At 44.5% G+C, this 71,669-nt stretch overlaps 4 protein-coding genes across 4 annotated transcripts; 3 read left to right on the top strand and 1 right to left on the bottom strand.

The window, feature by feature from the left end:
- Positions 1-14,959: 14,959 nt before the first annotated feature.
- On the top strand, positions 14,960-16,781 carry LOC123430279. The gene is made up of 5 exons (XM_045114154.1): positions 14,960-15,025; positions 15,130-15,200; positions 15,301-15,660; positions 15,903-15,967; positions 16,739-16,781. The coding sequence occupies exons 3-5, from the start codon at positions 15,332-15,334 to the stop codon at positions 16,762-16,764; spliced, it is 420 nt and encodes a 139-aa protein (XP_044970089.1). The 5' UTR covers positions 14,960-15,025; positions 15,130-15,200; positions 15,301-15,331; the 3' UTR covers positions 16,765-16,781.
- Positions 16,782-35,491: 18,710 nt separating this feature from the next.
- Positions 35,492-38,983, top strand: LOC123426722 (COP9 signalosome complex subunit 8). The gene is made up of 5 exons (XM_045110594.1): positions 35,492-35,683; positions 35,804-35,880; positions 35,996-36,177; positions 36,858-36,965; positions 38,602-38,983. Exons 1-5 carry the CDS (start codon positions 35,600-35,602, stop codon positions 38,739-38,741), a joined length of 591 nt encoding a protein of 196 aa, XP_044966529.1. The 5' UTR covers positions 35,492-35,599; the 3' UTR covers positions 38,742-38,983.
- A 5,078-nt stretch (positions 38,984-44,061) lies between these two features.
- LOC123428334 lies at positions 44,062-46,093 on the top strand. Its single transcript, XM_045112532.1, has 2 exons — positions 44,062-44,486; positions 45,593-46,093. The coding sequence occupies exons 1-2, from the start codon at positions 44,062-44,064 to the stop codon at positions 45,594-45,596; spliced, it is 429 nt and encodes a 142-aa protein (XP_044968467.1). The 3' UTR covers positions 45,597-46,093.
- A 6,255-nt stretch (positions 46,094-52,348) lies between these two features.
- Positions 52,349-53,618, bottom strand: LOC123426721 (keratin, type II cytoskeletal 2 epidermal-like). The gene is made up of 2 exons (XM_045110592.1): positions 52,925-53,618; positions 52,349-52,808 (listed from the first exon to the last, which is right to left on the bottom strand). Exons 1-2 carry the CDS (start codon positions 53,531-53,533, stop codon positions 52,599-52,601), a joined length of 819 nt encoding a protein of 272 aa, XP_044966527.1. The 5' UTR covers positions 53,534-53,618; the 3' UTR covers positions 52,349-52,598.
- Between the last annotated feature and the right edge of the window lie 18,051 nt (positions 53,619-71,669).

The following is a 71,669-nucleotide window of genomic DNA, read 5'->3' as shown; positions in this document are numbered from 1 at the left end:
TCTCCCCCTTGATCTCGATTTTTACTTTTGACTTTATACCTTTTATTTGTTCCATCACATATAAGCATGTAGAGCATGTCTCATCGTCACAGCTTGATTGCCGATAGAATCATACAGCTACAACACACTTTTGTTTTGAAACAAATTCATTTACTTTTGGGCCTCTTATAATCCAGGAATCATAGGCTTTCCAACAAATCCATGCCGGCTAAGTGTTCCTTGAACACAGTGGGTGGTAAGCCTTTTGTTAGCGGATCCGCAAGCATATACTTCGTACTTATATGCTTGAGACTTATAGTTTGATCCTGGATTTTATCTTTCACAATGTAATACTTTATATCTATTGTCTTGGAAGCATTACTAGACTTGTTGTTGTGAGCATAGAATACTGCGGGCTGGTTGTCACAATATATCTTTAGTGGCTTGTGAATACAACCTACCACTTTCAAATTGGGTATGAATTTCTTTAACCATATCACCTGCCCGGTGGCTTCAAAACATGCTATGAACTCTGCTTGCATCGTGGACGATGCAACGATGGTCTGTTTGGAGCTTTTCCATGAAATAGCTCCCCCTACGAGAGTGAACACGTACCCAGACGTGGATTTTCTATCATCTCTATCCCCCGCAAAATCTGCGTCTGAGTACCCTTTTATCTCTAGGGACTCAGATCTCCTCTATGTTAGCATGATTTCTGTTGTGCCTTGCACATAACACAGAGCTTTCTTTGCCATATTCCAGTGCTCTTGGCCTGGATTTGCTTGATATCTACCGAGTACCCTGGTGATAAATGTCAAGTCAGGGCATGTGCACACTTGTGCATACTGTAAACTTCCAACAACCGAAGTATACAGTATTATTTCATTTCATCGAGCTCGTACTTATTCTTGGGACATTGGTGATTCCCAAAACTGTCGCCCTTGACTATTGGAGCAGGTGTGGCTTTACACTTATGCATATTATACTTTTGGAGAATTTCTCTAAATATGCTTTTTGTGAGAGTCCTAAGACTCCATTTTTCCTGTCTTGGTGAATTTCAATGCCCAAAACATATGATGCATCACCAAGGTCTTTCATGCCGAAGTTCGAGGATAAAAACTTCTTTGTCTCCTGTAGTAGACTAATACCATTGCTTGCAAGCAAGATATCATCCACATACAAGATTAGGAAAATATATTTCCCATGTTTAAACTTTGCATAAATGCAATTATCCTCAACATTTTCTTGAAATCCAAACCTTTTAATAGTATCATTAAACTTTATGTACCACTGTCTAGAGGCTTGCCTTAGCCCATAAATGGATTTCTTTAGGCGGCATTCCATGTTTTCCTTGCCTTCCATGATAAAACCCTTGGGTTGTTTCATGTAGACATCTTCTTCTAAATCTCCGTTTAAAATACCGTCTTTACATCCATTTGATGCAGCTCTAGATCAAAATGAGCAACTAGTGCCATTATGATTCTGAAGGAATCCTTACAAGAGATTGGAGAAAAAGTCTCATTGTAGTCTATTCCTTCTCTTTGCGTGAATCCTTTTGCCACAAGTCGGGCTTTATACTTATCAACATTCCCATTAGAGTCCTACTTTTTTTTGTAGACCCATTTGCAGCCTACTGTCTTTGCTCCTTTAGGAATAATCTCTAAGTCCCAAACATTATTGGAACTCATCGATTTCATCTCATCTTCCATTGCCTCTAGCCATTTTGATGAGTGAGAGATTTTAATGGCTTCTTCGTATGGGGTGGGATCACCATCCATATGAACCATTTCCGTGTTATAGACTTTATAATCAGTAGAAATAGCAGGTCTTCTTGTTCTATTAGACCTTCTAAGTGCCTCATTGTCTGGCACACTTTCTACTTTTTCTTGCTGCAATTCCATTTCATGATCAACAACGGGTTCAGTCAGCTCCTGAAGGACAGGTGTCGGGTCTTCTCCCATAGTTGTCATCGTTGGAGTTACAGCGGGTAGCGAGAAAAATGGCTCTTGAATCATCGAAATGGGTGCATGCACCCTTTTCTCCTCAAGATCAATTTTCCGAGCTACCATGCTCCCCCTCATCATTTCGTCCTCTAAGAAGACAACATGTCTTGTTTCTACAAACTTTGTTAATCTGTCTGGACAGTAGAAACGAAAACCTTTTGATATATCAGGGTAGCCAATGAAATGGCAACTCACTGTCTTTGGATCTAACTTTCCAATGTTTGGATTAAACACTTTGGCCTCAACTAGACATCCCCACACTCTGAAGTGTTGTAGGGATGACACTCTTCCTGTCCATAGCTCGTGCGGTGTTTTGGGCACCGACTTGCTTGGTACTCTGTTGAGAATGTGAATGGCGGTTTTAAGCGCCTCCATCCACAATCCCAATGGCATGTCGGAGTAGCTCATCATGCTGTGCACCATATCCATGAGGGTACGGTTGTGCCTTTCAGCTACTCCATTTTTCTGAGGCTCGCACGGCATTGAATACTGGGCAACAATGCCAGTCTCCTACAAGAACTTTGCAAAAGGTCCAGGGACTTGGCCATATGGTGTGTGTCGACCGTAGTATTCCCCCCACGGTCGGACCTCACAAAATTAACCTTTTGGTCAAGCTGATTTTCAACTTCAGCTTTGAATATCTTGAATTTATCCAATGCCTCATTTCTTTCTTTGATTGGATAAATGTAACCGAAGCGGGAGTAATCGTCTGTGAATGTTATGAATGAATCATAACCATCCACACTTTTCACCGGAAACGGTCCACAAAGATCAGTTTGGATTATTTCCAGTGTTCCCTTGCTTCGGTTTGCACCTTTATTTATTTGTTTTACATATTTTCCTTTAATACAATCTACGCATTGTTCTAAGTCAGAGAACTCCAACTTTGGAAGAATTTCACTTTTGATTAATCTTTCTATTCTCCCCCTGGAAATATGGCCCAATCGACAGTGCCATAGTTTCAAGGAGTCGTGAGTTATCTTTCTCTTTCTTTGCTCGTTGTTTGACGAAGAACTTGGCACATTCACATTATTTGCATAATTCACTTTGTCATGAATTGATAACAAATAAAGCTTATCATGAAGAAAGGCATTGCCTACATAATCATTATTGTACCACACGGTACATTTACCATGTCCAAAAACACATTGATAATTGTCTTTGTCTAAGCACGACACACTTATTAAGTTCCTATTACATGAAGGCACAAAAGAACATCACTAAGCAAAAGCATGAATCATTCGGTTAGCTCCAAGGAGACGTCACCTACAGCTTCAACTTCTGCTTGGACACCATTTGCGACTTCAATACTTCTTTCGTTTTGGCACATGGTCCTCGCCGAACTGAATCCCTGTAAAGAGTTTGCAACATGAACGGTTGCACCTGAGTCAATCCACCAAGTAGATTTTGAAAACTTTACGTACAGATATTCATTTACTAAGGAAACAATAAAGTTACCTCTCTTTGCCATGAAGACCTTTAGCCAGGCAGCACAATCCTTCTTGTAGTGCCCGGTTTTCTTGCAGTACATACAAGTGTCCTTGTCTACTGTTATTGGCTTTGGCTGATAATAAACGGGAGCCTTGCCTTGGAGCTTGTTCTGTGGCTTTGAGGGAGAATTCTGCTTAGGTGGGAAAACCTTTTTCTTTTTCTTCACATAGTTAAGGGAGCCACCATGTGAAGCCTTAATCCTCTCCTCTTCTTGTGAGCACATTGCGATGACCTTCTCAATATCCCATGTCTCGGGCTGCATGTTGTAGTTAACTACAAAGGTCTCCAACTCCTTAGGCAGCAAAGCCATGACCAGGTGGACGAGGAGAGCTGGCTTAATCTCCAGATCCGCATCCATGGGCTTAAGCTTGGTTACCGTGTTGCCCATCCTGAGGATGTGCTCCCTTATGCCATGCCCACCTCCATTGTAGCTCTCTGTCACTAGTTGTTTGATCAACTAGGTGGCATAGGTCTTAGAAGAGCCAGTAAACTGACTCTTCATCTTGTTGAGCATCTCCTTTGGAGTAGGGCACTCTGCTATCGAGCCCACGATGGTGGTCTCAGTGGTGTTCTTAATAAACGCCAAACATTTCTTGTTGGCATTTATCCATAACCTGTTACATATGGAGTAGGACATCTCCTCTTTGCCACAATCCCATTGCTTTTTCTCCCAGCTCTCCTCATCCTCGTCAGCATCTCTGACTGGTTCTAAGGGTGCAACTGGCTGTGGTTTCTCCAGAACCCAGTCCAACTCAGCAATGCAAAAAGCCATGTCAACCTTCTTCCTCCACTCAGAGTAATTATCCCCTCTGAGCGTAGGAACATCCTTGAGGCAGCTCATCAGATGAAAACCTCCTGAAATCACCACATAAGCGAAATCAGTACGGCAATTATATGCATTAAATAACGTTGGTTAAAATAATCATACAATTAACTATGCAAATTAATCTACATTATCATTGGGCAAATGATAGAAATAAATGCATCATTTTGCAATATGCAACATGATCATGTTACTAAACAACGTTGGTCAGAATAATAACATGACAATATTTCATATTTTGTTTAGCAGCGGAAAACATGAAATAAAATTTCATATGCCTCTTAACTTTACAGAAAATAATTTTGTCATTTAATAAAAATTCGTGAACTTTATTAAGTCTTTTATAAAGATCATGAATTTTCTTTTTCTGAAAACTATATTATTTTCAGAAACCCTTTTATTTTTCTTTTCAGAAAAAATAACATTACGATTCTGTCTAAATTGACACAAACTTGGACATTTTTATTTTCTATTTCTAAACATATTTTCGTAAGAAAAAATGTCTAGAAGAAAAATAAAACTTTTAAATCTGCCTAAATAGGCAGAAACTGTGAAGTCCCTTTAAAAAAAAGAAAATGGTCGAGGCCTCTCTCTCCCTTGGGCCGGCTTCGGCCTGGCGCCTCCTCCCGCCGGCCCACTCGGCCATTTGATTCGGCCTGAGGCCACCTGGCGCGGCGTGGCGCGCCTCCCTGTGGGCTGGGCCGGCCTTTTGCCACGGCCTGGTGGCCCCCCCTGTCCTAGGGTTTCCTCTGGGGCGATCCCAGTCGCCCGAAGCGATCCGACGGATCACGGCGCCCCTCGGAGGATCAAAACCGTGAGCCCGGTGGGGAGGGGAAACCCTACCCCTCATCCCCCCCCCCCCCCCCGCGCGCCACTCGCATCCTTTCCCCTTTCCTCCTGTCTCTCTCTCGAGAGCACAAGGCAGTCCCCATCGGGGTTGGCCGAGCGGTGGTCGGACCCTTCCCTCGCGCGGTGGCATGTATGCCCCGCCGAGGAGGTCACTGGTGCCCCGTCGGACCTCTTGCGGGAGTTGTCGCTCCTGCTGGCTACTTCTCGCGCGGCGGCCACCATGCCCTGCCGAGATCTATGCCTCTTGCCGCCCCCTCTTACTTCTCGCGAGAGTAAGGGACTCCGCCCCCTGTTACTTCTTGTCGGGGCCTCTGTTGCCACGGCGGCCGAGCCTCCTCTCTGGTGCTAGTCGCCCGAGAGTAGGGGACTCCGTCGCCGTGGTGGCCGAGCCTCCTGGCCCCTTTTTTTCCTCGTGCAGTGGCTGCCATGCCCCGCCGAGGAGGTGGCCATGGCACTCTTGCGTCGCGCCTCTCTAGCTTGCCTCGCGCAACGGCTGATTTGCCCTGTCGAGGTAGGCTCAGATCTGGCCACCGGCTTCCTTCCCCTATCATGCAGCAGCGGCCCCTTCACTCCCCTTGCCGGTGTGCACCCTCTCCCGAGGGAGAGTGCGCCGCCGTCAAGTGGTGTGTTGGGGTGCCTTCTTCCCTGCCGAGAGGGTGCCAACATGTCCGAGACTTGGAAGATAGCTCCGTTGCCATCCCCCTCGCCGGCGGGGCATCCGCCTTGCGGTGAGCGCGGCACCGTCGAGGGATTTGGTGATGGAGGCCTTAACTCCCCTGGGTACTTGTGTTTTTCGTTGCATGTTTCCTTCCTCCCCTTTTTTTGCCTTTTCCGGATCGGATCCGAGTTCTTTTCTTTGTTTTCTTGTTGGATCTTGATCTGTGCTTTGCCTCCGAGGAGGTAGGTTCTTCTTCCCCACACCTCGGCTTGCCGATGCGTGTTGGGAGCGAGAGCAACATGCGCGGCCTTGCGGCGGCGCTTCTTTTCCGACGAGGCCCTAGGCCATCTTCGGTACTTGCCCTTCTAGGGTTCATGTGGGGTGGGGAAGAGGGAACTTTCTTTTCGATTTCTTTCAACCGAATAAATCTTTGCCTAGTGGCTCTGATACCATTGATAAAACGTGGATCTACTAGGAATGGATAGATCCAGTACAAACCCGTGTGATTACCTTGTCCTGAGCCGGATGAGCTCCCACCGTCCTCCATCGGTGTGGTGGCAACGGCTGTGATGGAGAAGAAGGGTTAGGCGTGGGTGGAGCTTCCCGTGAGCACCGCGCTTAACCTAGATCGGATAGGTATGTCGGTAGGGGTGTGACGGCGGCGAATCTCGTAGTTCGTGCCCCGGCACCCCACCGTCCTTTATATAGCGCGGGTCACAGGGGTCCACCAACCATAATGGGTTGGGCGCCCCCGATCAGAGCGCATAGATCAAGGCCCGGTGGGCCGTTGGGCCCACGCGGTGAGAGATCAATCTAACACTACTCGCCTACTCCCTGTTGGAATTATGCCCTAGAGGCAATGATAAATAAGTTCTTATTATAATTCCTGTATCAAGATAATCGTTTATTATCCATGCTATAATTGTGTTGAATGAAGACTTCGATACATGTGTGGATACATAGACAAAACACTGTCCCTAGTAAGACTCTAAGTTGCCTAGACAGTTGATCAAGGATAGTCAAGGTCTTCTGACTATGTGCAAGGTGTTGTTGCTTGATAACTGGATCACATCATTGGGTGAATCATGTGATGGACTAGACCCAAACTAATAAACGTAGCAAGTTGATCGTGTCATTTTGTTCTTACTGTTTTCTGCGTGTCAAGTATTTATTCCTGTGACCATGAGATCATATAACTCACCGGCACTGGAGGAATGCCTTGTGTGTATCAAACGTCACAACGTAACTGGGTGACTATAAAGATGCTCTACAGGTATCTCCGAAGGTGTCCGTTGAGTTAGTATGGATCAAGACTGGGATTTGTCACTCCGTGTGACGGAGAGGTATCTCGGGGCCCACTCGGTAATACAACATCACACACAAGCCTTGCAAGCAATGTGACTTGGTATAAGTCACGAGATCTTGTATTACGGAACGAGTAAAGAGACTTGCCGGTAAACGAGATTGAAATAGGTATGCGGATACTGGCGATCGAATCTCGGGCAAGTAACATACCGAAGGACAAAGGGAATGACATGCGGGATTATATGAATCCTTGGCACTGAGGTTCAAGCGATAAGATCTTCGGAGAATATGTAGGATCCAATATGGGCATCCAGGTCCCGCTATTGGATATTGACCGAGGAGTCTCTCGGGTCATGTCTACATAGTTCTCGAACCCGCAGGGTGTGCACTCTTAAGGTTCGACGATGTTTTATGCGTATTTGAGTTATATGGTTGGTTACCGAATGTTGTTCGGAGTATCGGATGAGATCACGGACGTCACGAGGGTTTCCGGAATGGTCCGGAGACGAAGATTGATATATAGGATGACCTCATTTGATTACCTGAAAGTTTTCGGCATTACCGGAAATGTACGGGGAATGACGAATGGGTTCCGGATGTTCACCCGGGGGGCAGCCCACCCGGGGGAAGCCCATAGGCCTTAGGGGTGCCGCACCAACCCTTAGTGGGCTGGTGGGACATCCCAAGAGGCCCTATGCGCAGGAGAAGAAAAAATCAAAGGAAAAAGAAAAAAGGGGGAGTGGGAAGGTAGAGAAGGACTCCACCTTCCAATCCTAGTTGGACTAGGATTGGAGGAGGACTCCTCCTCCCCCCCTTCGGCCGACCCCTTGGGGCTCTCTTGAGCTTCAAGGCAGGTCCCTCCCCCTCCCTCCTATATATACTCAGGTATTAGGGCTGATTTGAGACAACTTTGCCACGGCAGCCCGACCACATACCTCCACGGTTTTCCCTCTAGATCCTATTTCTGCGGAGCTCGGGCGGAGCCATGCTGAGATAGATCACCACCAACGTCCGGAGCGCCGTCACGCTACCAGAGAACTCATCTACCTCTCCGTCTCTCTTGCTGGATCAAGAAGGCCGAGATCATCGTCGAGCTGTATGTCTGCTGAACGCGGAGGTGCCGTCTGTTCGGCACTAGATTGGAGCGGATCGTGGGACGGATCGTGGGATGGTTCGTGGGACGGTTCAAGGGGCGGATCGAGGGACGTGAGGACGGTCCACTACATCAATCGCGTTTCTTAACGCTTCCTGCTGTGCGATCTACAAGGGTACGTAGATCCAAATCCCCTCTCGTAGATGGACATCACCATGATAGGTCTTCGTGCGCGTAGGAAAATTTATGTTTCCCATGCGACGTTCCCCAACAGTGGTATCAGAGCTAGGTTCATGCGTAGATGTCATCTCGAGTAGAACACAAAAGTTTTTGTCGGTGGTGATGTGCGATTTGCTGCCCTCCTTAGTCTTTTCTTGATTCCGCGGTATTGTTGGATCGAAGCGGCTCGGACCGACATTACTCGTACGCTTATGAGAGACTGGTTTCATCGCTACGAGCAACCCCGTTGCTCAAAGATGACTGACGAGTGTCGGTTTCTCCAACTTTAGTTGAATCGGATTTGACCGAGGAGGTCCTTGGAGAGAGGTTAAATAGCAATTCATACATCTCCGTTGTGGGTTTTGCGTAAGTAAGATGCGATCCTACTAGATTCTCATGGTCACCACGTAAAACATGCAACAACAATTAGAGGACGTCTAACATGTTTGTGCAGGGTATGCTTGTGATGTGATATGGCCGACGATGTGATGTGATATATTGGATGTATGAGATGACATGTTGTAATAGTTAATGTCGACTTGCACGTCGATGGTACGGCAACCGGCAGGAGCCATAGGGCTGTCTTTAAACTAATGTTTGTGCTTGCAGATGCGTTTACTATATTGCTAGGATGTAGCTTTAGTAGTAATAGCATGAGTAGCACGACAACCCCGATGGCGACACGTTGATGGAGATCATGGTGTGGCGCCGGTGACAAGAAGATCGTGTCGGTGCTTTGGTGATGGAGATCAAGAAGCACATGATGATGGCCATGTCATGTCACTTATGAATTGCATGTGATGTTAATCCTTTTATGCACCTTATTTTGCTTAGAACAACGGTAGCATTATGAGGTGATCTCTCACTAAAATTTCAAGACGAAATTGTGTTCTCCCCGACTGTGCACCGTTGCTACAGTTCGTCGTTTCGAGACACCACGTGATGATCGGGTGTGATAGACTCAACGTTCACATACAACGGGTGCAACACAGTTGCACACGCGGAACACTCGGGTTAAGCTTGATGAGCCTAGCATGTACAGACATGGCCTCGGAACACATGAGACCGAAAGGTCGATCATGAATCATACAGTTGATATAATTAGCATAGGGATGCTTACTAGTGAAACTATCCTCAACTCACGTGATGATCGGACTTGAGCTAGTGGAATTGGATCATGAACCACTCAAATGACTAGAGAGATGCACTTTTTGAGTGGGAGTTTAGCAAGTAATTTGATTAGTTATACTCTAATTGTCTTGAACATAGTCTAAGTCCACTTTGAAAATATTTGTGTTGTAGATCAATGGCTCACGCGATAGTCACCCTGAATTTTAATACGTTCCTAGAGAAAGCTAAGTTGAAAGATGATGGAAGCAACTTTGTAGACTGGGCTCGTAATCTTAAGTTGCTCCTGCAAGCTGGGAAGAAGGATTATGTCCTTAATGCTGCGCTAGGAGATGAACCACCCGCCGCGGCTGACCAAGATGCTAAGAACGCTTGGTTAGCACGCAAGGAGGAATACTCAGTAGTTCAATGTGCAGTCTTGTGTGGCTTGGAGCTGGGACTTCAACGTCGCTCTGAGCATCATGGAGCATATGAGATGTTCTAGGAGTTGAAGTTCATCTTTGAGAAGAACGCCCGGATCGAGAGGTATGAGACCTCCGATAAATTCTATGCTTGCAAGATGGAGGAGAATTCGTCTGTCAGTGAACATGTGCTCAAAATGTCTGGGTAATCAAACCGTCTAGCTGAGCTGGGGATTGAACTCCCGTAAGAGGCTATCACTGACAGAATTCTTCAATCACTGCCACCAAGCTATAAGGGCTTTGTGTTGAACTATAACATGCAAGGGATGAACAAGTCACCTGGCGAGTTATTCATGATGCTGAAAGTCGCAGAGTCAGAACTCCGTAAAGAGCATCAAGTGTTGATGGTGAATACGACCACTAGTTTCAAGAGAAACGACAAAGGAAAGAAGGGTAATTCAAAGAAGAGCGGCAAACCTGTTGCCAATCCGACGAAGAAACCCAAAGCTGGACCTAAGCCTGAAACGGAGTGCTATTATTGCAAGGGTATGGGTCACTGGAAGCGCAACTGCCCCAAGTATCTGGCTGATAAGAAGGCGGCCAAAGAAAAATCAGGTATATTCGATATACATGTTATTGATGTGTGCTTAACCAGCTCTCGTAGTAGTGCCTGGGTATTCGATACCGGTTATGTTGCTCATATTTGCAACTCGAAACAGGAACCGCGGAATAAGCGAAGGTTGGCAAAGGATGAAGTGTCAATGCGCGCGGGAAATGGTTCCAAGGTTGATGCAATCGCCATCGGCACAGTTTCACTTCAGTTACCATCAGGATTAGTTATGAACTTAAATAATTGTTATTTAGTGCCTGCGTTAAGCATGAACATTATATCTGGATCTTGTTTATTGCGAGACGGTTACTCGTTTAAATCAGAGAATAATGGTTGTTCTATTTCTATGAGTAATATCTTTTATGGTCATTGATACGTCTCAAACGTATCTATAATTTTTGATGGTTTCATGCTGTTATCTTGTCACCTTTGGATGTTTTGTTTACCTTTTATATCTTTTTTGGGACTAACTTATTAATTCACTGCCAAGTGCCAGTTCCTGTTTTTTCTGTCTTTTTGGATCCTTTCAGATCTGATTTTGGAACGGAATCCAAACGGAATAAAATCCCCGAAATAATTTTTTCGAGAACCGAAGAAGATTAGGGGGCTTGAGGGCCAAGGTAGGAGAGCCACAAGGGGCCCACAAGCCCTGTTGCCGTCACCAGGGGGCGGTGGCTACCAGGCTTGTGGCCTCCGTGGCGCCCCCTGACCTAGCTCCTTCGCCTATATATTCCCTAAAATAAAGAAAAAATAGGGGAATCCACGAAAACACTTTTCCGCCGCCGCAAGCTTCCGTTTCCGCAAGATCTCATCTGGAGACCCTTCCCGGTGCCCTGCCGGAGGGGACTTTGGAGTTCGAGGGCTTCTACATCAACATCATCGCCCCTCCAATGACTCGTGAGTAGTTCACTTCAGACCTACGGGTCTGTAGTTAGTAGCTAGATGGCTTCTTCTCTCTCTTGGATCTTCAATACAAAGTTCTCCATGATCTTCATAGAGATCTATCCGATGTAATCCTCTTTGGCGGTGTGTTTGTCGAGATCCGATGAATTGCGGATTTGTGATCAGATTATCTGTGATATATATTTGAGTCTTTGCTGATTTCTAATATGCATGATTTGATATCCTTGTAAGTCTCTCCGAGTCTTGGGTTTTGTTTGGCCAACTAGATCTATGATTCTTGCAATGGGAGAAGTGCTTGGTTTTGGGTTCATACCGTGTGGTGACCTTTCCGAGTGACAGAAGGGGCAGCAAGGCACGCATCGTGTTGTTGCCATCAAGGGTAACAAGATAGGCTTTTATTGTAGATATGAGATTGTCCATCTACATCATGTCATCTTGCTTAAGGCGTTACTTTGTTCTTTTGGACTTAATACACTAGATGCATGCTGGATAGTGGTGGACGTGTGGAGTAATAGTAGTAGATGCAGAAAGTATCAGTCTACTTCTTTTGGACGTGATGCCTATAGATATAATCATTGCCATAGATAACGTCACGACTTTGCGCGGTTCTATCAATTGCTCGACAGTAATTCGTTCACCCACCGTCTACTTGCTTTCATGAGAGAAGCCACTAGTGAACACTACGACCCCCGGGTCTATTCACACCTATCGTTTCCACTTTCGCTTTTACTTTGCTTTGTTACTTTGTTGCTTTCAGTTCTCACTTGGCAAACAATCTATAAGGGATTGACAACCCCTTCATAGCATTGGGTGCAAGCTCTTTGTGTTTGTGCAGGTACTTGTGATAATCCTTCACTGGATCGATACCTTGGTTCTCAAAACTGAGGGAAATACTTACCGCCACTGTGCTACATCACCCTTTCCACTTCGAGGGAACACCAACGCAAGGCTCCAAGGCCACGGGGGAATCCTTTGCATATTTGCCAAGGAAGTCCCTAAAGGCGTAGCCGTAGCAGAAGGATTCCTGGTGCCGTTGTTGAGGAGTATCAAGACAAGAATAGTCTCCCGTCAGCACGCTTGTTTCTGGCGCCGTTGGAAGGTCTTTTGTTGTAGTAGCAGTCATGCACCCAATGTGAGAGGATTGTTCATATTGAATCTTGATAGTGATAATACACATATACATAACATTGAGACCAAAAGAGTTAGAGTTAACAATGATAGCGCCATGTTTTTATGGCACTGCAGCTTAGGTCATATTGGTGTAAAGCGCATGAAGAAACTCCATACTGATGGACTTTTGGAGTCACTTGACTTTGATTCACGTGACACATGCAAACCATGCCTCATGGGCAAGATGACTAAAACTCCATTCTCCGGAACAATGGAGTGTGCATGTGACTTGTTGGAAATCATACATACCGATGTGTGTGGTCTGATGAGTGTGGAGGCACGCGGCGGATATCGTTATATTCTCACCTTCACTGACGATTTGAGTAGATATGGTTATGTCTACTTGATGAAGCACAAGTCTGAAACATTTGAAAAGTTCAAGCAATTTCAGGGTGAAGTTGAAAATCATCGTAACAAGAAGATCAAGTTCCTACGGTCTGATCGTGGGGGTGAATATCTAAGTTTTGAGTTTGGTGCTCACTTAAGACAATGTGGAATTGTTTCACAGTTCACACCGCCTGGAACACCACAGCGTAATGGTGTGTCCGAACGTCGTAATCATACTTTATTAGAGATGGTGCGACCTATGATGTCTCTTACCGATTTGCCGTTATCGTTTTGGGGTTATGCATTAGAAACAGCTACATTCACTTTAAATAGGGCACCATTGAAATCCGTTGAGACGACACCATATCAGTTGTGGTATGGCAAAAGACCAAAGTTGTCGTTTCTTAAAGTTTGGGATGTGATGCTTATGTCAAAAAGCTTCAGCTTGAAAAGCTGGAACCCAAAGCGGAAAAAGTGCGTCTTCATAGGTTACCCAAAAGAGACAGTTGGGTATACCTTCTATCTCAAATCCGAGGACAAAGTGTTTGTTGCTAAGAACGGAGCTTTTCTCGAGAAGGAGTTTCTCTCGAGAAGTGTTTGTTGCTAAGAATTGAGTGGGAGGAAGATAGAACTTGATGAGGTTGTCGAACCTCTCATCCCTCTGGAAGGTGGCGCAGGGCAAGGGGAAACCCATGTTGTTGCGACGCCGGTTGAGGAGGAAGTTAATGATGATGATCATGAAACTCCGGATCAAGTTCCTATCGAACCTCGCAGGTCGACGAGACCGCGTACTACTCCAGAGTGGTACGGTAATCCCGTCTTATCAATTATGTTGTTGGATAACAATGAGCCTGCGAATTATGAAGAAGCAATGGTGGACCCGGATTCCAACAAATGGCTCGAGGCCATGAAGTCCGAGATAGGATCTATGTATGAAAACAAAGTGTGGACTTTGGAAGTACTACCTGAAGGCCGCAAGGCTACTCAGAACAAATGGATCTTTAAGAAGAAGACGGACGCTGACGGTAATGTGACCGTTTATAAAGCACGACTTGTGGCAAAGGGTTTTCACAAGTTTAAGGAATTGACTACGATGAGACATTCTCACTCGTAGCGATGCTTAAGTGTGAGAGCCCGAGACCGACGCTCCAGAAGATTTCCCTTTAGTCCGTTGCCGACGTGTGGTCAGATTGCTTGTCACATTCATCATCGCATCATGCATGGCATCATTTATTTTGTGTGTTTGTCTTGTGTGGCTAGTTGCACATTGTTGTTTGAGTGTGATCGCATGTGTGTATGTGCCTGAGGGCTTGGCAGCATGATGGGGTGCGACAAGATCAAGCTCTTAACCCCTCTTGTTGCACCATGCTTTCAAACTCCTTTCTTTCCGTTTAGTTGAGGCAGATTTAAAAGTTTCTGTTTTGGTTTAAACAAATGTTCCTCCTCTTCAAAATTTCTTCCTATTCATTGTGGGGTGCAACACTCTTTTCTCAAGATTATTTTTCTTTTGGTTTTATTAAAAAACAGAGCCCAATTTCATTTAAAAGTAATTTATTTTTCTTCTTCTTACATGCCCTACTTATTTCTTTAAACAGTGGCAATGTTTTAGAAACCCAAAGATAATTTTACTTTATCAAAAAACCCTTTTATTTGACCCTTGTAGTATTTCAAAGATGCCTGTTATTTATTTTATTTTTTGCAAAAGCTTTTTCCACAGAGAGAGAGAGAACGCGGCCCAGTACTGTTAATTTAGGCCCACAGCCCACCAACGCTTTCCTCTTCCCTGCGTTCATCATCTCTGTACGAACCAGAGAGGCACCATTGATCGCCTCCCAGGTCGATCAGACGGTCGTCTAGCTCCGGGTCGAGCAACATAAGAACCCCAGTGGTTCCCTAACCCTAGCCCGACTCCATTTCCATCCCTTCCTCCCTCTTGCGCCGCTGCCAACCTTCTCCCTCATATCTTCTTCTTCGTCAGGTAAGAGAAGTAGAGTGCGGGAGAGGTTCAGAGGTTGAGCATCAGGGCTGTGCCGGACCGTCACCGGCGAGCACCGCTGCCGAGCCTCGTCGGTCCAGCAGGGGCGCGTCGTGCCCTGCGTTCTCTGTATCTTTCTTCTTCCCTACCCTCTCTTTTCTTTTCTCTGAAGCCTCTCTATCTTGTTTTCTTCAGGCAACAGTTTCCGTCACGGACGTCAACTCCGGTAGCCTCCCGTCCGCTCCGCCTCATGCCGAACCACGCCGGTGAGATCGAGTTCCCCCACGTGCTCCTCACTCACGACCCCTCCTTCCCTCTCCTTCCTCCTCTAATCCCTCTCCCTCTTGCTCGCTTCTTTTCCGTCAGGAGCAGAACGGAAAACCCTCCGCCGCCGCCCATGGAGCTTGCCGTCCGTGCCACCCAGAAGGCCCTCGTCATCGGGATTGGACTCCTCATGCCCGTAACTGTCCATTCCACCAGGATTCGTCCTTCTCCATCATTGGGTGCCGTCGACGTCATCTGCAGGTCCAGCGCAATGGCCTTTGTCTTCCCTGCACCGTTGACCCACGCTACCCTCGATGTCTCCTCGTTTGCTTATCTTCCAGTGCCTGGACATGCTACATCGCGACCGCAACCCCAACCCCGCGTCGTCCCCAAGCCACCCCATGGATCCAGCCGTGCAATCCTGTGCATCGCCGTCAGTTCTGCCAAGTCTGAACCTGACAGGTTCGCTTGAAGCAACTACGCTTTCCAGATTCAGTTTTATGCAGTCAGCAACATGGCCCTTTCATCTAGCGAACTTCTCATGGTTTTTCATAATTTCGTGGTGGCCTAGTTGGTTAGCGTGTGGGTTTGCAATCGTGAAGTCTAGGGTTCGAATCACAGGAACCCCTATTTTTGTTTTGTTTTTGGTTCAGGTTGGCCCCTTATGCTCCTTCATATAGACTAAAACCCATATCCTTTCACAGATGCTTCGTAGCTCGACTGGCTGGTGCCTTCCTCTCCCCTAAAGATTGTTTTGTTTTTGGTTCAGGTTGGCCCCTTATGCTCCTTCATATAGACTAAAACCCATATCCTTTCACAGATGCTTCGTAGCTCGACTGGCTGGTGCCTTCCTCTCCCCTAAAGAGGTCATGGGATCGAATCCTAGTGAAGCCTCCATTTTATTCTTGTGTGTGCACATCCGCTTGGGCTAAATCCACTAGTGGGCCACTCCAAGTTGCAATTCGACCTATGTTCATTTTTTTTCCGCTCTGCGAATTTGGTAATTTAGAAAAAAATTGCATGATTTTGAAAAAAACCCGCGTAACTTTTAATACGTGCGTCGGATTGCGAGAAGTTATATATGTAACATGGCTAGAATTTCACGTAGATTCATATTTTTTTCAAGTCTCATGCATATTTAAAACTGTTTAGCATGTTGTTTGCATCGGTTTGTGTGTCATCGTGTTAAACGGTTTAGGTCGTAGATATTTAACCGTAGCTCCGTTCTATGCTCCGCGTGTTAACCGACTAGGATGTCATGTAGGAACGTCGCTTCACCCTTGTCATGTTAACTACAATTTAATATTGCCGTGTAAATAATCGGGAGTGAACTAAATAATCAATTGTGGAGTTTTATCGATATGCAACCCGTTGCATATCGAGCTTCACTTAATGTGTAGTGTTTGTGTGAGGTGAATTGCCATGCCATCCCTTGCATCTTTGAACTGATCATGCATCATAGTAGGTTATGCATCATGTTGTGCATCGTGTGGTGAATATTTGTGTTGATGTTTGTTTCCGGTTTGCTCCGTCTCGATAGAGTTCCGCAAGCGTGTCGGAATGTGAGGACTCGTTCGACTACGTTGGTTCGTCGACATCTCGGAGTTGTTCTTCTTCCAAGCGGGATCTCAGGCAAGATGACCATTTCCCCAGATACCATTACTATCATTGTCATGCTAGTTATTTCGATGCTATCGGTTATGTCTCGTTGCCTACCACATGTTTACATATCAGCCTCTCAACAATGCCATGATTACCTTCAACCCGTTCGACCTAGCAAACCATTGATTGGCTATGTTACTGCTTGCTTAACCATGTTGTTAGCGTTGCTAGTTGCAGGTGCAGATGCTTCCATGTGATAACATGGGTCCCTTGTCATATCACCATATTTAAATGCTATTTAATTTAATGCACTTATATACTTGGTAAAAGGCGGAAGGCTCGGCCTTTCTAGCCTGGTGTTTTGTTCCACATTTGCCCCCTTAGTTTTCGGCTACCGGTGTTATGTTCCATAAACGAGCGCTCCTAACACGATCGGGGTTGTTATGGGGACCTCCTTGATAATTCGTATTAGATTAAAGTTGGTCTGGCAAGGCCCAACTTTGGTACTACATTTGCCTAATAACTAATGAACTGCATAGGAAGTAATTAACACGAGGATAATTTAATCAACCCCTGGGCCAGTGCTCCTCATGAGTGTTGGTCCAAATTGGCACACTACGGGGCCACCGTGGGGCAACCCGAGGTTTGGTATCTCCTAGTGTGACCCATCCGTCATGTCCGGAGAACGAGGTACGCGACTCCTATCGGGATCGTTGACACGTCGGGCGGCCTTGCTGGATTAGTTTTACCTTTGACGAAATATCTTGTGCATCGGGATTCCGGTGATGCTTTGGGTAATCTCAGAGTTGAGGTTTTCCACTAGGGAATCCGACGAGATCGCGAGCTTCGTGATTGAGGATTTCTATGCGGCTTGTGGTAATTTGTGATGGACTAGTTGGAGCACCCCTACAGGGTTAAATCTTTTCGGAAAGCCATGCCCGCGGTTATGTGGCAACGTGAAAACTTTGTTTAACACTGGTTCTAGATAACTAGAAGTTAACTTAATTAAAATATGCCAACTGTGTGCGTAATCGTGACTGTCTATTTCGTGAGTTCCTTCTCCGATCGAGGACACGGTGGGGTTATGTCTGACGTAGGTAGGTGTTCAGGATCATTCATTTGATCAACCGTAGTTCACGTCCGCCATGCGTAGATCTTTCCCCCTCTTATTTCTTGTACTCGTAAGTTTAGCCACCTCATGTATGCTTAGCCGCTGCTGCAACCTCACCACTTAACCATGCCTCACCCAGTAAGCTTTGCTAGTCTTGATACCTTTGGAAATGAGATTGCTGAGTCCCCTGTGGCTCACAGATTACTACAACACCAGTTGCAGGTACATGTAAAGGTTTCTTGACGCGAGCGCGTTGATTGTTCATTTGGAGTTGCTTCTTCTTCTTCTTCTTCATCGATCTAGGATGGGTTCCAGGCCGGCAGCCTGGGATAGCAAGGATGGACGTCGTTCTTCTTTTCTCGTTTGTTTTCGACCGTAGTCGGACCCTGCTCTTCTTCATGATGTTTATGTAATGTACTGATGTGACTCTGATGTAGCTTGTGGCGAGTGTAAGCCAATTCTATATATATCTCTTCTTTTCAGTACATGTACTTGTAACGATATCCATTCTTGCGACACAACGAGATGCGCTTCTATCCCTGACGAGGCCTTCGTGCCAAATTGAGGATAGGGTCGCATCTTGGGCGTGACATTAAGTCCGTCAGAATCATGTTAGCAATAACTGCATTTTTTGATTATGAAATCTGGCAGATGGATGTCAAAACGGCGTTCCTTAATGGTTTCCTTAAGGAAGAGTTGTATATGATGCAACCCGAAGGTTTTGTCGATCCTAAAAATGCTAACAAAGTGTGCAAGCTCCAACGATCCATTTATGGACTGGTGCAAGCATCTCGGAGTTGGAATAAATGCTTTGATGAGGTGATCAAAGCATTTGGGGTTTATACAAGTGGTTGGAGAATCTTGTATTTACAAGAAAGTGAGTGGGAACTCTGTGGCATTTCTAATATTATATGTGGATGACATATTGCTGATTGGAAACAACGTCGAGCTTTTGGAGAGCATAAAAGGTTACTTGAATAAAAGTTTCTCTATGAAGGACCTAGGAGAAGCTACTTACATTCTAGGCATTAAGATCTACAGGGGTAGATCGAAACGCCTCATAGGACTTTCACAAAGCACGTACCTTGATAAAGTTTTGAAGAAGTTCAAAATGGATCAGTCCAAGAAAGGGTTCTTGCCAGTATTACAAGGTATAAAATTGACTAAGACTCAGTGCCAGCAACTGAGGAAGATAGAAAGACAATGAGTTCCGTCCCCTACGCTTCAGCCGTAGGTTCTACCATGTATGCAATGTTGTGCACTAGACCGGACGTTAGCCTGGCCATAAGTATGGCAGGCAGGTTCCAGAGTAATCCAGGAGTGGATCACTGGACGGCGGTCAAGAATATCCTGAAGTACCTGAAAAGGACTAAGAAGATGTTTCTCATATATGGAGGTGACGAAGAGCTCGCCGTAAAAGGTTACGTCGATGCAAGCTTTGACACAGATCCGGACGACTCTAAGTCGTAGACCAGATACGTATTTATTCTTCATGGGGGTGCGGTAAGCTGGTGCAGTTCCAAGCAAAGCGTCGTAGCTGATTCTACATGTGAAGTGGGGTACATGGCTGCCTCGGAGGCAGCTAAGGAGGGTGTCTGGATGAAGCAGTTCATGACGGATCTTGGAGTGGTGCCGAGCGCACTGAATCCAATAACCCTGTTTTGTGACAACACGGGTGCCATTGCCTTAGCAAAGGAACCACGGTTTCACAAGAAGACCAGACACATCAAATGACGCTTCAACCTCATCCGCGACTACGTCGAGGAGGAGGACATGAATATCTGCAAAATGCACATGGATCTGAATGTGGCAGACCCGCTGACTAAACCTCTTCCACGGGCAAAGCATGATCAACACTAGAACTGTATGCGTGTTATATTTATTACAATGTAATTCGCATGACGATGTGAGGACTAGATTATTGACTCTAGTGCAAGTGGGAGACTGTTGGAATTATGCCCTAGAGGCAATGATAAATAAGTTATTATTATAATTCATGTATCAAGATAATCGTTTATTATCCATGCTATAATTGTGTTGAATGAAGACTTCGAAACATGTGTGGATACATAGACAAAACACTGTCCCTAGTAAGCCTCTAAGTTGCCTAGCCAGTTGATCAAGGATAGTCAAGGTCTTCTGACTATGTGCAAGGTGTTGTTGCTTGATAACTGGATCACATCATTGGGTGAATCATGTGATGGACTAGACCCAAACTAATAAACGTAGCATGTTGATCGTGTCATTTTGTTGCTACTATTTTCTGTGTGTCAAGTATTTATTCCTATGACCATGACATCATATAACTCACTGGCACCGGAGGAATGCCTTGTGTGTATTAAACGTCACAACGTAATTGGGTGACTATAAAGATGCCCTACAGGTATCTCCGAAGGTGTCCGTTGAGTTAGTATGGATCAAGACTGGGATTTGTCACTCCGTGTGACCGAGAGGTATCTCGGGGCCCACTCGGTAATACAACATCACACACAAGCCTTGCAAGCAATGTGACTTAGTGTAAGTCACGGGATCTTGTATTACGGAACGAGTAAAGAGACTTGTTGGTAAGATTGAAATAGGTATGCGGATACTGACGATCGAATCTCGGGCAAGTAACATATCGAAGGACAAAGGGAATGACATACGTGATTATATGAATCCTTGGCACTGAGGTTCAACCGATAAGATCTTCGGAGAATATGTAGGATCCAATATGGGCATCCAGGTCCCGCTATTGGATATTGATCGAGGAGTCTCTCGGGTCATGTCTACATAGTTCTCGAACCCGCAGGGTCTGCACGCTTAAGGTTCGACGATGTTTTATGCGTATTTGAGTTATATGGTTGGTTACCGAATGTTGTTCGGAGTCCCGGATGAGATCACAGATGTCATGAGGGTTTCCGGAATGGTCCGGAGTTGAAGATTGATATATAGGATGACCTCATTTGATTACCGAAAAGTTTTTGGCATTACCGGGAATTTACCCGGAATGACGAATGGGTTCCGGATGTTCACCGGGGGGGGGGGGGGGGCAGCCCACTCGGGGGAAGCCCATAGGCCTTAGGGGTGCCGCACCAGCCCACACAGCCCAAGAGGCCCTATGCGTAGGAGAAGAAAAAATCAAAGAAAAAAGAAAAAAAGGGGGGTGGGAAGGTAGAGAAGGACTCCACCTTCCAATCCTAGTTGGACTAGGATTGGAGGAGGACTCCTCCTCCCCCCCTTCGGCCGATCCCTTGGGGCTCTCTTGAGCCTCAAGGCAGATCCCTCCCCCTCCCTCCTATATATACTGAGGTATTAGGGCTGATTTGAGACAACTTTGCCACGACAGCCCGACCACATACCTCCACGGTTTTCCCTCTAGATCCTATTTCTGCGGAGCTCGGGCGGAGTCCTGCTGAGATAGATCACCACCAACCTTCGGAGCGCTGTCACGCTGCCGGAGAACTCATCTACCTCTCCATCTCTCTTGCTGGATCAAGAAGGCCGAGATCATCGTCGAGCTGTACGTGTGCTGAACGCGGAGGTGCCGTCCGTTCGGCACTAGATCGGAGCGGATCGTGGGACGGTTCGCGGGGCGGATCGAGGGACATGAGGATGCTCCACTACATCAACCGCGTTTCTTAACGCTTCCTGCTGTGCGATCTACAAGGGTACGTAGATCCAAATCCCCTCTCGTAGATAGACATCACCATGATAGGTCTTCGTGTGCGTAGGAAATTTTTTGTTTCCCATGCGACGTTCCCCAACACTCCCTCCGTTTGATAATAAGTGTACTTTTTCCTTTTCTGTCAGTCAAACTAGTTGAACTTTGACTAATTTTATTGAGAAAAGTGCTAGCATTTATGACATCAAATTAGTATCAATAGATTTGTCTTTACATGAAGTTGCCAAATATATCATTTTCATGTCATTTCTATAAAGTTGGTCAAATTTTAAAAAGTTTGACTAAGTACAAATCTATATGTACACTTATTTGTGGACGGAGGGAGTACGACTCTTCAGACTTGAGGTGGCTCCGTCGATGTGATGTGCATCTATCACGCTAGTTCGCGATGAGGTAACCAGTGGAGCACGGTGATTGGCTCTGACTATTAGACAGTCACTTGGTGTGCCGACGTCATCGTCTCGCCTCCTTCAATTAAATTTTGCCGTCACCTTGGTGCGCTGCCCGTGTTGGCCTCCCTACACTATCACTTCATTATGTCGATGTCCTATACGACGACTTACACCATCAATCAAATTGCATCGTTAATATGGTCGACTCACGTGGGGGCTTTGCCGTCACGCTGCCGAACTACTCTGTCTCCTCGGCTGGACCGGGGATTTCGGCTCGATCCTTTGAAAGTGGTCTGTTGTCACTTCCTCAAGTCGATCTCTTCGTCGACCAACTCATGACCGGCTTGGGGGCTGGGACCCTGCCCTTCCGTATCCGTCTTCCAAGGATACCTCAGATCCGATCTGTTGATTGACGGTCAATCAAGGTGTGCGAATTTGACTTCGTCATGCCCTTAGCACATCGTCTCGACACCGTTGACATGTGTCGACCCCTCCACGTGGCCGATTGGACTTCAGCGATTAGGCGACCATATACCAGATAACCTCTTCTGCATAAATTAATTATGCAAAGTTTTTTATATAAGTATTATTCTCCCGCTTGTGCCACTTCATGCATCCAGATAATCTACTGTCACCTTGGCGAGCTCACATCGTCGTCCCGTGGAGGGTGTTGCCCGGCGTCGACATCTCTGTTCTATCCCAACCCCGGGCCATCGATCGGCACTCACTCCGCATCCTATACGCCAACCTGCTTCGTATCTCCAGCTAGACCGGAGGCTTCTCCATATCTTCATCAACCTGCTCTGGGAACTTCGGCGTCATCAGCCGACCAACTTCGGGATGTTAGCTAGACCGGGGGCTTCGTCTCACCACATCAATCGTGTTGCGTCGCCACTTCAACAAGCCGAGCTCTTTGCTCGGGCACCTCGGGACCACCTCGGGGGCTCAGACCTTGACCCGGTATAAGCCCGACCCGCGTCATCAACACTGAGCACATTAACTGTTGGGGAACGTCGCATGGGAAACAAAAATTTTCCTACGCGCACGAAGACCTATCATGGTGATGTCCATCTACGAGAGGGGATGAGTGATCTACGTACCCTTGTAGACCGTACAACAGAAGCGTTAGAGAACGCGGTTGATGTAGTGGAACGTCCTCACGTCCCTCGATCCGCCCCGCGAACAATCCCGCGATCAGTCCCACGATCTAGTACCGAACGGACGGCACCTCCGCGTTCAGCACACGTACAGCTCGACGATGATCTCGGCCTTCTTGATCCAGCAAGAGAGACGGAGAGGTAGAAGAGTTCTCCGGCAGCGTGACGGCGCTTCGGAGGTTGGTGATGACCTTGTCTCAGCAGGGCTCCGCCCGAGCTCCGCAGAAACGCGATCTAGAGGAAAAACCGTGGAGGTATGTGGTCGGGCTGCCATGGAAAAGTCGTCTCAAATCAGCCCTAAAACCTCCGTATATATAGGTGGGAGGGAGGGGGCCTTGCCTTGGGGTCCAAGGACCCTCAAGGGGGTCGGCCGAGCCAAGGGGGAGGACTCTCCCCCCCCAAACCGAGTTGGACTAGGTTTGGTGGGAGGGAGTCCCCCTCCCTTCCCACCTCCTCCTTTTTTTTCCTTTTTCCTTTGATTTCTTATCCTTGGTGCATAGGGCCCTTTTGGGCTGTCCCACCAGCCCACTAAGGGCTGGTGAGCCACCCTTATGGCCTATGGGCTTCCCCGGGGTGGGTTGCCCCCCCCCCCCGGTGAACTCCCGGAACCCATTCGTCATTCCCGGTACATTCCCGGTAACTTCGAAAACCTTCCGGTAATCAAATGAGGTCATCCTATATATCAATCTTCGTTTCCGGACCATTCCGAAAACCCTCGTGACGTCCGTGATCTCATCCGGGACTCCGAACAACATTCGGTAACCAACCATATAACTCAAATACGCATAAAACAACGTCGAACCTTAAGTGTGCAGACCCTGCGGGTTCGAGAACTATGTAGACATGACCCGAGAGACTCCTCGATCAATATCCAATAGCGGGACCTGGATGCCCATATTAGCTCCTACATATTCTACGAAGATGTTTATCGTTTGAACCTCAGTGCCAAGGATTCGTATAATCCCGTATGTCATTCCCTTTGTCCTTCGGTATGTTACTTGCCCGAGATTCGATCGTCAGTATCCGCATACCTATTTCAATCTCGTTTACCGGCAAGTCTCTTTACTCGTTCCGTAATACAAGATCCCGCAACTTACACTAAGTTACATTGCTTGCAAGGCTTGTGTGTGATGTTGTATTACCGAGTGGGCCCCGAGATACCTCTCCTTCACACGGAGTGACAAATCCCAGTCTTGATCCATACTAACTCAACTAACACCTTCGGAGATACCTGTAGAGCATCTTTATAGTCACCCAGTTATGTTGCGACGTTTGATACACACAAAGCATTCCTCCGGTGTCAGTGAGTTATATGATCTCATGGTCATAGGAATAAATACTTGACACGCATAAAACAGTAGCAACAAAATGACACGATCAACATGCTACGTCTATTAGTTTGGGTCTAGTCCATCACGTGATTCTCCCAATGACGTGATCCAGTTATCAAGCAACAACACCTTGTTCATAATCAGAAGACACTGACTATCATTGATCAACTGGCTAGCCAACTAGAGGCATGCTAGGGACGGTGTTTTGTCTATGTATCCACACATGTAAATGAGTCTTCATTCAATACAATTATAGCATGGATAATAAACTATTATCTTGATACAGGAATTATAATAATAACTATATTTATTATTGCCTCTAGGGCATAATTCCAACAGTCTCCCACTTGCACTAGAGTCAATAATCCAGCCCTCACATCACCATGTGAATTACATTGTAATAAATCTAACACCCATACAGTTCTGGTGTCGATCATGTTTTGGCCGTGGAAGAGGTTTAGTCAGCGGGTCTGCTACATTCAGATCCGTGTGCACTTTGCATATATTTACGTCCTCTTCCTCGACGTAGTCGCGGATGAGGTTGAAGCGTCGTTTGACGTGTCTGGTCTTCTTGTGAAACCGTGGTTCCTTTGCTAAGGCAATGGCACCAGTGTTGTCACAGAACAAGGTTATTGGATTCAGTGCGCTTGGCACCACTCCAAGATCCGTCATGAACTGCTTCATCCAGACACCCTCCTTAGCCGCCTCCGAGGCAGCCATGTACTCCGCTTCACATGTAGAATCTGCTACGACGCTTTGCTTGGAACTGCACCAGCTTACTGCACCCCCATTAAGAATAAATACGTATCCGGTTTGCGACTTAGAGTCGTTCGGATCTGTGTCAAAGCTTGCATCGACGTAACCTTTTACGGCGAGCTCTTCGTCACCTCCATACACGAGAAACATCTCCTTAGTCCTTTTCAGGTACTTCAGGATATTCTTGACCGCTGTCCAGTGATCCACTCCTGGATTACTCGGGAACCTACCTGCCATACTTATGGCCAGGCTAACATCCGGTCTAGTGCACAACATCGCATACATGATAGAACCTATGGCTGAAGCATAGGGGACGGAGCGCATATGCTCTCTATCTTCATCAGTTGCTGGGCACTGAGTCTTACTCAATCTCGTACCTTGTAAAACTGGCAAGAACCCTTTCTTGGACTGTTCCATTTTGAACCTCTTCAAAACTTTATCAAGGTATGTGCTTTGTGAAAGTCCTATCAGGCGTTTTGATCTATCCCTATAGATCTTAATGCCTAGAATGTAAGCAGCTTCTCCTAGGTCCTTCATAGAGAAACTTTTATTCAAGTAACCTTTTATGCTCTCCAAAAGCTCTACGTTGTTTCCAATCAGTAATATGTCATCCACATATAATATTAGAAACGCCACAGAGCTCCCACTCACTTTCTTGTAAATACAAGATTCTCCAACCACTTATATAAACCCAAATGCTTTGATCACCTCATCAAAGCGTTTGTTCCAACTCCGAGATGCTTGCACCAGTCCATAAATGGATCGCTGGAGCTTGCACACCTTGTCAGCATTTTTAGGATCGACAAAACCTTCGGGTTGCATCATATACAACTCTTCCTTAAGGAAACCGTTAAGGAACGCCGTTTTGACATCCATCTGCCAGATTTCATAATCGAAAAATGCAGCTATTGCTAACATGATTCTAACGGACTTAAGCATCGCTACGGGTGAGAAAGTCTCATCGTAGTCAACTCCTGGAACTTGTGAAAAACCCTTTGCCACAAGTCGAGCTTTATAAACGGTCACATTACCGTCAGCGTCCGTCTTCTTCTTAAAGATCCATTTGTTCTGAATAGCCTTGCGGCCCTCAGGTAGTATCTCCAAAGTCCACACTTTGTTCTCATACATGGATCCTATCTCGGATTTCATGGCTTCTAGCCATTTGTTGGAAAATGGGCCCACCATTGCTTCTTCATAATTTGCAGGTTCATTGTTGTCTAACAACATGATTGATAAGACGGGATTACCGTACCACTCTGGAGCAGCGCGTGATCTCGTCGACCTGCGTGGTTCAACAGAAACATGAACTGGAGTTTCATGATCATCATCATTAACTTCCTCCTCAACCGGCGTCGCAACGACAGAGGTTTCCCCTTGCCCTACGCCACCATCCAAAGGGATGAGAGGTTCGACAACCTCGTCAAGTTCTATCTTCCTCCCACTCAATTCTCTCGAGAGAAACTCCTTCTCGAGAAAAGCTCCGTTTTTAGCAACAAACACTTTGCCCTCGGATTTGAGATAGAAGGTGTACCCAACTGTCTCTTTTGGGTATCCTATGAAGACGCACTTTTCCGCTTTGGGTTCCAGCTTTTCAGGCTGAAGCTTTTTGACATAAGCATCACATCCCCAAACTTTAAGAAACGACAACTTTGGCCTTTTGCCATACCACAGTTCGTATGGTGTCGTCTCAACGGATTTTGATGGTGCCCTATTTAAAGTGAATGCAGCTGTTTCTAATGCATAACCCCAAAACGATAACGGCAAATCAGTAAGAGACATCATAGATCGCACCATCAAAGTACGATTACGACGTTCGGACACACCATTACGCTGTGGTGTTCCAGGCGGTGTTAAATGCGAAACAATTCCACATTGTCTTAAGTGAGCACCAAACTCGAAACTCAGATATTCACCCCCACGATCAGACCGTAGGAACTTGATCTTCTTGTTACGATGATTTTCCACCTCACTCTGAAATTGCTTGAACTTTTCAAATGTTTCAGACTTGTGCTTCATCAAGTAGACATAACCATATCTACTTAAATCGTCAGTGAAGGTGAGAAAATAACGATATCCGCCGCGTGCCTCTACGCTCATTGGACCACACACATCGGTATGTATGATTTCCAACAAGTCACTTGCACGCTCCATTGTTCCGGAGAACGGAGTCTTAGTCATCTTGCCCATGAGGCATGGTTTGCACGTGTCAAGTGAATCAAAGTCAAGTGACTCCAAAAGTCCATTAGCATGGAGTTTCTTCATGCGCTTTACACCAATATGACTTAAACGGCAGTGCCACAAAAATATGGCGCTATCATTGTTTACTCTAACTCTTTTGGTCTCAATGTTATGTATATGCGTATCGCTATCATGATTCAATATGAACAATCCTCTCACATTCGGTGCATGACCATAAAAGATGTTACTCATAGAAATAGAACAACCATTATTCTCAGACTTAAAAGAGTAAGCGTCTCGCAATAAACAAGATCCAGATATAATGTTCATGCTCAACGCAGGCACTAAATAACAATGATTTAAGTTCATCACTAATCCCGATGGTAGCTGAAGTGACACTGTGCCGACGACGATTGCATCAACCTTGGAACCATTTCCTACGCGCATCGTCACTTCATCTTTCGCCAGCCTTCGTCTATTCCGCAGTTCCTGTTTCGAGTTGCAAATGTGAGCAACAGAACCGGTATCGAATACCCAGGCACTACTACGAGAGCCGGTTAAGTACACATCAATAACATGTATATCAAATATACCTGATTTTTCTTTGCCCGCCTTCTTATCTGCCAGATACTTGGGGCAATTGCGCTTCCAGTGACCCATACCCTTGCAATAGAAGCACTCTGTTTCAGGCTTAGGTCCAGCCTTGGGTTTCTTCGGTGGATTGGCAACAGGCTTGCCGCTCTTCTTCGAATTGCCCTTCTTGCCTTTGCCGTTTCTCTTGAAACTAGTGGTCTTGCTCACCATCAACACTTGATGCTCTTTACGGAGTTCAGACTCTGCGACTTTCAGCATCGCAAACAACTCGCCGGGAGACTTGTTCATCCCTTGCATGTTGTAGTTCAACACAAAGCCTTTATAGCTTGGCGGCAGTGATTGAAGGATTCTGTCAGTGATAGCTTCTTGCGGGAGTTCAATCCCCAGCTCAGCTAGACGGTTTGAGTACCCAGACATTTTGAGCACATGTTCACTGACAGACGAGTTTTCCTCCATTTTGCAAGCATAGAATTTATCGGAGGTCTCATACCTCTCGATCCGGGCGTTCTTCTGAAAGATAAACTCCAACTCCTGGAACATCTCAAATGCTCCATGACGCTCAAAGCGACGTTGAAGTCCCGGTTCTAAGCCATACAAGACTGCACATTGAACTATTGAGTAGTCCTCCTTACGTGCTAACCAAGCGTTCTTAACATCCTGATCAGCCGTAGCGGGTGGTTCATCTCCTAGTGCAGCATTAAGGACATAATCCTTCTTCCCAGCTTGTAAGATCAGCTTAAGATTACGAGCCCAGTCTACAAAGTTGCTTCCATCATCTTTCAACTTAGCTTTCTCTAGGAACGTATTAAAATTCAGGATGACTGTCGCGTGAGCCATGATCTACAACACAAATATATTCAAAGTGGACTTAGACTATGTTCAAGATAATTAGAGTTCAACTTAATCAAATTATATGCTAAACTCCCACTCAAAAAGTACATCTCTCTAGTCATTTGAGTGGTTCATGATCCACTTACACTATCCCAAGTCCGATCATCACGTGAGTTGAGTATAGTTTCAGTGGTAAGCATCCCTATGCTAATCATATCAACTATATGATTCATGATCGACCTTTCGGTCTCATGTGTTCTGAGGCCATGTCTGCACATGCTAGGCTCGTCAAGCTTAACCCGAGTGTTCTGCGTGCGCAACTGTTTTGCACCCGTTGTATGTGAACGTTGAGTCTATCACACCCGATCATCACGTGGTGTCTCGAAACGACGAACTGTAGCAACGGTGCACAGTCGGGGAGAACACAATTTCGTCTTGAAATTTTAGTGAGAGATCACCTCATAATGCTACCGTCGTTCTAAGCAAAATAAGGTGCATAAAAGGATTAACATCACATGCAATTCATAAGTGACATGATATGGCCATTATCACGTGCTTCTTGATCTCCATCACCAAAGCACCGACACGATCTTCTTGTCACCGGCGCCACACCATGATCATCCATCAACGTGTTGCCATCGGGGTTGTCGTGCTACTTATGCTATTACTACTAAAGCTACATCCTAGCAAAATAGTAAACGCATCTGCAAGCACAAACGTTAGTATAAAGACAACCCTATGGCTCCTGCCGGTTGCCGTACCATCGACGTGCAAGTCGATATTTCTATTACAACATGATCATCTCATACATCCAATATATCACATCACATCGTTGGCCATATCACATCACAATCATACCCTGCAAAAACAAGTTAGACGTCCTCTAATTTTGTTGTTGCATGTTTTACGTGGTGACCAAGGGTATCTAGTAGGATCGCATCTTACTTACGCAAACACCACAACGGAGATATATGAGTTGCTATTTAACCTCATCCAAGGACCTCCTCGGTCAAATCCGATTCAACTAAAGTTGGAGAAACCGTCACTTGCCAGTCATCTTTGAGCAAAGGGGGTTACTCGTAACGATGAAACCAGTCTCTCGTAAGCGTACGAGTAATGTCGGTCCAAGCCGCTTCAATCCAACAATACCGCGGAATCAAGAAAAGACTAAGGAGGGCAGCAAAACGCACATCACCGCCCACAAAAACTTTTGTGTTCTACTCGAGAAGACATCTACGCATGAACCTAGCTCATGATGCCACTGTTGGGGAACGTCGCATGGGAAACAAAAAATTTCCTACGCGCACAAAGACCTATCATGGTGATGTCCATCTACGAGAGGGGATGAGTGATCTACGTACCCTTGTAGACCGTACAGCAGAAGCGTTAGAGAACGCGGTTGATGTAGTGGAACGTCCTCACGTCCCTCGATCCGCCCCGCGAACAATCCCGCGATCAGTCCCACGATCTAGTACCGAACGGACGGCACCTCCGCGTTCAGCACACGTACAACTCGACGATGATCTCGGCCTTCTTGATCCAGCAAGAGAGACCGAGAGGTAGAAGAGTTCTCCGGCAGCGTGACGATGCTCCGGAGGTTGGTGATGACCTTGTCTCAGCAGGGCTCCGCCCGAGCTCCGCAGAAACGCGATCTAGAGGAAAAACCGTGGAGGTATGTGGTCGGGCTGCCGTGGAAAAGTCGTCTCAAATCAGCCCTAAAACCTCCGTATATATAGGTGGGAGGGAGGGGGCCTTGCATTGGGGTCCAAGGACCCTCAAGGGGGTCGGCCGAGCCAAGGGGGAGGACTCTCCCCCCCCAAACCGAGTTGGACTAGGTTTGGTGGGAGGGAGTCCCCCTCCCTTCCCACCTCCTCCTTTTTTTTTCCTTTTTCCTTTGATTTCTTATCCTTGGCACATAGGTCCCTTTTGGGATGTCCCACCAGCCCACTAAGGGCTGGTGCGCCACCCTTATGGCCTATGGGCTTCCCCGGGGTGGGTTGCCCCCCGGTGAACTCCCGGAACCCATTCGTCATTCCCGGTACATTCCCGGTAACTCCGAAAACCTTCCGGTAATCAAATGAGGTCATCCTATATATCAATCTTCGTTTCCGGACCATTCCGGAAACCCTCGTGACGTCTGTGATCTCATCCGGGACTCCGAATAACATTCGGTAACCAACCATATAACTCAAATACGCATAAAACAACGTCGAACCTTAAGTGTGCAGACCCTGCGGGTTCGAGAACTATGTAGACATGACCCGAGAGACTCCTCGGTCAATATCCAATAGCGGGACCTGGATGCCCATATTGGATCCTACATATTCTACGAAGATCTTTATCGTTTGAACCTCAGTGCCAAGGATTCGTATAATCCCGTATGTCATTCCCTTTGTCCTTCGGTATGTTACTTGCCCGAGATTCGATCGTCAGTATCCGCATACCTATTTCAATCTCGTTTACCGGCAAGTCTCTTTACTCGTTCCGTAATACAAGATCCCGCAACTTACACTAAGTTACATTGCTTGCAAGGCTTGTGTGTGATGTTGTATTACCGAGTGGGCCCCGAGATACCTCTCCTTCACACGGAGTGACAAATCCCAGTCTTGATCCATACTAACTCAACTAACACCTTCGGAGATACCTGTAGAGCATCTTTATAGTCACCCAGTTACGCTGCGACGTTTGATACATACAAAGCATTCCTCTGGTGTCAGTGAGTTATATGATCTCATGGTCATAGGAATAAATACTTGACACGCATAAAACAGTAGCAACAAAATGACACGATCAACATGCTACGTCTATTAGTTTGGGTCTAGTCCATCACGTGATTCTCCCAATGACGTGATCCAGTTATCAAGCAACAACACCTTGTTCATAATCAGAAGATACTGACTATCATTGATCAACTGGCTAGCCAACTAGAGGCATGCTAGGGACGGTGTTTTGTCTATGTATCCACACATGTAAATGAGTCTTCATTCAATACAATTATAGCATGGATAATAAACTATTATCTTGATACAGGAATTATAATAATAACTATATTTATTATTGCCTCTAGGGCATAATTCCAACATTAACCACCTAAGTCATTTTTATGCTCAACTTGTTTCAATTTTTATTTATTGTTTGGTTCGGCCAAGCATTATATTTGTGTCAAACAAAAAAGTTTGTTTGATAACAACATTTCCTTTACCCACGTTAACCGGGGGCTCTTAAATTTCTATGAGCCATTTCATAATAAATGTGTTTCCTTCTTGGTCGTTGCAAAGTCTTTTTCTACTACTCCATTTTCCGACACTACTGTGTGGTCAATAGTCGGATAGCCTGGTTTCTTTCTAAAGCCGCTCGAGTTTAGTTTGTTAAATATGCCTCGGAGAAACACTTCGCCTTCGGGATATGGAGGTTGAAGCCAAAGGTTGACCCGATTGGCGTCTGGAGATTGGATGTATCATGTTAAAGCACGACCGAAGCACAAATTAAATTTTAGACCAACTTTGGATTGGCACAATTTTTTAATCTAAACATAAAGTTTTTTGCATAAAGTTTTTTGTTTTTTTCGAGCATAAATTTTTGTAGCACAACGCGAGATGCATTTCACGCATCAACAATATTAAAGGGGGTTTGCGATTAGCACCGAACCCACAAACACCGAGGTACGCCATGCACTCCTCGACAAAATGTCCTTGGTATTTCTCATTTATATGCATTGAATTCGAGTTGTGTCTTTGGTCTATAGTTGAATTGCCCGGCTCCTGTGCTTACCCCTTAGTTTCCACTTTGTTCGGCTAGGGGGTAAAGGGAAAACCACTGTGATTGTCACTTCTAGTTTAACTCGTTAAGTGCCTGAGCTGGAGAAAGCCGAAAGCTGACTGTCACAAAAAGCATAAATCGGTCAGCGAACCGCATGCGGTGTTTAACCAAATATGGCTGATCGAGGTTATCCGAGTAAAACGAAGAGCCTTTCATTCTTGAAAAGGCCAAGTTGTGGGTTGTTCGACCTCAAATAATCCGAGGAGTCGACGTATACCGGGGGCTATTAAGTTGCCCCCAAACATATGCTCCTATGACTAAGTGAAATTTATAAATCCCGAATATCCGATTGCCTTGTTTCCACTAACACAACCGCCTTCGGGCACCGAGACGTCGGCTAAGGGTTGTCTTGTTTGTACGGAAACACCCTGCGTAGCATCTACAAAGGGGTGGAAGCCGATGATAGGCCACTTTCAGATTATAAATAGTCGCAACGGAGTCAAAATAAACTATACCGAGGGTTCCTTGTGACACCTCGGTATAGACACATCGGGATTCCTGGAGAGGCCAACATCTCATCAACATTTGTATTTAATATACAAAAGCATGCTTCCGTAGTCGTCGTTATAAAGCCATAGATATGCATCAATTTGACTTAAGATTTTAGCCAAGCTGGGTTACCTAGCTCCTATTGTTACCCACTATGTTCCCGATTGTTCGGTTAGGGGGTAAAGGGAGCACCTCTGTGATTGTTACTTTCGGGTCATCTTGGTTAGTACCTCACATTGGTGAAGTCGAAAGCTAGCCATCTTAAGAATATAATTGGTCGACAACGACGGAAGTGGAAATTTTGGTTCATTAAGGACCATAGAGTTCGGGAACATTCCACGAACTAAATCCTCAATATTTTCCTCCCACATTGATCGGGTTTGAGGTTTCACGATCATGGTCAAACATGATATCCTGGGAAAAGGAACTTACAAATGAATTATTTTCTCCAGAAGATTTTTTACGTAATCTCTCCGCGTACCTTTGTTTATAAAACTGTATGGCCGGATTGCCTTGTTTGCCATAAATATTTGCCCTTATAAAGGCTTTATAAAGCAGGGCAAACACTCCTCGGCTACTGGCCATGGAGGTTGAAGCCAATGGTTGGTCAAAAAAGTATTGTACAATGCATATTTAGGCATTAATGAGCTAAAGTACTCGGATACATAGAATCATTACACTTAAATTGTGTCAAACGTAACAAATTTTGTGTTAAAAAAATATCGATCCTTAATTTGACCACCCGTGCCCAGATTAAGGCTTGGGGCTACTGCATTGTTTATTCAATGCAGCAAATTCAAAGCGTTATATGGTTCCCGAGGAGATTTGATCCTCATTTTGGCCGGGCGCACCCAACCTGAGTCTCGGAGGCTACTGCATACCTGAAAGAAACTTGATTTAGTTCGAAGCGTAATGTTCTTCCTAATTTTTTTTCGTTTGCCAAGCTTATGGCTCCTTTAACCTATTTATATGTTTATTTTCTTTCAGGAGACGGGACATCCTCTTATTCGAGGTATTCTGTGTGGTGATTCTTCTTGGAGAATCTTTTCCAACCTATAGTTCGGCATCTTCCGTGCCGAGCTCCACCTCAATGTTGTCAAAACACACTTAATGAATGAAATAGTTCCCGAGGATATACAATCCTAGGGTCGGCCATGTTGCCCAACCCAAGTCTCGGGGGCTACTGGTTATACAGCTCAACTGAGAATAAATTACACCAAAATCTGATGTCAACACAAATTGATTGATGAAGGTTTGGAAGAAAAGTTATTACTACGTTATATAGGGGTATTAGCATTAATGTGAAAAAACTAAATTATAAATTTAATAAGAAAAAATAATAATCAATTATGAGTTTGAATTAACACGATTGAACTCCCTTTAACAACATCATGTGGGAAACCGATTTAACAACTTTGTAAAAGAAACTTTATAAAAAAAGCTACAAAGAAGTTATTTTAAGAGAAAAAACCACAAATAAGTTTTTTAGGAGAAAAAACCACAAGGAAGTACCGACTAAGGGTCAGTTCTTTTGTAGCTTATTTTGGGTTGTGGATATAAGCTACCCTTATCCAGCTTATTCTAGAAATCCAAACTAAAATCTTATTTTAAAAGTCTATTAGTTGACCTTTAATTAGTAGGCTTTTAAAATAAAATTTTAATTTAGACATTTAGAATAACCTGGATAGAGGCAGTTTATTTCCACAACTTTAAATAAGTTACAAAAGAACTGTCCCTAAACATGGTTGTCAAGGTTTAGGCTGTATGCCTATATCAACTTACGTAGAACAGGAATATCAGAATATGTAATTAAGATTAGAGCAACTAGATTGCGGGAGGATATATGTTATTTCATAGCAAATCCATATTTTTTTAGTTAGGGTCACATGCATGAAGACTTCAAGTATTTCATCGATAAGGTCAAGCCGGCTCTGGTATGGGGATGACGACAAGGACGTGTTGATGGTTCATTGTGGCGGTGGCGGTGGTTGTTTGGTGGTTTATGGACCTCGATATAATTTTTATTATGTTTGAGTTGCTTTATGTTTTCGGCGAATCTTTGTAATATATCTTATCCTTTTCACAAAATAGATAAATAAAAAACTGAAATATGAATCCTGAAAATAATAATTAAATTACTTTTTAATCTAGAATAATTAAATTGCTGATTTGGGAGTCTAGAACCTCAAACCAGAGTTTTTCAGGGAGAGCAGGGAGGAAAGCCCGACTGGGGCCGAGTTCGCACCCAAATCAACCAAATTGATTGGGCTAGCCCACGAAAAAATTTGTTGGGCTGGATGGGCTAGATCTGTTTGATCGATATGCCATCCCGTGTCCTATTCTTTCCGTATTCTCTCTCTCTCCGGAAACAAGACGTCGAAAGCTGCCCGGAATTTATTGGAATCGCACAATCTCAGAGGCCAAAACCCTCGCCTCCAACACCCCACCGCCGGCGATCTCCTCCCCCTCCTTCTCCGATGGATCTCTCAGCCGTCCACGCCGCGCTTTCCGCCAAGTCCTACTCCGCCATGGCCACCCTCTGCGACGACCTCCTCCTCCAGGTACGGAAACCCCCTTCCCCTCTCCCCCGTCCCACCCGTACAAGGGTTAGCGACCAAGCGGCTCCCCTCCCTCTGCCCCCCGACCCCCCACCCTAACGCGCTCCACGACTCGACTCGCAGGTCGCGTCCCGGGGCGTCGCCACCGACGACTGGCCCTACGCCGTTCATCTCCTCGCCCATCTCTACCTCAACGACCTGTATGTAATCTGCTCCCGCCCCCCTTATTTTCCTGTTACCTTTTCCGCGCTCGGATTTGGAATTTTTAACCTAGCGCTACCGTGACAATGATGTGTGTTCTGGGCGCGTGAGCAGGAACAGCGCCAGGTTTCTCTGGAAGACGGTGCCACAGGAGGTGAAGGACGCTCATCCGGAGCTGGGCGCCATCTGGAAGATTGGACAGTGCCTCTGGAACCGTGACTATGCTGGGGTCTATACTTCCGCACAGGGGTTCGAGTGGGGCCCTGAAATCGCTGATTTTATGGCTGGCTTCCTAGGTATTGCCCTTGTTTATTTTTTATTTTTTGAGATAGTAATATAGTTTTCCTGCGCTAGTTGTGTAATGTAATGTAGTTTGGATTGCTAGCTTTGATAGAGCTGTGGTAGTTCTGTTTTGTGGTGGGGGTGAGGCGAAGCAGATAAGTAGGTTGCTCCTTATGGAGTATTCATGGAGAAGGTTTTTCTTTTTAATTGGACAAGATCCTCGCTCAATTTGAATGTGATATTGGAAGTAGAGTTTTTTGCTATGATTGTCTGGTCGCTGAAGAGCTCTATCCCACAGATGGTTGTCCAATGGGATTACATTGTATCCACATATGATTTTGGTTTTAGATAAGATGTTGCCTATTTCGCCCCTAAATACTGCAGGTAGGGGCTGTTTCTCTAATAAAAAATACAGTTATGGCAGCTACAACCCTTTTTGTGGTACCGATGTGGTATTTTTGTAGATCTAGAGAGGTTAATTTCTTGTATGAATCCCTTGCGGTATTTTCCTGCTGGAAAAAAGGTTGATGTCTGAACTTATCATCGGGGTAATATTGTCCCTGTTACTTGCATGGTTTACTGATCTTGTCTTACTTACAATGTTTGGAACTACTCATATATTTGTTTTTGTTTTCGATTGCTCTATTGCCTTACTGGTTAACATGGAGTTTTCACTTTGGCTTGTAATGTGTAGAAAGCTACAGAAAGAGGATATTTGAGCTGTTGACTTCTGCGTATACCACAATCAGCATTGCAGATGTGGCTCACTTCATGGGGATGAGCGAGGAGGATGCTACTAACTGTACGTTTTTCAATTCAGCTAGATAATAGCTAGTTTTGAGCATTCTAATCTGTTTAATTGCTTGACTGGTTTGAAACATGTAAACTGCATTTTTTTATTAAATCTAAGATAAGAGTAATAATAGATCCTTCCCTAATATGTAGATCAAACTCTAATTTAGTTACTGTGTGAGATGGTTTGCTACGTACAAAATGTTCAGTTCTGTTGATATCCTTGAGGAGCATGTGTCATTATCTGCACCGGCAAACCTAAGCATATTTGAGATGGCTATCTTTCCTTTTTTATTGATTTTGTATACTTCTCTGAACACATATAATGCTGGCCAGGAGTACCCGGATTCAGTTATGTCTTTCAGAAATCCTATCCTTCTGATATATCTAACTTATATTACGAGAAACAACATGCCTACTCTCTGTGTGTGTCCATCTGCTATTTAAGCGTCTGTGATGTATATGTCCTGCGTTCCTTCTGATATTGAGATGAGTATGATTTATTTGAAGGCGCAAGTGCTCTGCTGCTCTGCTTCACATCTTAGAAATCTCAGTAAACTTGGATTTACGACCCCAAGGATTGGCACACTTAATCATTTACAACCCTTCTGTCGCGCTGACATGTGTCCTTCGCCCTGAGACCTTATCAGGTGTTAAATCCTCAAGTGCCAATCTCTGGGGTTCTGAATAATTGCCTCAAGCATAATGATCTTCTGCTTGTAGATAAAGTTATATGTTTATTACAATGCCCTTGCCTTGCTAGTCGACTGAGCACACAACAGAGAAACCTTTCTAATATGGCAGTCAATTCCATTTCAGACCATCAAACTATTGTTTCCTAGATTGTACACTGCACATTCACACTATTGTTTGCTTATCAACTTGTACAGTAATGCAGAAATTTTTGTGGAACCTAGTTTTTGAATTAAATGTGATGAGGCACAATGATTTTGCTACTTATTCATAATTTGAATTCTTGTCTAAAGTAATAGAGCAAGAGTAATACTCCCTATTACTTACACAATTACTCCCTCTGTCCCAAAATAAGTGTCTCAAGGTTAGTACAACTTTGCACTAGAGCTAGTACAAAGTTGAGACACTTATTTTGGGACGGAGGGAGTATTACTTTGTTGGTTTTTTTATACGAATAGGAATACTCCCTCCGTTCCAGAATATAAGGTGTATTGATTTCCGTGCAAGTCAACCATTTGAATGTTTGACCAGGATTATAGAATAAAGTAACAACATCTGCAATACCTAATAGATAAAATATGAAACCACTTTTCATGATGGATCAAATGATATAAATTTCATATTGTCGATATCGATATAATTTTCTAAAAACTTGATGCAACCAACTACTTCTCTGTTTTTGCACTTTTACTTGAATAAGTGAATCCTTTCTTACACTTCTAATTACCAAAATCCCTCCTAGGTAATAAGGTTTAGGCCGTTTAACTTGGTTCCAGTTTGACTAGTTGTTCGTCTGTTGTTGCACAGTTGCTTTTCCTTGTTCGACATCACATACATTAGTGTTGTCTTAGAAACTGATTGTGCATGTGCTTCTTAGATTTTTATTGCTGCACTGTTGCTTTTACTTGTGCCAATGCAGTTGATAACAACCATTGCCTTGTTCCTGGATGCAGATGCTGTGCAAAATGGTTGGAGTCTGGATGCGGCAGCCAAGATGCTTACTGTCAGAAAGCAAAAGCCCCAGACAAACCAGAAGCTTGATGCAAGCAAACTGCAGCGCTTGACCGAATGCGTTTTCCACCTGGAGCATTGATGCCCTCCGTTCCTGCCCCTCACCCCTCTATGTTTTATGCTTTTAAGGCACCTATTAATCGTACATGGTGGTAGCTTAACACTGTACGGCTAGATTGTGTTTTGGCTGGAAAGGAGATCGCTCTGTACTGAATATGCATCTTCTGGCTTAGCGAGCTTGCTATTTCTGTCTCGTTCCTTTGTTAACAAGGGAGTGCTTGAATCAAAGTTAAGCGAATGATTACTGTGCCTATGTTGAACCTATTAGTTGTTCCAAGTGATGTAAAGTACTCCCTCCGTCCCAAAATAACTGTCTCAAGCTTAGCACAATTTTGTATTAGAACTAGTACAAAGTTGAGACACTTATTTTGGGACGGAGGGAATATGAAATTATTCTGCTTGTAATAGCAAATCACTGTGAATTCTCCCTTTCTGTGGAAGTCCTCTTCTGCACATATGCACCTGCTGTGAACAGTAAATTCGAAATAATAATAATAATAAAGAATATAAAAAATGATTTTCTTTCGAGGCAAACATTGTCGAATGTTTGAAATGCATGTGAATTTTCATCATGGAATGACATTAATGGTAAACATGGCAAACAAATAAATTTGATGTCCTAAAATCCTTTCAAAAATACCTTTTTTGGAAGGAACATTGGTTTTGTTTTTTTGCTAAAACCTCCGCGAGTGTCATTCTGTCATGAAACTTTGCGAGCACTCAAAACCTTAAACATTGTTTGCCATTAAAAAATTCAGTTTTTTAGTACCCATTTTTCTGAATTTACTGTCATGAAACTTTGCGAGCACTCAAAACCTTCAACATTGTTTGCCATTAAAAAATTCAGTTTTTTAGTACCCATTTTTCTGAATTTACTGTTCATCCAGGTCCATTTGTGGCCAGGAGCAGATACCTCACATCCCTTTTTAGGGTCTCTTTGATTCTAAAAAACATGGGAATAGGAAAAACATAGAAGGACCCCACTACATAGCGGACGTCATCAACATCCCCTTTAATGTTTGAAATTCGGAATGTTTTATCTCTAAAACGATTAATTTGACCGATGATCTGTTTTCACAATTGTCTTTGTCGCGATGAGATTTTCGAAACTAGATCCCATATTGATATGTTTTGGCAACTTTTTTTTTGTCCATATTTGCCACATTGTTGCACTTACTTGTCATATTTGTAAACACTAAGTTGCTTGATAAAATATAACTCAAGTTTTTTTTTCCCGCACAGCCAAATTTTGTCGTTTTTGCCACGAGCTCCTCGATAGTCCAAACAACTTGAATTGCATATGCATCGTGCATTTGAGCATCTTGCACCATAAAAATTATTTTTTTATTTTCTTTGATTTACTGTTCTCACCCGGGTGTACATGACGTCGGGTGGATAGTAGCCGCATCCTTAGGCATCTTTTTCGAAGAAAACACGAAAAGAAAACGTCGAGAACTCTGTCGGCCGGCCTGGCCCAGAGCACGGCCGACTTGCTGCAAAGGTTAAGGTCAAGTCGGATTACAATTTGGAAGTTTCTATTTTTTTTAAAAGTCCATGAACATGTACAAAAAGTTCGCCTGTTCAAAAAAAGTTTGCGAAAAAACAGGAGTTCGCGAATTAAAAAAACATGAGATTGAAAAGTTCAAAAATAAGTAAACAAATTTGAAAAAATGTTCATCGAACATGAAAAAAGTGAAAAAAACATTATTTTGAAGAAATCATGTCTATTGGAAAAAGTTCAAATCTGAAAAATGTTCATAAAAAATGAAAAGAGTTCATCCAGTTTGGAACAAGATCATGAATTTGAAAAAAAGTTTATTGACTTTCATAAAAAGTTCACAAATTCTAAAAAATATCCATAAATTCTGAAAAAGATTCGCCAGAAGAAAAAGTTTGTGATTTTGATTTTTTTTTCACGCATTTAAAATATAAAAAAGTAAAAAAAGAAAAAGGAAAAGAACAAAACTAGAAAAGGAACAAGAATAAAAGGAAATAAAAACCCAATTAAGAAACCGTCTTAAGTCTACAAAGAACGGGAAAACCCCGGTTTGGGAAGGTTCTGAAAGCTTCCCAAAACCGGGGGCTCTAAGCGAGCTAAAAAAGAGTAATAGAAATAAGAGATGTTAGATGGCACGAACGGTTGATTGTCTCAGTTGTTTCCGCTATTCTCAGTTAAGCTAGAAATTCCAAGTTCGAAATCAGCATAGAGAAAAAAAAGCAAAACGGCCTGCCTAGCGCGGAGGCGCAGTGTGTGCGCCCGATTGCAGAAATACTAGAAGTGGGCGACTTCAGGGCTGAATAGGAACTGAACTCAGCCATCCTTGTCGAGGGCAGCGCAACTTCTATTCTAAAGAAGAGATCCAAAGAGAATTAAGTAAGACTATCGTCATGGAAGACCACCAAAAGGATCACCTGCTGCCTGTCATCGTTGCCAAAATGGTCCTGCCGCTGCAGCTCCGACTTCACCACAACAAACTGTACCAACATTATTGGCCGCAAACTGAATGCTCTGACTTCAAGCATCATCATTTCCTACAACATCGAAGCATCCTAAGATCTAATCCCAATTTTTTAGCTGCTCAACTATTGTCTTTTATCAAAAACTGGAGGACCATGCTGTCATAGCAACGACGGTTCCCAAAGAAAAGACGTATAGGAAAAATTGGGAGTGGGACGGATGGATCTGTCTCTGACTCAGTGCATCTACAGATTTGGCTATGGCTCTTCAAGAACTCATTCCACTACACGGTGTACTATCTTCTCCTGCTTCGCGTCAGAGGCTGCTTCTTCCTCGACATGCTCTTCATTTTGCTGCTGGGGCTGGGGGTATATCATTTCTTCCGGCCTCTCCCAATATTCTCGCGGCCAAAATATCGAATTCCACATCGGCTGGCCAGAAGCTGCCAATGCGTGCGCATCCGGGCATGCAAGATCAATTTCAGCAATTTGATAAATTTCTGCACAAGTAATAACCGAATAGATAAAAGAAGTACATGTATAAACTACCAGGATGACTTCTACCCTCCGGCTGCCAAAAAACCAATTGGACCTACCCTCTGTTTTGAGTCTAACAGCAATAATTTGAGAAAAGAATAACTTGCTCTACCGAACCATTTTCCGGAGCAGCCGCTAAATTTAGTTGTAGTACGTGTTGTTCATAAACTTCAGAATTTTTTGATGGAGACAATTTGAATGGGATATACTGCATATATATGAAATTTAAACAATACAAAGGCAACACCACATCACAGTATTGACCATGCATGTTTTGAACTAGGTAAAACCTACCACACGCTCGCCAACATTTTACTAGTAGTATGTCTAAAATCCATGATCAAAGTATGAAGGCAACACAACTGTTTACATGTTAGTGTAAGCCTGCAATTAAGGTCGGCCGAGTGCTTCTTCCATGCATGACGATGACACTGATTTGTACTTGCCTAGCCGAAAAGCAGTATAAAGCCATGTCAACATATACTACTTGGTTGATTTATGTTCATTTCCAATCCAATTGGTAGCATAACTGCAGAAAAACAGTGTATGTATAGTTGTATACTGATTAGATATAATCGACATCATGTAATTAAGGCAGGCAATCCAGCACTACAGGTTGGCAAGTAATTACAAGTGGAATATCAGACAAGGCAACTTAACAGCAGTATAGTTATTACCAACCCACAAGCTAAAGTCTGACGATAACATTTGAACATATATGTAGACAACTTCAGTACTAAAAGACAGTCGAATCGATCAATTTCACATAACTATTAGGCACATTATTAGCATAATAACATACTGTACAATGCATATTATTAGTATATAGTACCCACCACCGACCGGCTAAAATGTACTGTAGAATGCAAATTTTAGTTGGGATGAATCCAAGAAGATGTATATATACAACCAAAGCACGAACTGGTTTCTCCTTTTAGTACCCAAGTTCATTCAGTTATATGTTTTCCTTGGCTACAGAACAAGGCAAGCAATAGGCATACTTGGTACAAATACAATGCAACACATCCATTTTCTGGAAAATAAACAGAGTACAGCACGAGTAGCAGAGCATGACCAGATTCTTTCGGTGGAACAAGAAAGCATACCTGAAGAAGAAGAGGCTGACGGAGCGAGGGCAGAAGCGGAGGTCGCCGAAGTACCCGTCGAGGACGACAGAGGCGCAAACGAGGTGATCAGCGGTGTCTCCGCGGCCGAGGAAGCCATGGACGACGAGCACGTGTCGGCAGCCAAGGGCGTCGTCGAGGGGCGTAGGGATATCGACGCCTCGGGCGCCAAGGGGGCGACGACGACGGCCCTAGAAACCGTGGTGGATGCCGGCGCAGAAGACGCCACCGTGGTGGGTGCTGGCGAGCAGTAAGAGGGGGACGCCAATCCCGGGGATGTCTGCGCGTGAGTCGCGGACACGGAGTAGGAGGCTGGAGCTAGCACAGAAGCCAAGGGCACGGAGGAAATAGTAGACGCGGAGCTGGCCAGAATCCCCGTCGATGTCGAGGACGACACAGGCGAAGTCGCGAACGCGGAGGCGGAGCTCGCCGAAGTCCCCGTCGATGTTGAGGCCGACACAAGCGAAGGCGCGAACGCGGAGGCGGCCGAAGTCCCCGTCAAGGTCGAGGACGACACAGGCGAAGGCGCGAACGCGGGGGGCTCGGAGGAAGCGGTCGACGCGGCGGAGATCGCCGAAATCCCCGTGGAGGACGAAGACGACAGAAGCGAAGTCGCGAGCGCGGAGGAAGCGGTCGACGCGGAGCTCGCGGAAGCCCCCGTCGAGGACGACACAGGCGCGAACTCGGTGATCAACGGCCCCCTCCCCGTCCCCGAGGAAGCCTTGGAGGAGGAGGCGCGGGCAGACGACGACGACGACGACGACGAGGTCGGGGGCTCGAACTTGAAGGGTCCCCAAGCGATCTGCGGGTACGACGCGATCAACTCGCCCTCCGTCGGGAAGGGGGCGACGGGCTCGGACCTGAAGACTGGCGCACAGGCGTAGAGGGAGGAGGCCATGTAGGTGTAGGATTCTCGGTTGAGGTAATGAGCTGGATGTGGGTGGCGGCGAGGAGCCTGCAGGGGACGAGGAGGAGGAGGGGGAGGTCTAGGAGCTTGGTGACGGGGACGAGGTCTTGGAGCCGGCGGCGGCGGGGGTGGCGGCGGAAACGCTCCTGGGGGCTCGGGGGCAGGCTCCCAGCCATCGCAGGAAGAGGAGGAGGAGGACGCCATGGCCGGGCGGAGGAGGCAGGTCGATCGGCGGCGAGGCGTTCTTGTGGTTGTGGAGAGAAAGGGCGAAGAAAAGCCGTTGGGTTTGTTTGTTACGCCTCGGGCAGGAGTTTGGGATGCCGCGCGCGCCCGCGCGTATACGAAAGGGAGGGAGGGGAAGAGCCAACCGGCAACCGTCGGCCTCTCTGCTCTTCTCGGCCTCGCCGGCAGCCGTCGTGGTGCGGGCCAACCTGCTGATGGGCCGCGCCACCGGCTCCAGTCTTCTTTCGGCCCGCTTCCGGCGCACCTCACACTCTCTCACACACACACCCGTCCCAGCAAAGCAAAGCACCCGTTGCGCGCTCCCGCGGCAGCAGAGCCGGCGGCGCCGCCCTCCGCGCAGGCAGGCCGGGAGACTCAGTTGGGTTGGAAGCGCAGGCCTCTTCACTCGCCTTTGTCTATGCTGCCAGGCTCGGCTCATCGGCGGCGGCAGCCAGCGGCGGCGCTCCGAACGCCGCCTGTTTGACGAAATGCGTCAACCACCTGCCTTATTCTGCCACAGGTTTTTTCCGCCCCCTCCCGGTCTTGCGTTACTTGGTCCCATTCGAAGCAGGTCATGCGCGTCACGGCATCCAACGATTGTGAATAGATTGTGAAGAATCGTGCTCTCTTCTTGCTACAGTTTCGCTCAGTTTCTTCTTGTCACTCAAGATCAGCGTTGCATTCTGCATCGATCTGAATCATGCAGTGTCCAAGACAGCTACACTCTTACAGAGTTCGGAATATTCACTTCAGTTTTTCTGGACAATGCTACCGCTCAGTAGTTGCTTACTGATTTTGCTCCAGATTCATGGTCCAGCACAAAGCCCTTTTATGGCCTACTCAAATTTTGTGCATGGGGTCTGATACTGCAAGCTGCTAGAGATCTTAGTCATGTAGTCATGTTTCTACTTTCACCTTCGGCAGTCATCACCAGGCATGAAGAAGCTTCAAATGTGAAATTTGTAGTGCTGACAACAGAGAGTCCTTCTGCATGTTGGGCTTCCGAACCCTACACTAGTGATCTATATTCTAGCCAAGAAGCTGCCAACAGTTGTTTATGTTCCATTGATGTGGCACATCAAATGAAGAATTGATGATCAACCTCCACCGTTGCTCTCACAAGACCCCCTGCCCGACAAACATGAGTCTGATGGCCGGAACAAACACGTCGGCACAAAAAGGGCAAAAAGCTCATGTCAATATAAGCACTGGAGCAGCAGAACCTGCTGGCCGCATATTTTCTGCATCCCTGCAACCTACAAGCATTCCATGTGCCTCACAGACGAGTAGGCGACTGAACCAGTGAGCCACCACAAGGTCAAGGAAATATTGTCAGCTGCATGGGTTTCATTCTGTTTAGCTGTGTTTTCTTAGCCCTTATGGAATTGTAATACTAAGTGGTTCATTTTACTTTTATTCTAATAACTATAGAGTGTGATGCAACTTATCAAATCATACTGTGAACCTGTGATCACTGATCAGGCTGCATCCAATCTAAGTAATGGAACTGGGGAAATCTCACCTGTTTTTTTCCTAAAATAATGCTGATACAACAAATTATGTCTGGATCCCAAGCTTGCAGGGTGTGGCGCTATCTCACTCATGTTCTTTTACATGCTGATGCAGGTAACCTGAAGGCTGATTCTGATGTCGACAGAGCAAGGCAGCAGAAGCCAATTGAGCTAGGGGAACATGGCACTCTGGACTTGCAGAAAGGAGGGTGGGCACTTCGCTGCGGTGGTCGTGGCTGCTGCGCACATCGCCGTCATGATTGTGGCAAGAATTCAGATTGATCCCCTGCCCGACAAACATATGAGTCTGATGGCCGGAACAAATATGTCACACAAAAAGGGCAAGAAGCTCATTGCCAATATAAGCATTGGAGCAGCAGAACCCACTGGCAGACGACCAAGCCACAACAAGGTGAAGGAAGTATCTTCTTCTTCTTCTTTTAAGAAGGAAGTATTTCAGCTGCATGGGTTTCAGGATTCAAACATCTCATTCTGTTTAGCTGTGCTTTCTTAGCTCTTCTGGGATTGTAATACTAAATGGTTAATTTTACTTTTCTTGTAAATAATAACATGTAGAGTGTATTGCAATTTATCAAATCATACTGTGGACTTGTTATCAGGCTGCATCCAATCTAAGTAATGGAACTGGAGAAATCTCACATTTTTTTTAAAAATAATGCTAATACAACAAACTATGTCTGGATCCCAAGGATTTGGCGCTATCTCATTCGCATGTTCTTTTACCATGCTGATGCAGGTAACCTGAAGCATAGCAAGGCAGCAGAAGAGTGGCAGCAGAAGCCAATTGAGCTGCGGGAACATGGCATTCTGGACTTGCAGAAAATAGGATGGGCACTTCGGCTGCGGTGGTCGTGGCTGTTGCCTGTTGGGCACATCGCCGTCATGATTGTGGCAAGAATTCTGACTGCCCTGCACCAACACTGTACATGCCATGTTCCAAGCCTCCACCTGTGCAATTGTCGGCAATGGTCGCAACACCCGCTTCTGGATTGATGGGGTCATAGTCCTAGGGTAGGATCATAGGCCTGCCCTACATGTCCTACCCAAAGACTACCCCACACAAGGGACAGGACCTTAAGTATGCCCCGACTGTATTAAGGTGCCCCCATCATCCAGTCGGTAACTGGCCCAGAATCATCCAGTCGGAGACTAACATTCGGAGAGCACCGGGCCTACCGACTGGATACACTCGGTGCGTCGTAACCTCTGTGGAGGGAAACTGTTGTACGTTTCCGGGTGCATTTACTAGCATTTAGAGCATACGTTACCTGTAACGTATGCATTCAATCGTCACTACTCCATCCTTGAATCAGAACCGTTGTGGAGGGCAGCGCACTCTATATAAGCCGCCCTCCCCCACTGGTAAAAGGGTTAGCAAATCTTTGTACTCCATATCACACTCGGTAACAAGCTCCGAGAGCACTGAGACGTAGGGCTGTTACCTCTACCGTAGAGGGACCCGAACTCATACAACCTCGCCGTAGCTAGGACTCTGCTCATCTCATTCGTACCCTATACATCTACTGTCAGGCTTATACCCACGACATGGACTGACTGCCGGATGGATGGTCACTCTCCAGCAGATGTTGCGCCAACCATCCTCCAAGCTATACAGTACAGCCCCATCTCAATTGCCAACTCCCGGACTGCCGGGCTGTACTGTACGCGATGGCCTTCAGAGCAGCAGGTGGATCCAGTATATTGTTGGTGCACTCTCGGCTCAGGCCATGATCGCTTTCCTGCAACTGGCAAAATCAATTCCACATTTTCAGGTTTCAGAAAGAGGAGGAAGGCAGTCTTATCTGGAGTTGATCTGAACCAGGGAAATACATCACCGAATTTGCTTACTGGGCGTTCTTCAACGGCACTTTCGAGTTCCCATTCTAGGAAGAACGGAATGATCCTTCAAAAATCATATCTTAAAAGAATGATGTGAGTATGTCCAAGATCATTCCAACTTTTTGAGGCAGCTTTCCTCACCTGTAGTATTTTATAGTAAAAAAAATTGGAAGTCGCTGAAACATTATGCATTGACACTTGTAACAAGATAAAAGGTAACGATAAATTATACCAGCTCCAATGATTCTGTAAAGCTGGATGGATAGCTTCTGAGAAAGATCATCTTTTGTAGACCCTGTAACACAAAGCTCAAGGTAATTTAGTTGTCATCACTGCTAAAACAGAAATCATTCTAGAGCGGGCTGCTGCAACTCCTTGGGAGAGGCAAATCATTCTAATCACCAGGACCCTCACTGCCATGTCAAGGCCCGACTAGAGAGAGCTGTAGCGAACGTTGAGTTCTCTAATCTGTTTGAGGATTGTTTGGTTGACCGTGTGATCACTACTACCTCAGATCACCATGCCGTCCATATTGCTCTTAATAAGGGAAAGATTCCTTATGACAGGGGAAAGACTTCTAACGATCCTCGTCCTCTGCAGCAAGGTTTCAAATTCGAAGTTATGTGGCTGAGAGCTCCTGACTACCAGGAGGTCTTAGAGAAGGCTTGGGCAGAAGGTAGAGGTAAGTTGGCTTTATCACTGCAATCAACCTGGTCCAATCTGAATCGAGTGGCAGCCTCCCTTAAACAATGGGACGGAGAATCTTTTGGCTCGGTCAAATCCAATACCCGGAAGTTGGAAAGGCATCAAATGTCTAAGGTCGACCCCTCTCTCTGATGCAAGATTATGGAGGAACACTCGTTGGAGTGACAATTGGGTGAACTGTTTGAGCGAGAAGAAATCATGGCTAGGCAACGTTCTCAGGTGGACTGGCTCTGGGAAGGTGACCGGAATACATCATTTTTTCATGCTCGGGCATCGGCAAGTCGACGTACAAATAGAATTAATTCTCCCACTCGTACTGATGGCTCAATTACTGTAAACCAAGAGGAGATAAAAGGTATGGTGCAAAGCTTTTAAGATAATATTTTTACTACTGAACCGTGTGCCTCGTTGGAGGCAGTTCTTCAGTCTATTCCGTGCAAAGTGGATGACTCCATGAATGCTGACCTTTGCAAGCCTTATACGGATGACGGAATAAAATTTGCCTTGTTTCAAATGGGACCAACAAAGGCATCAAGACCTGATGGTTTTCCTGCACTTTTCTACCAAACTCACCACGATTTCTTAAAGGAAGATATTTGCCATGCTGTTAAATGCTTTTTGAATGGAATGCCAATTCCTGATGGATTTTCTGACTCCGTGATTGTCCCAATTCCAAAAGTTGGAAGGCCAAAACACCAAAACAACTTCAGACCAATAAGTCTATGTAATGTCCTCTACAAGATAGCTTCAAAAGTATTGGCTAATAGGCGTATTGGCTAATAGGCTCAAGATTATATTGCCGGCAATCATCTCTGAGCATCAAAGTGCTTTTGTTCTGGGAAGACTAATTACCGACAACGCCCCGATTGCCTTTGAGCGCCTTCATACAATTCGAAAACAAAGATCGAAGAGACCATACTTTGCCCTCAAGATTGACATGACAAAAGCGTATGATCGCGTGGAGTGCTCCTATTTACATGGATGCCTTAGCAGATTGGGTTTTGCGCCGGAGTGGATTAGCACGGTGATGAGATGTGTAACCTCGGTTCGTTATGCTGTCCAGGTCAACAGAGAACTCACTAATCCTGTGATTCCTACAATGGGCATTCGACAGGGAGACCCAATCAGCCCTTACCTGTTCCTTCTATGCACCGAAGGCTTGTCTAGTGTGCTTTTGCACAAGGAGTCGTGTGGTGAGCTACAAGGTATTCGTAATGGTCGCCAAGGCCCTCCTATCTCATACCTCCTTTTTGCCCACGATAGCATCTTCTTTGCTAGAAGTGATCAGCGCAATGTCCTCTCCCTGAAGGAGGCTTTGCATTTATATTGTAATGGTTCAGGCCAGAAAGTTAATCTCCAAAAATCTTCAATCTTCTTTGGTACTCATTGCTCCGATGATACTAAGAAAAATTACTGGGAAGTTTGGGGGTCACAAATGAATTATTCCACGATACATATCTTGGAATGCCTACTCATGTGGGCAGGTCGCCAGCCAGGACATTCAAATTCCTACATGTGGCATCGCATCGTTAGTTTGTGAGATAGACCCCCTTCTCGGGCAGGAAAAGAAGTTTTGCTGAAATCCGTGGTTCAGGCTATTCCTACATATATTATGAGTTGTTTCGGAATACCCATTTCTACATGTGAAGGGATGAGACAAGCTGTTGCTGATTATTGGTGGGGTAGAGAAGATGGTAAGAGGAAACTTCACTGGCGTTCATGGAAATGGTTATCCACACCAAAAAGCTTGGCGGACTGGGTTTCCGTGATTTTTCGCTATTCAACCAAGCTATGCTTGGTAGACAATGTTGGAGGCTTCTTACTGAGCCAGATTTCATAAAACAACATTTGAACTTCAAACTTTGTATAACACCTAAACATTCTAACTAGAATGTGAGAAAAAACTTTCAGATTTTTTGGTCCAACATAAATATACGAAATGAGATTTTTTGGATTAAAAAATGTTAGTTTTTGTATTTAGGATGCATGAAAAATTCCGAAAGTTTTATCCCACATTGTAGCTAGAATGTTTTGTTGTGCTGCGAAGTTTGAAGTTCAAATGTTGTATTATGTGGGAGAAACAAAAAAGAGAAAAGTGTTTGCACGAATCACGATGCATAAATGAACGGTTGGATAAGGGGGTGTCCTGAAGCCTATGCTCTATAATATGTTTTCGGTCATTGGAACGAAGAAAACGTCAGAACTTTCTTCCCGGAGGAGACTGCTGAACTCATATTACAAGTGCAGATTAGCAGCTATGGAGGAGAGGATTTTGTGTATTGGCCTCAGACTCGCTTTGGACTATATACTGTCCGTTTAGCATACAATCTCGCTCGATCTTCCGATTTCGGCTGCGGTCAAGTTGGGAAGTTCAGGAGAAATATTGGAAGGTAATCTGGGCAATCAAGGCCCCAAATAAAATGAACATAGTGCTCTGGAGGTTCGAACATGATTGCCTCCTATCCGGACTTCAATTAACACCATCGAAATATCCCCACAAGTTCTGCTTGTGTGCATTGTGGGAGAGACGAGAGTATTGAGCATTTTTTGCTGTTCTGTCAGTTTGCTTCCGAGGTTTGGAAAAACGTCAAAAAACTGTTCGACATCCACCTATGTCGCAAGAACTTCTGCTCAACGAAACAGTGGCTATTCGATTTCATTGATAGAGCATCACCGGAGCAGTCCACTATATTGGCAATCACTGTATGGTATATTTGGGAAGCAAGGAATGTGGTAAGAAATGGTGAAGGTAATATCCATCCACATCGTGTTGCCTCAAAGATCAATGCTTATATTGATCACTTCTGCTTCGTTACACCCCTTCTAAACACAAGGACGGTCCAAATTAATCGATACCTCTTTATAATAAAGGATAGGATGATCATATTCACGTATACGCTGTATTTGTTTTTCATACATATACGTCCTCCTCTGCTGGGCAACAACCATGAGGTCTTGTTTTGCATACGCTGATCATATTCACGTATGCGTTCATGTTTTCTCTATTTTTTAGGTATTATCACAGCTGCAATAACCATCTAGGCAACAAGACCTCATGTGCTAGAATTGTTTTTTACTCTAATAAAAATCTCCATGAACGCAGTATTCTCTGTTTTGTTTTCTTTTTCTTTTTCTTTTTTCCTTTTTTTTATTTCCTTTTCCTTTCTAAATGCGTTAGCTTTTTAAACCTCACACCATTTGTTTTTTAAAATGACGATTTTTTTCAAGTTCGTCAATTTTTCTTCAAAATAGATGATTTTTTTCACAAATTGATGAAGTTTTTTTTCTAAATTCGTGAACTATTCCTCAAATAGGCGAACTTTTTTTGAAAGTTAATAAACCTTTTATAAAGTTGATGATCTGTTATTTTAAAAATTGATGAACTATTACTTAAACCGTAATTTTGGTATTCTAAACCCTAAATTATTGGGAAGTTGTTAACAACTTTGGAAGATGTGCAGAACTTTATAAAAAATTCATACATAATTTAAAATTCTAAAATTGTGCACAAACTAAAATTGAGTCCATTTCATGACTCGGAGTAACGTCATCACATTATAACACCCCTTTCGCCCTTACCAACATCCGTGCGTTTCACATGATGTACATGCATACGTTTATCAAATCTATCCAACTTTTGTCAGCAAGTGAGAATGAACATACAAATGACCCATGCAAAATTTAAACTATTATTAATTCATAATTTTGATATTCTAAACTATTTTTCAATTTATTGAATAAGTTTCAAAAGAATAATAAATATCAAAAAGGAGAAAATGAATTTAAGAAAAGTTCAAAATATTTAAAATCACGAATTTTAAAAATGAAAATAAGGTGAAAATGAAATACGAAAGAAAAAGAAGCTGATAGGCAAAATTTAAACCAAAAATTACGAAAGTGGTACTGATATAGGGAAACCGTTATGATTTTTATATAAGAAAAATACCATATTTGGATTTGTCACATCTAGTAATGTGTCCTGTCGGTCGCTGCCTCTTGCATGGTGGCTACAGGTCTGAAGTGGGTGTAGCGGTGTCAGATATTAAGCGTTTGGTTGCTTGTTTTTGTTCAGTTACCTTCTGCCATATTAAGCGGTCGTTGAATGTTGCTGCTCACATACTAGCTAGGTCCTGTGAGTTTGCTTGTTCAAAAGCTGTGTACTATTCTACTCCAGAATGTATCAGGCAAACTCTATGTACTTATGTACCACATTAATTTATAAAATGCAGCATTCTCCTAAAAAAAGAGTGATGAGAGCTAACCAATCGTGCGGCCAGGAATTGGCCACGCGCGGAGACAAAAGAACTGATTGAATTCTCAACATATCCATGCAGAAACAGTACGTACAATAATCGACATACGTAGACACACAGCAAGTTAAAATACTCCATACAACATGCACGCAGGGCGCAGCAGCAACACACGACACCGACCAACGTACGTACGTATATATAACGAGCCATATATACGCACAAATTCCCGGCTCTTTTTGGACACACGCTCGCGCGTACGCGTGTGCTAGCTAGCTGCATCGCGGATCGATCAGCAGCAGCTGGCTAGCCGAAGAAGTGGTGCTTCTTCTTCCCCTCGCCGCGGCCGGACTCCTCGTCCTCGGCGTCCTCCGCCGACTCCTTGTACTCCTTCTTCTCGTGGTGCTCGTGGAACGCGTACCCGCCGCTGCCAATGGCCGCCACCGCCGCCACTTCCTCCTCGATCTTATGCCGGTGCGCGTTCTCCGGGTCCTTCTTCACCTGGTGCTTCTCGTACTACACACATGCACACATGCATGGCCGTTAATTCGCACCATCAATCAACGATAGAAACTTGCGTTCGTGCGCCTAAACATGTTTGCGCGACGAATTATCGTTCGGGAGGTACGTACCATGGCGAAGGCGCCGGAGGCGAGGGCACCTATCTCGCCGAGGTGCTCCTTGTGCTTGTGCTCCTTCTCCTCCTTCCGGTACTTCTCAGTCTCGCCCCGGGACGACCCGTACTCCTGGTCGTCGCCGCCAGATTTTTTGTACCCGCCGCCGATGTACTCGTCGTCGCCACCGGACTTCTTGTATCCGCCGCCGCTGTACTCGTCGTCGCCACCGGACTTCTTGTATCCGCCGCTGCTGTACTCATCCTCGCCGCTGGACTTCTTGTACCCGCCGCCGCTGCGGTCGTAGTCGTCGGTGCCGGACTTGTTGCGGCCGTAGTCCTCGTTGCTTGCCTTGTTGTAGCCGCTGTCGTACTCGTCCCCGCCGGACTTCTTGTACCCGGCGCCGCTGTACTCGTCGTCGCCGGTGGACTTGTTGTAGCCGCCGCGGCCGCTGCTGCGGTCGTAGTCGTCCGTGCCGGACTTCTTGTACCCGGTATCGTAGTCCTCGGCGCCGGACTTGTTGTAGCCACCTTCGCGGCGGTCGTAGCCCTCGTTGCTGGTCTTGTTCTCGTAGTCGCCGCCGGCGCCGGACCTGCCGTAGCCGCTGCTGCCGTACTGGTCAGCCATCTCGATCGAGTTAGGGACTACGGGAGAGAAACAAACTTGTCACGGGCTCACGGCTCACGGCTCACTAGTGTAATAAAGCTCACTGCTTGATACTAAGAGCACCGCAACGTGGAGTATTTATAGCGGGAGCACAAGGTATCTAGCGGACACTGGCACGGCTGTCAGTTTGGCAAGCAGATTGCGATTACTTTGCAGCATACGTATTGCTGAATTCAAACAAATTCACAGTTTTCACAGTTCTTTGAAAAAGATCAAAGGTCATATATTAAGTAGCGCAAACCCTTATAAAACACACATACAAAATTTGAAAGATACATAAAGAAAAATTGGGGTGCCAAAATTTTCTTCCTACATTCATCTGTAGACGATGCATTCGTAAGCAAGTCACCTCTGGCATTTGTCTCAGCGGTGCAAACTTATTGAAACTCAAAAGATTGTAGACTAAAATTTGGTATTAATTAATAAAATAAAAGTGATTGCACACTGTAGATCAAATACTCGTAACCTAAAATGCAATCTCATTTAAGTAATCACATTTAGGTCAAAGAATGATTTGGGAGGTAATCACATTTAGGTTAAAGAACGATTCGGAAGGCCGGTGATAGAGCGAGGCGGCGCGATAGTGGACCTAAACGTGGTGCAGTGGCGTCATGAGCCCCATGTCGATGACCCCAATGAGAGCGCTCGTGCTATAGCACTAGGCACACTCACCATTGCCACCATTGGGGCGAGCATCCTAACAGCCTCGCCTGCGGATAAGAAGCCGTAGGTCTTCGTCTATGTTGATGGTGAAACAACGATATAGTCTATTTCATGAGCAACATCAATGGCATGATGATGGTATGCTCACGAACGTCTTCAGGAATTCGGGGCCCCGGTGCGAGAAGGAAAATGGGCCCCTCGCATTTTTATTCCCTAGCTGCAAAGTGATCGTTGTCGAGACGCCAATTCAGTCAAAGCGAAAAGATAGATCGATCTACTCGGAAGAGATGGGAAGGGAAGTGATTAGCGAACGTCTGTACTGCGTGTGCGTTGTGGTTGTCGTTCGGTCTACACATCAGATCGGTCCTTCGAAATCCTCAAACCAAAAAAAAGATCGATCCATCGAATGAGATGGGCAGCGACTGGCTTCAGCGACCAGGCCCTAGAAGCCCAAAAGAAGTGCCAGGGTGAGTAAGCTGCACCTACCAAGCTAAGCTTTCCTCAAAAGGACGTCACCGATTCCTTTTCAATGCCCACCCTTTATTTAGCTGTTGGGGCAAGGCAAGCATAAGGAAAGTGTAGGTTCACACTCCTTCTCAGCAGGCATCCTACTCTCAAGAAGGTCTTGCCCCAAAAGCAGAGGCATTTGGTGAGGAGCTATGTTTGTACTTTTTCATCCCGGGTTATTTCTACACAAAAAATACAAAACTTAAGCCTAGAACCCACGGTCCAAGATGTGAGGATGTGGCATCCATCGTGTGTGCGTCCTGAGTTGTTTTTTTTTGGTCCTAAATGTGATCTGTTGAACATGACTGTGGCTAAATTGATTAATTTCTAATTATTTGTCATAAAGTGTGCAATCGCGCTTTGAGTTGCTGGACTCGTGTCGTATTTCACTCGAGCTTGTAGCTAGAACTAAGTGGTAAAAAGTCGTTGATGTAGATCAGTAGAGGCTACCAGCCGCGTCTGCATAGCAGTTCGCCGCGTCGGAGAAGGAAATGCTCGAGAGGGCATGTAGAATGTACCAAGTACGACCTCACGGAGGTGAGAAATACAAATCTCACACCCTCCTTGAAAAGGCCTAGGCTGACCAAGTGACGCTGTCGTGGACTAAGGGATCCCGGCCTAGTCGACCTAGTCTATGGGCTGGATTAATGGCCCAATACTGAAGGAAAGAATCCGGAGGCCTCTAAACCTATGGTGTAAGAACATCGAGTTCTCCAAGGAACTGGCGTGCAGTCCTAAAGGTTTAATAGATTCTGCATCTATTCCATAGATGGTAACCGGCCATATGTAACCCTAGATACCCCTGATGTCTATATAAGCCAGAGGATTTAGTCTGTAGAGACATGTATTCGTCATCATCCTTACAGTTTAGACCACAACTCATGATTTCAAGGTAGATCAACTATATACGTTGATACACCCATAATACAAACAAGAGCATGACGTAGGGTTTTACCTCCTTCAAGAGGGCCTGGATCTGGGTAGAGACACTATGTCCTCTGTCTTCTGTCCATCGGTCTGATCAACATCTTGCCCCCATTACCCGAGGTATGTCGGTTTTGACACCGACATTTGTGCTTTCATTGAGAGCTCGTTTTTGGATCACCAGAGAGTGATGGCTCACCTGCAGTTTGACATCATCATTGGTTATGGTGACATCTTTGTTTCCGGCCAACTTTTTGACTTGGGCAGTGTGGTGCTGCACGCTGACTCGACCAACCGCCTTGGCCGCGTCGAAACTTTCGCCCCGAACTAGATTGTCATGTTTGGAAGTCTGGAGTACGTCACGGATACCCGAGAAGACCTAGTTTTTTTTGGAACAAATCTCAGATCGATTTGAAGAACCCTCCAATACTACTCCTTCCGTTCCTAAATATAAGTCTTTTTAGGAATTCTACTGGAGGACTACATACGGATATATATGGACATACTTTAAAGTGTAGATTCATTCATTTTGCTTCGTATGCAGTCATTTAGTGAAATATCTTAAAAGACTTATATTTAGGAACAGAGGGAGTAGAACTCTAGAGAAGGTCTCCGATCTGACCATCAAGTCCGATCTCTTGACCAAGCTAATTCCGGAGACGGATCCGGTGGCCGGCGAGCCTGATCCGGTCCCCTCCTCGAATGGGGCCCAGAGCCAAACCTGTCCACAGACCTGCTGTAGGTCTCCGAGGAAACCTCCCTCGCTGCCGACCTAGTGTTAGCCCGGAGTGATGAGGATAACGGGCTTGTAGTAAGCAGCCCGAACAAACACATCTGGATTAGGCAGACTTATAGCCAGGCCCTCCATGCCAATGAGCTCTCTCAAATAAACGAGATGCTGGATCGAATACAGAACCTGGCAATCTCTACCACAGTGTACGTTCGGATCGGATGTAAATCCAACAATTAGGAAATTTTCATCCCACCCACCACCACCTAGTCGCCACGGCCGAGGACGTGACCGACATGCTTGACATCGGCTCCGACGAGGGCATAGACATGGAAGAAGGTGACCCTACCAATTTTGGAGCACTCACACTTGCGGCCATTCCCGGCACGGGGAATTGGCCCGCAACAGCTACATACAATGTCCACGTCATTGACACTTCAAAGGAAGATCCCATGAAGGAGCCCAAGGAGGGCTCTAAACGACGTCTCCCAAAGCGGAAGCCGACGAGTACGAGTGGAAGGACAAGGAAGACAGACTCCACGGGCGACGGTGATCACGGCGTTGCCCCCGATCCCTCATAAAGCTAGGGTGGAAACGATCAAGTCTCACCTGCCCAACAAAATGGGCTAACGGGGACGCCTTGAAAGGATGGCCCCGATAACATGGACACCTCAGATGATGGCTCGGACGAGGATTACCTCCCCAAGTCCAAGGACAAGGTTAGCCTCAGACCCGAAGACTTTGTGGTGCCCACGAACCCATCCGGGCAGATCCGTTTTTAGCGCCATCTAATCGCAATGGCACGAAGCATGAAAAAGAAACATCAAGAGTTGTGCACTCATGAAAACATTCTCAATGATGAGTGGGCAAAATTCCTAGCAGCCGAGAAAGAGCTCGAAGCCCGATGTGAGGTACCCAAGTCGTTCCCACATCGGAAGGTGCTGGCCAATTTTGATCACGAAGCAAGAGATGACGAATTGCATGTATATGTCAACACATATCAGACCGAACGGCCCCTAGAGTGCAAGACCCGCTAGAAGGGGTACATAAAGAACTCCGTGCAAATATGCGCCCTCATGGCAAGATCCCGTGTGATTTTCTCGAGCCCTTCGACCTCCGCACTAAGTTTCATGCAAATGTTGAAGATGAAAGAGGGGATGCCTTCCGAGGCACCCCCAAGCTGAGACACTTGAGTCTTCCTTGGATATTACCTTGGGGTTTCCTTGGGCATCCCCAAGATTAGGTTCTTTCTTCTCCTTATTCTCCTCATATCGGTATCTCACCGAAAACTTGAAAATTTCAATCACACAAAACTTAATGGAACTTTGTGAGATGGGTTAGTGTAATAAAGATAGATCATTCACTTAGGTACTGCCAAGACAATATTCATAATTGTTCTCATATAATAACTACTATATTCTATCATTTCCATAATTTATATCACTAAATATAAGCTAGGGAAACATTAAAACAAGCAAACTATGCATGGAAAACAGAATGTGTCAAAAACAGAACACTCTGTAAAGATCTGAACTTAACCATACTTCCATATCTCTTAAAATTCTGAGCAATTAGTGCAGAGAAAAGATTTTGCACATAAACACTGTATAAAAATTTCAGAATGTTTTGGAGCTCCAGTAAAATCAAAGAATTCATATACTGGACATAAAGCTTTTTGTTTTTGCACAGAATCAAATCAACAAGTATCCATACTATCCCAAAGGCTTTACTTAGTACATTATTGAAATAAAAGACACAAAACATGATAACTACAGTATCTTAATCATGTGAACACACAAAAATAGAAAGGATAAGTGTTGGGTTGTCTCGCAACAAGCACTTTTCTTTAAAGCCTTTTAGCTAGGCATGATGATTCCAATGATGCTCACATAAGAGGTAGTAACTGGGACATGCATGAGAGCATCATGAACAACATGGCAAGAACATTTAATTCTAACATGCTTCCTATGCATAGGTATTCCGCAAACAAACACTTTATGGATGCAAGAACCAGCTAGCATAGGAAGGCAAAACAAGGCAAAACAAGCTTGGGTCAAATATTAAGTGCAACAAACGGAATCTCAAACATGTCATTCTCATCAAACATTGCATCCCCAAGCTCGTGGTTTTGCATATCATTAGTATAAACATCAATAGCATGAATGGCACCAATAGTATCACAATTATTATCATCATAACTTTCCAGGTTAGTACCAAAAACATTTTCAATACTATAAGGAGTGTCGTCATTTTCCCAATAATAATCACTAGAACAAGTAGTAGGCATAACAAAATAATCATCAAGCGTATCATTATCCACACTACTTTTGGATTCATTCTCAACAATGATAGGAGCAAAATTATTTCCTTTACCTTTTCTTCTCTTCGTCTTATTCTTTAATACATTTTGTGTGGGTTTAAGAATTTTTTGAGCTTCTTATTGAAGAGATTGGTTCGACGGGAAGCTCCTCCTTGCAACATGATTAATTACGAGAAACAATATGAGGGTATTGGGAAACCTTTACCCTTTAATTAGTATTTCTCTTATACTCTATTGGTTTCTCGTCTTTTTATAGTTGGCAATATAATCTTTCTCATTGCAATTTACTACAAAAATATATAGATTTCATGTAGATTAGTTTCATTATCATTAGTGATAAGGAATATATCAGACCAATCATTTTTTTGTGATAATTCTTCACACCCCAAAAATAATTAAAGTTCACGGGAGATCAAATTATCACAATATTTGGAAAAGGTACGATAATGAAAATGCATGCATTGGAAATTAAGATGAACAACCCTATTGCAAAGTTCAAAATTAATGGGATGAAGAGAACATAATCTTGTGGCAAGTTCATCTATCACTTTAAGCCACCAATTGGTTTTACCATGTTTATGCTTCTTACGAAATCTATCATCCCTATATGTCATGTCTTCGCAAATTTTATTAACTTTACAAAAATTGACATGCTTATAAAAATATATTTTTCTCATGACTAGTGTAATCATTATTTGCATCATGGATATCCAAAGAAATCATACTAACAATATTGCTATCATGCTCATCATTCAATGATTTCACATTAAGAATTTTTATAAATTCTTCCTCTAACAGTTGAGCACAATTTTCCGAACCATCATTTTCACGACACACATTATAAAGGCGAGGATATGGAGGCAACCTAAATTCCATTTATTGTAGTTCTGTTTTATAAAACAAAATTAGTGAAAAGAAGAAATTAAAAGATTTAATTGCAAGATCTAAACATAGACCTTCAAGAAGTCACCTCCCTGGCAACGACGCCGGAAAAGATCTTGTTGTCTACTACACAACTTTATTCTTGTAGACCGCGTTGGCCTCAAAGCGCAGAGTTTTGTAGGACGGTAGCAATTTTCCTTACGTTGATAACCTAAGGTTTATCAATCCATAGAAGGTGTAGGATGAAGATGGTCTCTCCCAAATAACCCTGCAATCAAATAGAAGAAACCTCCTTTGTCCCTAACACACCCAATAGAATGTTAAATTGTATAGGTGCACTAGTTCAATGAAGATATGGTGATACAAGTGCAATATGGATAGTAGAAATAGGTTTTTGTAATATGAAAATATAAAAACAACAAGGTAACAAGTAATAAAAGTCATAATAAACGGTATTGCAATGCTTAGAAATAAGGCATATAGTTCATACTTTCACTAGTGCAATCTCTCGATAATGATAACATAATAGAATCATATGATCATCCCTCAACATGCGACAAAGAATCACTTCAAAGTTCATAAGTAGCAGAGAATATAAGATGAAATTGTTGTAGGTAGTAGAACCCCCTTAAAGCTTTCCTGATCAATCTATTGAGATATTTCTATAAGTGTCACAAATATCCCTAGACTTTGTACTAGAATAACACCTATGTTACACATCAATCATCCCTAATGTCACCTAGATACTCCAATGTCAAGTATCCTTGGGTTAATTATTTGACATGCATCAAACAAATTTGGATTCAATGTATTCAATCCAACACAAATAACTTCAAGGATTACCTCAAGATTTCTATCGGAGAAAGTAGGACAAGAACTTGTAAGAACCCGTATGCATAGATTAGCCCATTATCGCCACAAGAATCCGCAAGTTTAGTACCAAAACATATATCATGTGAATGGATAAAACACCCCATTGTCACCAGGGTGTCCACATGCAAGACATACATCAAGTGATCTCAAATCTAATATTCAATCCTTCATAGCAAAGTCTCAAAGGGAAAGATTGAATTCATTACATCAAGATAGCAAGGGATAAACACCATATAATCCAACTATATTAACAAATCCCATGATACATCAAGATCATTAAATCTCAAGAACGCGAGGGAGAGTGGTCAAACACATACCTACTAGGACATACCCTCAGCCCCGAGGGTGAACTACTCCCTCTTTGCCATGGACACCACTGGGAAGATGAAGATGGACTCTTGTGATGATTGCCCCCTCCGGCAGGGTGCCGGAACAAGGGTCCAAATGAGTTTTCTTTGGTAGAGAGGCTTGTAGCGGTAGAGTGGAAGTTCTAGATTTATATATGAGATTTTATGTATATATTTGATTTTTCAGCATTGGAATCATGTCAAACAAAGCCACATGGTGGTCCCAAGCCATCAGGGAATGCCCGGGGGGTGTCTGTGCCCTGTTGGCTTGGCATCAACAGGTGGTCCTCCTTCGATGTTTTATTACTCCAGTATTTCTTTTTTGTTCCAGAAAAAGTCATCAAAATAGTTTTGGGTGATTCCGATAACTTTTATTTTCTTCACAAAAAACAAAACCACGATAATTCTGCTGAAAACAACGTAAGTCCTGGTTAGTTACAATTAAATCATATGTAGTGCATCAAAACCATATAAAAGTATTGTAAACATAGTTAAATATGGCATGAATACTTCTTAAATTATAGATACATTGGAGACGTATCACATTGCGAGGTGCGAGGTCTGAGGCCTTGACGAGGCGTCTACGGTTGCGGAGGGTGTTAGCCCCTACAACCTCTTCAGCCGCCGCCCATTTCCTTGGCAGGGACGAAGTGCCTTTGCTCTCCTTCTCCGCCTCTTCCCATCCTCCCTGCTCGTCGAAGGACACGATCCGAACGTCGGTGGACTTTGTGTCCGAAGGATCTCGGATCCAAAGACTTTCCTTCTTTTCCCGTGTCCCTACTTGAAGTTAGCTAGGGCCTCTAAAGGCACCACAAGCAGGAGGGCTTGGATCTCGGGGGTCTTGCCATCCTCGGGTAAGGGCGACGGGCACTTGATACGTCCCTCCTTGGAATCCCATTTATAGGGACAATTGATGAACTTGAATTAATATGAAAAGAAGGATTGATTAAAATCGACGGCGTTGGCTGATACGTCTCAAATGTATCTATAATTTTTGATGGTTTCATGCAGTTATCTTGTCAACTTTGGATGTTTTATATACCTTTTATATCTTTTTTGGGACTAACTTATTAATTCAGTGCCAAGTGCCAGTTCTTGTTTTTTCTGTGTTTTTGACTCTTTTCTGATCTGATTTTGGAACGGAGTCCAAACGGAATAAAATCCCCGAAATATTTTTTTCCAGAACAGAAGAAGATCGGCGGACTTCAGGGCCAACGCAGGAGGCCCATAGGGAGCCCACAAGCCCTGTGGCCCGGCCACCAGGCTTGTGGCCTCCCTGGAGCTCCCGTGCCCTAGCTCTTTGGCCTATATATTCCCTAAAATCCCAGAAAAAATCAGGGCGTCCACGAAACCACTTTTCTGCCGCCGCAAGCTTCCGTTTCCGCGAGATATCATCAGGAGACCCTTCCCGGTGCCCTGCCGGAGGGGACTTTGGAGCTGGAGGGCTTCTACATCAACATCATTGCCTCTCCAATGACTCGTGAGTAGTCCACTTCAGACCTACAGGTCCGTAGTTAGTAGCTAGATGGCTTCTTCTCTCTCTTGGATCTTCAATACAAAGTTCTCCATGATCTTCATGGAGATCTATCCGATGTAATCCTCTTTGGCGGTGTGTTTGTCGAGATCCGATGAATTGTGGATTTGTGATCAGATTATCTATGAATTATATTTGAGTCTTTGCTGATTTCTTATATGCATGATTTGATATCCTTGTAAGTCTCTCCGAGTGTTGGGTTTTGTTTGGCCAACTAGATCTATGATTCTTGCAATGGGAGAAGTGCTTGGTTTTGGGTTCATACAGTGCGGTGACCTTTCCCAGTGACAGAAGGGGCAGCAAGGCACGCATCGTGTTGTTGCCATCAAGGGTAACAAGATGGGCTTTCATCATAGATTTGAGATTGTCCATCTACATCATGTCATCTTGCTTAAGGCGTTACTCTGTTCTGATGAACCCAATACACTAGATACATGCTGGATAGCGGTCGATGTGTGGAGTAATAGTACTAGATGCAGAAAGTATCGGTCTACTTGTTTTGGACGTGATGCCTATAGATATGATCATTGCCATAGATAACGTCATGACTTTGCGCGGTTCTATCAATTGCTCAACAGTAATTCGTTCACCCACCGTCTACTTGCTTTCATGAGAGAAGCCACTAGTGAAAACTACGGCCTCCGGGTCTATTCACAACTATCATCTCCGCTTTCACTTTCACTTTGCTTTGTTTCCTTTTTGTTTTCAGTTCTCACTTTGCAAACAATCTATAAGGGATTAACAACCCCTTCATAGCGTTGGGTGCAAGCTCTTTGTGTTTGTGCAGGTACTTGTGACTTGACGCAATCCTCCTACTGGATTGATACCTTGGTTCTCAAACTGAGGGAAATACTTACCGCCGCTATGCTACATCACCCTTTCCTCTTCAAGGGAACACCAACGCAAGGCTCCAAGGCCGCGGGGGAATCCTTTGCATATTTGCCAAGGAAATCCCTATAGGCGTAGCCGACATCAGAAGGATTTCTGGCTCTGTTGCCGGGGAAGGTCTGTTGTTGCAGTAGCAGAAGGATTTCTGGCACCGTTGCCGGGGAGGATCACTTGCCGAGGAGTATCAAGACAAGAATAATCTCCCATCAACACACCGATTTCTGGCGCCATTGCCGGGGAGAGATCAAGTCAAGATCTATCCAAGTAAGTGTCACAAACTCATCTCTTGCATTTACCTTTTTTTGCCAGTTGCCTCTCGTTTTCCTCTCCCCCACTTCACATTTTCCATTTTCATTTGCCTTTCTCCCTTGCCGTTTTCTTTTGCCTTTTTCCTTTTTTCCTTTGCCCATTTTCTTGCTTGCTTGTGTTCTTGTTTGTTTGTTGAAGTCATCATGGCTGAAAACACCAAACTTTGTGACTTCTTGAATACTAATAATAATGATTTTATTAGTACTCCGATTGCTCCCGCCACTAGTGCGGAATCGTATGAAATCAACGCTGCCTTGCTGAATCTTCTTATAAAATAGCAATTTTCTGGCCTTCCTAGTGAAGATGCCGCATCCCATCTTAATACTTTTGTTGAACTTTGCGATATGCAAAAGAAGAAAGATGTGGATAATGATGTTGTTAAATTGAAGCTTTTTCCGTTCTCTTTGCGAGATCGTGCGAAAACTTGGTTTTCTTCTTTGCCTAAAAATAGTATCGATTCTTGGAATAAGTGCAAAGATGCTTACATATCCAAGTATTTTCCACCGGCTAAGATTATCTCTCTCCGTAACGATATCATGAATTTCAAGCAACTTGATCATGAACACGTTGCACAATCTTGGGAGAGGATGAAGTTAATGATTAGAAATTGTCCCGCTCATGGCTTGAGTTTGTGGATGATTATACAAATCTTTTACGCTGGTTTGAATTTTGCTTCTCACAATATCTTGGACTCCGCCTCAGGTGGAACGTTCATGTAAATCACGTTAGGAGAAGCTACAAAACTCCTAGACAATATCATGACCAACTACTCTCAGTGGCACACTGAAAGGTCACCTGCTAGCAAAAAGGTACACGCTATAGAAGAAATTAACTCGCTTAGTGCTAAGATGGACAAGTTGATGAATTTGGTTGCTAGTAGAAATGCTCCTTTAGATCCTAATGACATGCCACTATCTTCCTTGATTGAGAGTAGCAACGCTAGTTTGGACGTTAATTTTGTTGGTAGGAATAATTTTGGCAACAACAATGCTTTTAGAGGAAACTATGTTCCTAGGCCTTTTCCTAGTAACTCCTCTAACAACTATGGCAATTCCTACAACAACACTTATGGAAATCATAACAAATTAACCTCTGATTTAGAGAATAATATCAAAGAGTTCATCAACTCTCAAATGATTTTCAATGCGTCCATAGAGGAAAAACTACTCAAAATAGACGATTTGGCTAAGAGCGTTGATAGGATGTCTTGCGATATTGATGCTTTGAAAGTTAGATGTGCTCCTCCCAAGGTTAACTTGGTTGAAACTTTAAAAGCTATGCGTGTCTCCATGAATGGGAGCAAAGAAAGAACTGCCCAAATTCGCGCTAAGCATGAACGGTTTAAAAGGGTGCGTTCTAGTGATGCAAATCACGAAGATCTTAAAGTGCTTGGTGTGACTCCTCTTGAATCTTTGTTTCCGCGTGTCAAACCTATTGATGAAGGGACTGGATATGAATCCACTTTGGTTGAAAAACGCCCCAATGATTCGGAGTCCACCTATCTTGATGATAAAGATGTGGAGAGTGGAGTAGAAGAAATCAAAATATTGGGTAGTAATGAAACTCCCACTTTGGATTTCAAGGAATTCAATTATGATAGTTGCTCCTTGTTTGAATGCATTTCCTTGATGCAATCAATTGCAAACTCTCCACATGCTTATAGCCAAAGCAAAGCCTTTACCGCTCATATTGTAGATGCTATGATGAAATCTCTTGAAGAGAAACTCGAATTAGAAGTCTTTATACCTAGAAAACTTCATGATGAGTGGGAACCTACTATCAAAATCAAAATAAAAAACTATGAATGCAATGCTTTGTGTGATTTGGGTGCTAGTGTTTCCGCGATTCCAAAGTCTTTATGTGATATTCTTGGTTTTCATGAGATTGAAGAGTGTTCTCTTAATTGGCATCTTGCGGATTCTACTGTCAAGAAACCCATGGGAAGGATCAATGATGTTTTTATTGTTGCAAATAAGAACTATGTACCCGTGGATTTCATTGTACTTGACATAGATTGCAATCCTTCATGTCCCATTATTCCTGGTAGACCTTTCCTAAGGACTATTGGTGCTATCATCGATATGAAGGAAGGGAATATTAGATTTAAATTTTCGCTAAAGAAGGGCATGGAGTATTTTCCTAGAAAGAAAATAAGATTGCCTTATGAATCTATGATGAGGGCTACTTATGGTTTGAGCACCAAAGATGACTATACGTGATTCCATCACCTTATGCCTAGCTAAGGGCGTTAAACAATAGCGCTTGTTGGGAGGCAATCCAACGAATCTATCCTTTTTCTTTCTGTTTTGTGTTTTCCACACTTTCATAATTCTGTAGTGATTGTGTTTTTTTGTGTTTCTTTTGCGTTTGTGCCAAGTAAAACCGTTATGATTAGTCTTGGGGATGATCGTTTGGTCATGCTGGAAAAGACAGAAACTTTCTGCTCAGGAAAAGAATTTTCATTTTTTCCTGTGAGAGATTTTGAGTTGATTCTTTTTGCTGCTGATTGCTACGCAAATTCTTCAGAATGTCATTATTTTTCAGAATTTGTGAAGTACCAGAAGTATACGAAGTATAGAGATTGCTACAGACTGGTCTGCTGTTAGCAGATTCTGTTTTTGTTGAGTTGGTTGCTTATTTTGATGAAACTATGGATAGTATGGGGGGTATTAGCCATGGAAGATTGAAAATACAGTAACCCAACATCAACATAAGTAGAATTTAAGTTTTCTACAGTACCTAAGGAAGTGGTGGTTTGCTTTCTTATACTAATGATATCATGAGTTTTTGTTTAAGTTTCGTGTTGTGAAGTTTCCAAGTTTTGGGTGAAGTTCTTATGGACAAAGAGATAAAGAGTGGCAAGAGCTCAAGCTTGGGCATGCCCAAGGCACCCCAAGTTGATTCAAGGATGCCGTAAAAGCCTAAGCTTGGGGATGCCCCGGGAAGGCATCCCCTCTTTCGTCTTCAATCCATCGGTAACGTTACTTGGGGCTATATTTTTATTCACCACATGTTATGTGTTTTGCTTGGAGCGTCTTGTATCGTAGGAGTCTTTTATTTTTGTTGTGTCACAATCTTCCTTGCTGCACAGCTAGAGAGAGACATGCACTCACCGTGATTTTGTCGAGCTTCACTTATGTCCTTTGATTAGGCAATTCAGCTCACATGTGTTTCACTTATATCTTTAGAGCTAGTTGATTTTGCTCTATGTGTTTCACTTATATCTTTAGAGCTAGTTGATTTTGCTCTATGTGCTCCACTTATATCTTTTAGAGCACAGCAACGCGTGGCGTGGTAGTTGATCTATGCTATGAAAGTAGTCTCAAAAGGGGTAGTTATCCAAAGGGATATGAAAACTTCCACCTTCATGTGCATTGAGTAGTTAGAGAAGTTTGATTCATCTCAATTAGTTTTGAGTTGTGGTTGTGGTAATATTGAAGATATACTAGTAAGGTGTTGTGGATCTAGAAATACTTGTGTTGAAGTTAGTGATTCCCGTAGCATGCACGTATGGTGAACTGCTATGTTAGGAAGTCGGAGCATAGTTGATTTATTGATTGTCATCCTTTGTGTGGCGGTCGGGATCACGCGATGGTTAACACCTACAAACCCTTCCTTCTTTTCCCGTGTCCCTACTTGAAGTTAGCTAGGGCCTCTAAAGGCACCACAAGCAGGAGGGCTTGGATCTCGGGGGTCTTGCCATCCTCGGGTAAGGGCGAAGGGCACTTGATACGTCCCTCCTTGGAATCCCATTTATAGGGACAATTGATGAACTTGAATTAATATGAAAAGAAGGATTGATTAAAATCTACGGCGTTGGCTGATACATCTCAAACATATCTATAATTTTTGATGGTTTCATGCTGTTATCTTGTCAACTTTGGATGTTTTATATACCTTTTATATCTTTTTTGGGACTAACTTATTAATTCAGTGCCAAGTGCCAGTTCCTGTTTTTTCTGTGTTTTTGACTCTTTTCAGATATGATTTTGGAACGGAGTCCAAACGGAATAAAACCCCCGAAATAATTTTTTCCAGAACAGAAGAAGATCGGGGGACTTGAGGGCCAAGGAAGGAGGCTCACGGGGAGCCCACAAACCCTGTGGCCGCGGCTAGGGGGGCCCGCGGCCACCAGGCTTGTGGCCTCCCTGGAGCTCCCGTGCCCTAGCTCTTTGGCCGATATATTCCCTAAAATCCCAGAAAAAATCAGGGCGTCCACGAAACCACTTTTCCGCCACCGCAAGCTTCCGTTTCCGCGATATCTCATCTAGAGACCCTTCCCGGTGCCGTGCCGGAGGGGACTTTCGAGCTGGAGGGCTTCTACATCAACATCATTGCCTCTCCAATGACTCGTGAGTAGTCCACTTTAGACATACGGGTCTGTAGTTAGTAGCTAGATGGCTTCTTCCCTCTCTTGGATCTTCAATACAAAGTTCTCCATGATCTTCATGGAGATCTATCCAATGTAATCCTCTTTGGCGGTGTGTTTGTCGAGATCCGATGAATTATGGATTTGTGATCAGATTATCTATGAATTATATTTGAGTCTTTGCTGATTTCTTATATGCATGATTTGATATCCTTGTAAGTCTCTCCGAGTGTTGGGTTTTGTTTGGCCAACTAGATCTATGATTCTTGCAATGGGAGAAGTGCTTGGTTTTGGGTTCATACCATGCGATGACCTTTCCGAGTGACAGAAGGGGCAGCAAGGCACGCATCGTGTTGTTGCCATCAAGGGTAACAAGATGGGCTTTCATCATAGATTTGAGATTGTCCATCTACATCATGTCATCTTGCTTAAGGCGTTACTCTGTTCTCATGAACTCAATACACTAGATGTATGCTGGATAGCGGTCGACGTGTGGAGTAATAGTAGTAGATGCAGAAAGTATCGGTCTACTTGTTTTGGATGTGATGCCTATAGATATTATCATTGCCATAGATAACGTCATGACTTTGCGCCGTTCTATCAATTGCTGGACAGTAATTCGTTCACCCACTGTCTACTTGCTTTCATGAGAGAAGCCACTAGTGAACACTACGGCCCCCGGGTCTATTCACAACTAGCATCTCCGCTTTCACTTTTACTTTGCTTTGTTTCCTTTTTTGTTTTCAGTTCTCACTTTGCAAACAATCTATAAGGGATTGACAACCCCTTCATAGCGTTGGGTGCAAGCTCTTTGTGTTTGTGCATGTACTTGTGACTTGACGCGATCCTCCTACTGGATTGATACCTTGGTTCTCAAACCGAGGGAAATACTTACCGCCGCTGTGCTATATCACCCTTTCCTCTTCAAGGAAACACCAACGCAAGGCTCCAAGGCCACGGGGGAATCCTTTGCATATTTGCCAAGGAAATCCCTATAGGCGTAGCCCACAGGAGAAGGATTTCTGGCTCCGTTGCCGAGGAAGGTCTGTTGTTGCAGTAGCATTGGCACTTAGCTCGGATGGAGTGCGAGGCCTTATAGCCGTTGTCCGGTCCAATTACGGAGAATTCATTCTGGGAAGGCTTAAAGAGAGTTGTCCACATACCATCGATATTTGTGCGGAAGATGATCCACAATGTTGGGGTGTCTTTAGGCTTGTACGTGCACACCGGGCCGGCTTGGAGCTGAAGCGGTAAGATGTAGCGATGGAGCATCACGTCGACCAGGTTCACTAGATCCATTTTCTTCTTCTTGAGGGCTCGGATCCTCTCTCGTAGGAAAACTAGATCCTTCGGATTCCCCCACCCTAGGCCTTGCCTCTTCCAGGACTTCTGCTTCCTTGGAGGCAAGCCTGTGAAGGGGGGAGGTGCAGCCTGGTTGGCGATGAGTGGCTTAGTGATATAGAACCACGCGCTCTCCCAATTCTTCACAATTTTGGTGCAGGTTCCTTTCAGCCACTCCGTCTTCTGAAGCTTGCACATCATGGCAACCATGCATTCGGCGAACTCGTCAATGCCACCACTCTTGGGCTTGACAAAGAAGGTTTTCAGCCAGAGGCTAAAGTGCGCTCCACCCTAAGTAATGCCTCGCATACTGTGATGAAGGTTGCAAGGCGCATAATGGAGTTTGCGGCAAGATTATAGAAATCTAGACCGTAGAAAAAAAGGATCCGTGGCACAAAAGGGTGCGAGGGGAACTCCAAGCCTCAAATGAGGTGGGAGATGAAGACGACCCACTGATTAGTCTTGGGAGTGGGGATGGGCTCGCATGTCTATGGAGCCCGGCAAGCAGCATCAATGGGGTTGTACTACGTTGACCTGAACGCCTCGATGGTGGCGTCTGTAACCTTGGAGGCCACCCATCTCCCTTTCAGACCCACTTTGTCCATGGATGTGGAAAGCTTCGAGCTTGGAAAGGGGGATTGGGTGTGCTAGCAGCTTCGAGTGTTTAGAGTAGAAGGGGGGCATGGGTTAAAAAATTCATCGCTTCCTATTCTTTATAAGCCATTAAAAGGTGAAGCATCGATAACTCACAAGTATAGAAGATCACGACAGTCTTCACGGGTAGTATTTCTCCCCAATTTATTGATTTGACACAAGGGGAGCCAAAGAATATTTATCGGCCTTGACAGTTGAGTTGTCAATTCAAGCGGACCTTGGAATTCTCTCTGCAACAAAGGATTTAGTACCGCGGCAAATAATAGTAGTAGTCATAACAATGATAGCAGCAATTTTGGTAACAACAGTAATAGTAGCATTGAGTAGCAGGTGTGACAGTAGTAGGAGCAGTAGTAACTTAGCAAGATTCAGTATATGTAAAGCTTAGACACATGGATCAGCGATAAAAAAATATGGATGCCACAATCATGTAGGAATTACACACTAGAGTGACATAAAACTAGCTCCAATTCATCAATATAATGTAGGTATGTATTTCGTATATAGTCATACGTGCTTTCGATAAGAACTTGCATGGCATCTTTTTTCCTACCCTCCCATTGTAGCAGGGTCCTATTGGAAACTTAGGGACATTAAGGCCTCCTTTTAATAGAGAACCAGAATGAAGTATTAACACATAGTGAATACATGAACTCCACAAACTACGACAATCAGCAAAAAGAATCCCAATTATTGTCACCTTGGGTTATGCGGATCAAGACCCGTAATAGGTGCGTACAACTTCCAAGATAGGATCCAAATACTTTGAATATTCAGAGAGAGCATAATATGTTTAGATCTAAAATCATGGCATTCGGGCCCTAGTGACAAAAATTAAGCATAACAAAGTCATAGCAACATCAGTGTGAGAACATAGTGGATACTAGGGATCAAGCCCTATCAAACTTAACTCAATTACATGATCAATCTCATCCAAACCTCATCACCATCTGATACGTCTCCAATGTATCTATAATTTTTGATGGTTCCATGCTATTATCTTGTCATCTTTGGATGTTTTCTATGCATGAATATGCTATTTTATATCTTTTTTGGGACTAACCTATTAACTCAGTGCCAAGTGCGAGTTCCTGTTTTTTCCGTGTTTTTGACCTTTTTCAGAGGAGAATATTGAACGGGGTCCAAACGGAATAAAACCTGCGGAATGATTTTTTCCATAACAGAAGACACGCAGGAGACTTGAGAACCAAGGCAGGGGACCTCGGAGGAGGTCACAAGCCACCCAGGCCCGGCCTAGGGGGGGGGCTAGCAGGCTTGTGGGGCCCTGTGGCTCCCCTGGCCTAGTTCTTCCGCCTATAAATTCCCTAAAAATCTGAAACCACGGAAGAGAGCCACGAAAATACTTTTCCGCCGCCTCAAGCTTCTGTCTCCGCAAGATCCCATCTGGGGTACGTTCTGGTGCCCTGCCGGAGGGGGGGATTCGGACACGGAGGGCTTCTTCATCAACACCATTGCCTCTCCGATGATGCATGAGTAGTTCACCATAGACCTTCGAGTCCATAGCTAGTAGCTAGATGGCTTCTTCTTTCTCTTAGATCTTCAATACAAAGTTCTCCATGATCTTCATGGAGATCTATCCGATGTAATCTTCTTTTGCGGTGTGTTTGTCGAGATCCGATGAATTGTGGATTTATGATCAGATTATCTATGAATGTTATTTGAGTCTCCTCTGATCTCTTATATGCATGATTTCATATCCATGTAATTCTCTTCGAGTTGTGGGTTTCATTTGGCC

The sequence above is a fragment of the Hordeum vulgare genome, chromosome 2H, assembly GCF_904849725.1.
Source record: "Hordeum vulgare subsp. vulgare chromosome 2H, MorexV3_pseudomolecules_assembly, whole genome shotgun sequence".
Lineage (NCBI taxonomy): Eukaryota > Viridiplantae > Streptophyta > Magnoliopsida > Poales > Poaceae > Hordeum > Hordeum vulgare.
Note: the sequence above shows the minus strand (reverse complement) of the source record. Positions and strands in the feature narration are given on the sequence as shown.

What these genes read in the sequence shown, in the direction of transcription:
- LOC123430279 (XM_045114154.1), top strand. Translation starts at nt 15,332, where the DNA reads ATGGAGCTTGCCGTCCGTGCCACCCAGAAGGCCCTCGTCATCGGGATT. An exon ending in GCCAAGTCTGAACCTGACAG is followed by an intron (nt 15,661 to 15,902) that starts GTTCGCTTGAAG and finishes ATCCTTTCACAG; the next exon opens with ATGCTTCGTAGCTCGACTGG. An exon ending in TTGTTTTGTTTTTGGTTCAG is followed by an intron (nt 15,968 to 16,738) that starts GTTGGCCCCTTA and finishes CCGTCTCGATAG; the next exon opens with AGTTCCGCAAGCGTGTCGGA.
- LOC123426722 (XM_045110594.1), top strand. Translation starts at nt 35,600, where the DNA reads ATGGATCTCTCAGCCGTCCACGCCGCGCTTTCCGCCAAGTCCTACTCC. An exon ending in GCGACGACCTCCTCCTCCAG is followed by an intron (nt 35,684 to 35,803) that starts GTACGGAAACCC and finishes CTCGACTCGCAG; the next exon opens with GTCGCGTCCCGGGGCGTCGC. An exon ending in CATCTCTACCTCAACGACCT is followed by an intron (nt 35,881 to 35,995) that starts GTATGTAATCTG and finishes GCGCGTGAGCAG; the next exon opens with GAACAGCGCCAGGTTTCTCT.
- LOC123428334 (XM_045112532.1), top strand. Translation starts at nt 44,062, where the DNA reads ATGCCGCGCGCGCCCGCGCGTATACGAAAGGGAGGGAGGGGAAGAGCC.
- LOC123426721 (XM_045110592.1), bottom strand. Translation starts at nt 53,533, where the DNA reads ATGGCTGACCAGTACGGCAGCAGCGGCTACGGCAGGTCCGGCGCCGGC. An exon ending in CCTCCGGCGCCTTCGCCATG is followed by an intron (nt 52,809 to 52,924) that starts GTACGTACCTCC and finishes GCATGTGTGTAG; the next exon opens with TACGAGAAGCACCAGGTGAA.